At 38.9% G+C, this 72,089-nt stretch overlaps 1 pseudogene; it reads right to left on the bottom strand.

Annotated features, from left to right (window-relative positions):
• Positions 1–44,757: 44,757 nt before the first annotated feature.
• Positions 44,758–63,751, bottom strand: LOC117090233 (annotated as a pseudogene).
• Between the last annotated feature and the right edge of the window lie 8,338 nt (positions 63,752–72,089).

Below are 72,089 nucleotides of genomic sequence, written 5' to 3'. Positions count from 1 at the left end.
CACTGGGTTTATAGCTACCATCTTATTTTTCCTTTTCTATTGAGCTCTTTCATATTCCTTTTGTTGTCATTTCATGCTCTTTTTTTGCCCTCTTTCCTCTACTTTTTTTTATTATTCAATGATTTCATTCTAAAAACTTGCAAGTTTTACTTCTTTAATTCTAATAGTGGCTATCCTAGAGATTGCAATGTATGTCCTTGATTTATTACAGAATTATACAAATTATTTTTGCCACTCCTCTGATACTATTAGACCCTTAGACCTTTTAAATGATTTATCCCTCCTGATTTTGTTCTTCTTGCCACATATCTTAGTTCTACATATATTTTATACTACAAAGTACGTTATAATTACTGCCTTTTATAATCAATAGTAACTTGCAAATATCCATGTTTACCCTCACCAGTGTTTTTTATTCCTTCCTTCATTTCCATATTTTTCTGTCTGAGATTCTCTTTTCTTTCTCTCTTTCTCTCTCTCTCTCTCTCTCTTTTTTTTGAGGCAAATGTCTCACACTTTGTCACACAGGCTGGAATGGAGTGGCACAATCATAGCTCACTGCAGTCTCAACCTCCTGGGCTCAAGCAATCCTCCCACCTCAGCTTCCTGAGTAGCTGGGACTACTGGGGTGTGCTACTGTGCCCACTTTTTTTTTTTTTTTTTTTTTTAGAGACAAGGTCTTGCTTTGTTCTCTAAGCTGAGATTATTTGCCTTCTGCCTGAAGTACATCCTTTAGTTTTCCCAAAAACATCTTTATTCTACTTTCATATTTGAAGGATATGATTGCAAGATATAATTCTAGGTTGGCAATTATTTTCTTTAAGCACTTAAAGTTGATAGTATTTTCTTCTTACATCTATATGTTGATAAATCAACTGTGAATCTTATTGTTGCTTCTTTGAAGCTAATTTCTTTTTTTCTTCTGGCTGTTTTTTGATTTTTCTTTTCATCTTTGGTTTTCAACAGTTTGACTATGATGTGGTTAGCTACAGTTTTCTTTGTTTATCTTGCTCCTTGTTCTTACATCAATACATAGATAATCTTATGCATTATCTCTTTGAATATTGCTTCTCCTCTATTCTTTCTCTCCTTTTTGGAACTCCAATCATATATATGTGAAAAGTTTCATATGTATCTTGTTCTTGCCATTGTTTCCATTCTTTTTTCTCTTTGTGCTTCAGAAGTAGATGCTTTCTATTTATCTAGGTGCCAGCTCACTGATCCAGCCCATGATTCACTAATTATGCTGTGTGTCATCTGCTGTAAACTTATCCATTTGAATTCCGAATTTCAAATATTTTTTCAATGTTTAGAGTTCTAAAAATACATGTAATTTTTTCACAGTTTCCAACTTTCTAGTGAAATTCTTCTTTTTATTCATCATTTCACTATTTATTTTTCATATTAATCATAAGTATTATAAATTCTTGTTCTGGTAACTCCAATTTTTGGCCCATTTGTGGGTCAGACAGATCTGAGAAGCTTGGTTTTTTCACTCTGTCTCAGATACTTTATATTTAGTGTTGACATTCCTAGCCAGAGAAACATTTATATAAACACTCTCTATATTTAATGACTCAGTTTAAGAAAATGCTTGCAATAATTGAGTTCTCCTTGTTTCTGAACCAAGTTTTATATCAGAAGACCACATCCTCATCTTGGGGAGAAGAGCGAGAGAGTCAGTGTCTAAGCATTCCTCAGCACTACGCCTGTGCTTCAGTGTTCCAACCCCATGAAAAACCCATTTCTGTACAGCATCATATCCCATAGTTAGTCATACTTTTAGATTTTTAGGAATATTTAGTGTCATTGCTATTTAGAGATTATCTGTATCTTATATTACACATTAGATAAACATGCTCTGATAATATAAATGTTATTTGAGCTAATTAGATAAACTTTGATTTCAATAATTGTTCATCTTTAAAATTGATGTAGCTATATCTTAGGACTAAAGGATTACTTATCTTCTTTATATATAATACACGTTATATATTGTATATATTATATATAGATATATAGATATAATGATAATGTAATGTGTACAGTTGTTCACATAAATTAATTCAACTGTATTTAGCTTCCCCTGCATCCTGTCCTCTTAAGATCATTGAAGGCAGAGGCAGTTTTCTTGTATCTTGTCACTCTGCAGCACCTAACACAATACCTTTCGTAAACATAATCTGGGCTTAGCTTAGCAAGTCTGTGGATTGGATTCACTTGCAAAATCTATCTGTTGCTTTAAGAGAAGCCAATATTTAAAAGTAGACTTTTCATTAAAAGGATATTACAGATACTACTTGCTTTGTTTAATAATTAATTACCTGCTTTGGAGATGTGTTTGTATTTTTAACAAATGGAGATGTGAGTGCTTTAATTAGCTTCTATTATATATATTAGAAAACAATCTTGGAATAGTGCCACTATGTAAGTTAACTATGCTGGTTCAAAATATATTTGAGATGGAAATTTAATTAAATAATTACCAAAAATAGATATGTAAGATTGTATATGATTTCTTTAGTAGAAGATCAGGCAGCAATATTGATTTTTTCAATTAAGTACTGAATATACCCAGCTGAATTCAAACACTTACTAAATGACATTTTGCAACTTTCAAAAAGCCCTGGCATTTAGCCCCTCAGTTGATTCCCTTAATAACTCGGTAAAATAGGCAAAAAAGCAAAGAAGAAGAGGATCATGGGCAGCAAGGGATTTACCCACATTTACATTTATATTGGCAGAGTCAGTACTTGAACTGAAGTCTCCTGAGGCCTAATTTGATCCGCTATCTGTATCAACTAGAAATACCTAAAATAACTCCTATGTCTAGAAAGATAAATGTACCTGTAGAAAATACATCCCTCAAAACACACATTTAATTACAACTTCTTAAATGAGCACCCTCTTCCTTTTTCTTACAGCTCCTTATCCCTAAATTTTAAAGAATCAAAACATACATAAACATCTGCCTAGAGCAAACACAGGGAGTTTCCTCATGACTGGAAGCTCACATTAAAGCCACGCCTAAGGGAAGAAGGGAAGGCAGGGCTGATAATATTTTGTTTATTTTAGTCCTTCTGCTTAGTTTTTGTTTGCAGGCACTGGACTGAACTTAGTTTTCAGAGCCAGAAATTGTCATTGTTTGTGTATCTAAATTTGTTAATACTCTGCTTTTAGAAATTCTTATGTACAATGGATTCCAAGAGTATTTTGAGAACTTCTCAGTGGTGAAATCTAAATTGTGGTTCAGTGAAGAGCCAACAAACACAAACTGCAAAGAGCAATTGGCACAGTAAACTTTTGGAGAATATACGATTCTTTTGCTCTTCTAGCACAAAGCACGGAGTAGGGGCTTGCTTAATCAGATGAATGAATGAAAAGTGCCTTAATCCCTAGCATTGTCTCCTCAGTTCACCCAAAGATTCCCTGTGATGGCTGTGCCACCATTAGAGCAGCAGTTTATTTTCTGTGCAATTTGTAGAAGAAGAACCAGAAACCAAATTGTCACCCATGCTCCAAATTGTTATCCATGCTCCAAAGACTATCCTTGGTTTTATGCCATAGCAAATAAGGTATTGCCATTTCCAAGTAAGGCTTGCCCCATACCAGTCTGTGAACAGGAGGCATTTGCTTTTTGGTAGTAGTTGACATGCTTTGGGGAGTTTATGCTGCCTCCCCAGCTCCCATCTCAGAGAATTCCTGCTATTCACAGTCACTGCTGGAAAGGATAGGACTAAGTGGCCCTGTCCCCACCCCATGTCTGCCTTGCCCACCCCGATGAGACCAGGGGTAGACTCGTGGACCACAGCAATCAGACTCTCTCTTAGGATTCTGAGCCAAGCTACAGAAACTACAGTCAGTGATTGTGGACTGCAGCTGAGAGCTCCCATCCAGCCAGGGCTGAGGTTGGTGCCAATGCAAGCCAATGTCAAGGACAACCAAAGCTACTTAAGAGCAAGATTATAAATAAACAGATGAAGCCAAAGCCTGTGGACAAAGGAAATTAGACCAGCTTTTAAAAAGCAAAGAGTATGCAACACTCACAGGAAATTAATAATTTTATTTATTTATTTATTTTTATTTTTGAGACGGAGTCTCGCTCTGTCGCCCACGCTGGAGTGCAGTGGTGCAATCTCAGCTCACTGCAAGCTCCACACCCCTGGGTTCACATCATTCTCCTCCCTCAGCCTCCCCAGTTGCTGGGACTACAGGCGCCTGCCACCATGCCTGGCTAATTTTTTTGTATTTTTAGTAGAGACAGGGTTTCACCGTGTTAGCCAGGATGGTCTCGATCTCCTGACCTTGTGATCCACCCACCCCGGCCTCCCAAAGTGCTGGGATTACAGACGTGAGCCACCGCACCCAGCCATAATATTTTTTAAAAGCAAAGAGAGTCAAAAGAGAAAGAGTCAAAAAACAGAGAAAGAAAGAGTCAGAGACTAGAGACCAATTGACTTGAGTTTCTGACTCTCTCTTTCCCAGCTTTGGTCTCTAGGAAGTCTAGCTGGACTTTGTTTCCTGCTGGTGGATGTCTGCAAAATTGCTAGCTTAATCTTTCCAGTTAACTCCTGTTTTTAATTTGAGTTAATTTGAGTGAGATTCAATTGCCAGCAATCAGTCATCTCTGACCAATGAACTTCCCCGTCCCCTTCTCCCCTGGGAACCAGGTGCTTCAGTTTGGCCCTTCTCTCTCCCATCAAGAAAGAATGGGATCTGAAAAACTTTCACACTGTCAAATACTGAGTTTGCTGACTTTTTCAGTAACACTTTAGAAGAGCACAGCAGTGAGAAGGCCACATAAGACAGTAAGGGATAACAATTCACGATACCATTTTGGGCATCAGTCGTAATCTATTTCAGGAGGAGCACCAGAACATCTGCTATTACCTCAGTAGCAGATCACTTACTATCCTCTTTTTGAGGGCTACTTACCGTCACACATAAAGCTTTTCCTTGCTCTCACACTCCATACACCAGATGCTACATAAGTTCTTCTGTCCATTGTAAATGCCTTGAAAGCGGGGATTGTCTCCACTGTGGTATTATACTCACTGCTCTCACACTAGCAGTGACAGCATTCATTTGAATGGATACACGTTCTACATGTAATTTTAATGGATATTCCTTCTCCCTCTCTCAGAATGAATATTTTGAGAACTTGTGGGCCTAATATTCAGATAACACCTCCTCAAAAACCTTCCTTTTCCTTTTTGCCACTCCCTCTGCACTTCCATGTGTCCTTGCACTTCTGTGAGATCTCCTAAAACTGAAGAGCATGAGGAAGACAGGAAATTACTATTAGCTTTTCCTTAGTCCAGGAAAAAAAGACTTGGAGATGGCTCCGTCATATTCATAAAGTGTTGATTAAAGAAGCCAGTATCAGTAATTGAAAAGGACTTTCTAGTTTAGCCCTGCTTCCCATTCCACCTGTGCACCTCCAGCATCAGCCCACAGTTTCTCAGGCTCCAATCCATTCCATGCTAGTCATTAAGCTGACTTTCCGATGAAGACACAGACGGAAGAGAGCACATTTTCATCAATGCAGGTACAGGTGTATAAACTCAGTAGCTCCAAGTGGCTACATTGAGTAATGTTCACTTACTTGGAAAAAGGGCCATTCTCACAGATTCTATTTAAGGCCAATGAGGATAATAGAAATTCTTGAATCTAGGACTATTCATAAATACTGTTTTAGAAGAATTTATTTTGATTCAGAAAGGACCACAGTTTCTGGCAGACTGTGATTAACGTTTTATTTCCTTTTCCTATATCATTAAAGGCAAGAGTAGTATTCAGAACACTCAAAAGACATATGGAGAAAGAAAAGAAAATGATGTTTTTGACATGCTTGTATCTCTATCGTATTATGTTCTTGTCTCTTCTGGTACAATTGTAGGATTTATTTTCTAAACATTCCAATTTTATAGCATGAGTCATTGCTAATGTAGAAACCAACTGAATCATCCATCCATCCATCAATGAATATTCTTGTCTTCTTTTTTCTTATATGTGCTTATCATTATACTAAAAAAGATATTAGGAATTCTTGCATTTAAAGCACTTCTTCTCCCTTTCACTTATTTTGCTTGGTTCACAGGTAATACAGTAAAGCTATCATTAACTTTGTGTTGGTTCAGATTTCCATTCAAAATATTGAGTCAGAAACTGAAATCAAGTGTACTCTTAAGTATCTCAAATCTGATGTCTTCCATACAGGAGGTAAACTTAAAGTCTAGAAAAAGTAGTATAGAAAAGAAATATTTTCATAGTTTCTGGCCCTAAGAAAGACCGATCAGACTGGATTGTAGTAATAAGTCTATGTCTTCTCCACTTGGCTTTTAAAAGTTTACTTTAAAAGTTATTTGATTGGCCAGGCATGGTGGCTCATGCTTGTCATCTCAGTACTTTGGGAGGCCGAGGTGGGCAGATCATCTGAAGTCAGGATTTTGAGACCAGCCTGGCCAGCATGGTGAAACCCCATGTCTACTAAAAATAAAAAAAATTACCTGGGCTTGGTGGCACATGCCTTATAATCCCAGCTACTCAGGAAGTTGAGGCAGGAGAATCGCTTGAACCCGGGAGGTGGGGGTTGCAGTGAGCCAAGATCACGCCACTGCACTCTAGCCTGGGTAACAGAGTGAGATCCATCTCAAAAAAAGAAAAAAAAAAGTTATTTGATCATCTTGTTTCAAATATGAAGAATCTATTTTATTTCATTCCATCTTAAATATATCACCTAGGATACTTGGTGTTGTAATATAATTATTTGTTAGGCACATCTTTTATTATTATTATCTATACCAGATGGTTTCAAGGAGAAGACATGTTTACTTGGAACCAACCTATGGTTTGGGGTAGGGCTGGGGGGTGGGCAGGAGCACTGGCCCAGGAGTCAAGAGAACTAAATGCTAGTCACTGTGATACCACCAGTGAGTGAAGCTGTCACTTATTGGGCTTTCTTGTTCATTAGTTTCTTTTTCAGTAAAATGAGATTCCTTCAGTACCTGAAATCTCATTCTAAGACTCAATGACTGAGCCTTTTCCTATTGTTTATCTTTTGCCCCAAAACTTGTAGCACAAAGTCTCCCCAATTTTTATGTACTTAACAACCCACTGTTCAGTAACCATTCTATATTACATGCAGTTATTATCATGAGCCCCCTTTGCCATTCTGACAATGTGGAGATTATATGGGGAAAACTATAATATGGATCACATGGAAAAAACTGAATTAAAAGGAAGATTTGGTCTGGGCATGGTGGCTCACGCCTGTAATCCCAGCACTTTAGGAGGCCGAGACAGGCAGATCATTTGAGGCTGGGAGCTCGAGGCCAGCCTGATCAACATGGAGAAACCCCGTCTCTACTAAAAATACAAAATTAGCTGGGCATGGCAGTGCAGGCCTGTAATCCCAGCTACTCGGGAGGCTGAGGCAGGAGAATCATTTAGACCCAGGAGGCAGAGGTTGCAGTGAGCCGAGATGGCGCCATTGCATTCCAGCCTGGGCAACAAGAGTGAAACTCCGTCTCAAAAAAAAAAGGAAGATTTGAATTTATTATGCATTATTTCTAAGAGAGAACTCGAAAAATCATTTGTCCTAAACAATAGCTTCTATCTATTGACTCCCAAGTAGTTCCCAAGAGACTAAATTGCTCTTACCAAATTATCCTTTTAATACATCCATGTTATAGACTCATCAACTACCTGTTCATTAAAACACATGGCCTACCAAAATTATATTTTAACATCATTAGCTTTTAAATACTAGAAGTCATTTCAATGCTTAGAAAAGTCTGGTGAGCATGATTACATGTGGAAACTTTCAGATAGAATGTATCCAAAAAAGGAAGTATATTAAAAATGTAAATATATTTCAGATAGCATGTATCCAAAAATGTAGATATATTGACAGGCTTTGCCACTTTTTTGCAGCTTCACATCATGTCTTTACTTGTAATAAAAACAATAATTGCTGCAAAGATAATAAACTACATTCCCATTCTGCTATCCCTCTACCCCGAGTACTGTGTCTACAGTTTTCTCTGCAACATGGTGGCAGTCTACAAAGAGTCTTTGTGACATCAGGAGGAGAGTCTAGATTTCCTTCCAGGGCAACACATTTTGGTATTAGGTTGAACCATAAAATTGCCATTTTTGGTCAGGATGATTGACTACTGGTGGTTTCATATGGCACAAGCTAAAGAGCCTTCCTTGGGTTTGAGTTACAGTCCTGAGAGTCACTTGTGTGTCCAATGGGCCAGTCACTTAACTGCTGAGTCGTGATACGTGAAATGGTAGTAACACCTAGTGCTATAGGATTGATTATTAACTTAACATTGAGGCTTAGCAATGACATACAGGAGCACCATGCCTGGAAACAGTTATTGTTCAAGAAATAGGTAATAATACAATATAATTATCTGTATAAGTAACTCAGAAGAGTTTCCTCACTTTCCCTTTAGCCATTTTTGTGTATATGGTGAAGGTAATGGTTGCTATGGTAGAGAGAAATGGAAAATATTTGTGAAGCAAGCACAGTTTTTAAAACCCCAATAACGTTAAAGGCCTTCCACTCCTGTCTTGTATGCTCTCTTATGTCCTAGTAAGGGCACAGATAAAATTTGACACATACTCGGTAGAGTATCTAAATAGAAAATGTACTGATGCAAACCAAGAACAGAATTTAAAAAAAAAAGCACTAAGCAAACATTCTGAACTTTTGGCAGAGGAATTGGACTGTCTGAATCCCCATGACTCTTTGGAGTTATTAATAGTGACGCATTTTGCCATATTTTGAGCAGATGCATATTTATAGGTCACGCAGTATCTGTGTGGGGAGACTTTCAAGGCTTTATGGCCTTTTAAAAATGTCTTATCTTGGAAGAGAACAGGGCAAGGAGGATGCCATTTTGTCATCTGTGCAGCACCAACCACCCTGTGCTCATTAAATATTACGGGAAAGACGAGCACTGCAGCAGGGCCTGGAATGTGGCTCCCATCTGCTCTGCCAGAAGCCATGATAAAGTCACGAGTTGCACAACAGTAGTAATTCGCACCTATTTATGACCATTTTAATAGCAAAGGTCTAGATCAGAAGGCTGTGTTTACATGCCATGCAGCAGAATAGTTCATGAATCATTCCCACAGCAGCGTTTGGTCAAACCAATCAACCAAGTAATGAAAAAGGAACCAGTTGTTCTTGAGGTTGTGATTAATAGATCTCTAAATTAGCCTCTACTTTCCTCATGCTCTTCCATACCTGAGACAGAATTGACTCCTGCCCCATGCCCACAGACTCTCCTCCTCTGTCTTCCCAGCAAGCCACAGCCCTGTTACCCTTTCTCCACCCAAGCTCAAAGCCCTAAGACATCAGGTAAGTTAAAGGAGCTTTGAAAACTCCTGTAGAGCACCTGTGCACATAATTAAGGAAATATTATTTTTAGCACATGTTTATTTTCTCATTGTCATTGCTCCATTATGTGACTTCAGTTAGTGACCCCAATAGCCCCTTTGCATCCAGATCAGTAAAATCCTTTCACTTGTCTGCTTAAACTGAGTGGAGGTTTTAGTGATTATCACTTCCATGCAGCCTGAAGGTCAGACTATTTCCTTTTGTTTCACTAGACAGTTAATCCCCTCATTAAGAGTGATGGAAAATGAATAATTGAACATGCCATTTTCGCATTTCAGGTAATGAGAGGCCCTGAGATCCCAGAGGATGCCGTAAGAGGAAAAGTCAGGGGAGTGTTGAAGACTCTGCCTCCTATAAATATGTGAGTTTCTCTCCCCTGGCTTCATGGTAGAAAAGGTTTGGCAAAGGCTCTTCCTCTAAGTTGAAACAAAAGAAAGTGAAAACCTTAGTTATTGGGCTGTACTCTAACACTTAGTAGCTGTGTGACTTGGGGCAAAGCAGCTAATCTTTTGACACTAAAAGTTTTCTCAATTATATAACTGGAATGATAATGGTAAACATTATATTGAAGGCTTATGAGCTTTAAAAACATGAATGAGTGACAGTACTTACAACAGTGTCTACCAGATGGTAAGAGCTCTGTAATGTGTTAATTATATTATCATTTTCATTATCACCCAGGCAAGTCACCTGAATGCTGTAGGTATCAGGCCTCAACCAAACAACCACTTGCAGAGTGTCAAAAAGCTCCCTTTTGCCTATTAGAACAAGGATTAAGAGTAAATTATGTTGTACCCTGGAGGGAAAAAACCCAAGTAGCCATACCTTTAGGGCCTTAGGGAATTCAGCTTTCACCAAACCTCTTCTAATTACTCTGAAAAGATTTTTTGGAGGGTGGAGGTGGTAGAAGGTAGAAAGCCACAAGAGTTGGGACCCAGATGACCACACTTGGTGAGTGAAGGTGAAGCCACCCACAGCAGCCTCCACTGGTGCAATCTGAATTCCTGCCTTCAATCCCAGGCCCCACAGCCTCTGCGCCTTCCTCACGTTCTCTAACTCCCAGGAAGCCGGCTTGCCCCGGGCTTCCGCAGCCCTGTACCGCGGAGACTGAGCAGGGACCTCCTTTTGTACTCTGACTCCTCTCTCGTCTGACCATGTTTTAGGCAGACCTTATGCTCGTGCCAACTAAAAATGGACTCACCCTGCTAAGGAAATCCAAGCCCCATTGGGAAATATTGCTGAGTCTAATTTGATCATTTCTTTTGCCGCTTCAGGCTGTGGACCTTACGAAGCAGAGATAGCACCCTTCAAGATGCAGAGTTCAGGGACAGCTCCTATGCAGAGGGGAGTGGGGGTCTCCGCTGAGTTTGGAAAGATGACTAGGGTTTGATTGACAGAGTGAACGGGGGGCGGGGTGGGGGAGATATTTCAAGTAAGTGAGGAGGGTCTGGAATGTGCCTAGAACAGGGAATCTTCTGAGAGGCTGAAACAAGCTGTGTAAGGGAGTGCAGGTTGCTCAAGCTGCTCAGAGAGACACAGACCAGTGCGGAAAGAAAGGTCTGAGGGTTCGTCAAGGTATTGGACTTTATTCTGCATAAATACAGATGGTGAAGGGTGGAAGCAGTGTTTTAGAAAAGAAAAAGTGTGTAATGCTGTGCATGCAGCATTGGTAGAAATGGGCTTGATGGGAGGAAAATTACTTAGTGGACTAAGGCCTGAAGTCATGGGGACCTATGCAAAGGAAAGTAAAATGCACGAGGGTGACTATATGATTATGTGCAGAGGGGGTGGAAACTGTTGCTCAAAACTGAATCTTAAAATTTGTTTTGTCATTGCTTTACCCAAAATAGTCGATCCTAGTTGGATTTTTGTGGAGAAAATATTTTGCCCCTTTTAAAAAGATTCTAGTAAGAAGCAGCTTTAATGCTGTTTGTGGAAGGAAAAGGTTACCAGGAGAAAGAGTGAATATAGTGCATGATCAAAGGAGTGATGGAAAGTGACAGTGGCTTTCAAAAGAGTGCAGGTGAATTAACACATATTATGACAAACACAATCTTACAGCCACTTCATTTTCTTGTCAATGTTGGAAAATACTTTCTAGATATTCTAATAATGATGCTGTTAGCATTGTACAATTTTTAATTAAAAAACTTATAACACAAATAGAAAGTTAAATCCAGAGGGGAACTTCAATATCCTTTCATCATTTTACAGAGGAGTTCACAAGACCAGAGAGTAAACAGCTCACACACGGTCACCCAGCAGGTGTGTGACAGGTCCATTGCCAGAAGGTAAATGCTTTGCTCCTGGTCCAGTGCCCTTTCTGCTTGGCCACAAGAGTCCACAAAGACCATTTTGTTTATTTCTTTTTCAAAATACACAATTTTATCAAAAAAGGGCCATTTTTATAGCTGAAGTAAGACTTGGTGTTTTCCATTTTCTCTTTTTTAAAGTCAAGAGCTGTTTTCTCAGATAGATTATTCACATTTCCCTTTACTACGGTAATTTTCTTGTTTGTAGAATTAAATAATTAACCTTGAGGTAACCTTTGTGTTGAAGACACCTTAGCTTAGGGGTGCAAGTTGCTTAATGGGAAGAAAAGTGGGTGCCTAAGGGAAAGTACAGACTACTAGGCGTTCCCCGGCTCCCTCGGAACAGCCCTCTGACCTGGTGCTCAGGATAAGGTGAAGTCATGGAAGAGCATCAGCAAACGTGCCTCTCAACCTGCCTTGCCCATGATGACTGTCATCCCAGGCCCCAGAGTGGAGGCGTCGCGCCTCCTCACAGGGTCCCTGGGCGCCCATCTCCTCGGAGGGGGGCCCTCCCCACAAGGGACCCATCGGCCTCACTTCTCTGTTCTCCCTCCTCCCCACTTCTCTATCTTTTCTGTAAAATGTTTAAAAGAAAAAATAAATCTCTCCTGTTAGAGCATGTTCCTTTTCTTTTACCTCCAACCTTTTTTTTTTTTTTTTTTTATTTCTCAGTCTCTGCCTCTCATCCAAGTGAACTTGCTTTCCTCCACCTCGTGCCAACACACATTAGGGCCTTGTTTCCTCTGCTTCCGGGGCCCGCAGCCTTCCCTTTGTGGCACCTTCTCCCCAAGACCTGTTCCTTTCTGCCTCCTAGGAGCCCATTCTGGACAGGGCACGCCCCAATAATGTCAGAGGGCTCCTGCGGATGGTCCCCTACCCCCATCCCAGTTACCTGACCAGGGCTCAGGCATGGGAAGTCCTGAAGTTCTGATTTTCTTGGTTAATCTCCTTGAAGCAATTCTTCATGATACCAAGTGCCCTGATTCTTTGTTCAAAGTTAGGGGTGGGCCAGTATCAACCTTGATATTTTTCACTGTTGATTCATGTTCATGAAAGATTCTCCTAAAGTTTGATTGGTGAATGCCTGGGCCAAGCACCACAAGCCTAGGTGCTATGTGCCACATCCATATCAAGAGACTGGGAATCTTGGTGGGGTCAAAGTTTCTCCTGTATCCATGAACTATTGTATTGCCTCTCCCGGCAAGTCTATGAGAGAAGGGATAGCATAAGCTCTGCCATAGGAGGAGGAAAGCTTCTCTCTTCTTCTCCATGGGACACAGGGAGGGAACTGATAGATGGCAGCCCTAAGGGCCCAAATTTAAGAGAGTAAAGTGGGGTGAACGTGTTGAGATTGTGACCATTTTCCCAGAAGAAGCAGCGGGTATAATGCATCAAAGTTAGAGCACTAGAAGGGCCTTGGTGTGGCCCCCGACACCAACTTGGGCAGAGAGGCCAGACTCCGGCAGGTGGCAGCAGTGGCAGTGGAGGTGGCACAGGCACCAACATGCAGAAGGGGCTGGCAGTGACCCTGGCAGGGAAGGATGCAGTGGCTCAGGGATAAGAGGATGCCAGCTGGGGACTCAGACTCGGGTGCAGATGTCACTAGACCTGGGCTAGCCTCCCACCCACTAGCCAGTTCCACAAGAATCTGTTCAGATACAATGTCCCCCTAAGGAGGAAAGTGGTAGAAAAGTAAATACGACTTAATTCCCCAAACTACTCATTTACATCTGGGTAAGACTCCTAAACCAGAAAAATGAGGATTTTTATTGCTAATTACATGCTGGGTGTCCTTAGGAGAGACATTTAAACTTTCTGGACCTCAGTTTTCTCGTATATAAAATAAGGATGTAAACAATTATTATTTTGTAGGATTGTTGGAGGACAAAATGACAATATGAGCAAGTGAAATGCTATACCTAGTACTATGCCCTCAGTAAACAGTAGGCAGCAACCAAGCTGGTGGGAAGTCTGCTATCCAGGAGGGTAGGACTTGTTGACTTGCAAGATGATGAGGATTTCCAGATAGACCCGGGTGAGTAAGCATTGCTTTTTCCAGTTGGATAACCCTGAGATCTGCTGCTGGAGTGGACTCTGGATGTGAGCAGGAGGCAAAACACAGGGAAAGCAGCCTGAGTGCTGCTGAGCTTCTCAGGTGCTGATTTAGAAAATGTCCATGCTCACTACACAAGGACCTAAATATACTGGCTCAGCTATCTAAATGGCAATGACAGTTGATGACAGATGTTTCCCAACGACTTCCTCTCCCAGAATCTTTTGCACCCTACACGTTCCTGTTATTCAGATTCTTTCTGGAAGCAACACAGTTCCCAAATGTACATCAGATTGTGTTTTTCCCAACATCTTCACCAGGCTTGTGGGATCATCTTTTTACTTTTTCTTAATCTTTTTGATTAAATTGCAATTTAATTTTTATTTTTCTGACCACTAGTGAGACCTACCATCTTTTCACATATTTATTGGCCCTTTGCATTTTCTCCTAGACTTTCATTACTTGAGTTTTACAACAGAATGGTATCATCTTTAGAATCAGTCCAAGGCCAGCATTCATTACAACCACTCCTATTATTTCATTTTGTTTTCTTCTCTTCTTTAAACTTCATGCCTCTGATTAAACTGTTTAATTTTAATGGCTAGGCATGGCAGCTTACATTTGTACTCCTAGCACTTTGGGAAACTGAGGCAAGAAGATTGCTTGAGAGCAGTCTGGGCAATATAGTGAGAACCTGTCTCTACAAAAAATAATAATAATAATTTTACAAGTATATAACACTTCAGGGCACACACCGACTTTTGTTTGTCTTCCTTTGGCAGAGTCCTCACCATAGATAGAATTTTTTCATCTTTTGGATTAATCATGATTCACGTCTTGAAATGAAAACTAAAATAAATTTTCCAGTTGACCTTTAATCCCGATTTGGAATTATTCTAGGTTGAATGAAAATCACCTACTTGATAGTACTCTACTTGTGTTTTTGCACTTTCCAAAGAACAGAATTGGAGGCAGAATACTGTAGAAGAAATTTTCAAGAAGATTCAAGTACTAGATTTAGGATGTAGAAGTCCCTGCTTGCATACTGCTGCCAGTCTCCTTGCAGCTTTCAGCAAATCACTTTCCTTCCTCTCTTTGTAAATGGAGGCAGGCAGCAGGTTGAGCTATATCAGTGATTCTCAACCCTGGCTACATAGTACAAGTACTTGAAAAACTTTTTTTTTTTTTTTGTTAGTTTTGGTTGGTTTATTATTGTCTTTAAAAGTCTTCACAGGCAAAGCCATCCCTCCTTGTCTCTATCTTACACCCTGCCTGGTGGTTTTAGTTGAGGATTCTGGGAAAAAGTGACTTAGAGTGATGATGAGGAGATTTGACATTTTAGGAAGAAAATGGGAAGTTTCTGGAATTTCAGAAATTTTCAAACTCCAAAAACTGTCATGGTTGTTTCTGGCTCTTTATTTTATTCCATCTCTATAAAATTCCATATGTGGAAATAATGTGTTGCCTCATATTTATCTCTATTCAGTCATGCATTTAATACATATTCATTGAAAACTAATTATGTGCCAGACCTGTGCAAGGAGAGAAGGGAATGCAATGGAATTACCCAAAAAACTTCTTTAAAGGCTATTTAAGAAATTTTTAAAAACAACTTTTAAATAATGCATCCTAAGGTCAGTTAAATAAGAATCTTGGGAGTAGGATCTATGCATTAGCACTTTTAAAAAGTGCCTCAGGTGATTTTCATATGACACCAAGAATGGGAATCACTGAACGTGATGATCTCTGATATCCCTTGTAGTAAACACCTCTGTGATTCTAAAACATGTTGAAATTTGGGCAATATATCAAACTCTTTAGACTCTACTTCATGTTCCCACACACAGCAATGGAGTTTAGAATTGGCCTGAATGGTTGGCTTGGAAGATGTTTGTTAGTGGCCAGAATCATTCATGAATCTTCTTGCTTTTTCCTCTCCTCCTATGGTGAACATGTCTCTAAATGAAACAATATTTGCTTTTGTTGAGCTGAAAACTGGATGAACTGAGGGTGTAAAATGAATGGAAATTAATCCTATGAATCACTAACCCAGAGGACAGCCAGCAACCACTTCTTCTGTCCCCACTTTGAGGTTAAAAACAAAAATGCTGTGTTTGGAGGCCATAATGTGATACAGTTATAAGATCCACTTCAATAAATAATTTTTTACGCACTCCGTAGCTATTCGGCCAATCAATTAATTATGAATTGCCAACATATTTCACCCAGAAAGTGTTTGGTAACAGTTTGTGGTTGACAAAGACAATGTGTTCAACATAGGATCTAGCCCAAATTTACTAACAAAATATGACATTTTTACTGCAAAAGTGACTTAGGAGACATTACTGGGGAGACAAAACCCCTTAATACACAAAGATACTCCATAAAACTTTAATTGCATGGTGGAATCCATAAATGCAAGAGAAGCAACCTCATCTAGAATTTCAAGTGAGAAATGTTTTGGGAGCCATCTGTGTCCCTATTCAGAAATATAATCAATGAAAGGAGTGAGGTTCCCTGAGAAGCTGCTTTGATCATGCAAACATGAGCTTCATTTTTAGATGTAACTAGTATCTTCTTTCAGGTGGTTATTGATCAGGTTCTTCTCTGCTGAGTCAATGACAAACACACACAAAGCTTGGTCCAACGTGAAGTTTGATGTCCCAGGTCACAGTTGCAGGGAAACATGAGGTCATAGCACCAGAGGTTTGAGCTCTTCAGTTCAAAAACCATATGCAGCATGAAAGAATGCTCTGGTGTTCTTTGAAGTTTGATGTATATAACTTCAAATCTCAAAGAGAAATACATTCTCCTCCCACTGAATTCAATTGCTTTGTAAGTGGTCTGATTTCTGAAAAACTGATTTTTGGTGCAACTGAAGAGTCTATTTAACATTTGGGTTGCCTTAATAATAGAAGCCCAGGGATGCTATGACTCTCATGCTTCAAGGACCTTTGCAAAGCCACAAGGACATAAAGATCAGAACGACATCACTCTGCCCTAGATGAGCTCACTTTCTAGGGGAACCAACACCTATATTAGAGTGTTGGAAGACTGCCTTTAAATGCTTCAAAATGCATCTGCTATTATTTTATGATGGGAGAAAGATCACCATGGTTTTTACTGATCAGAAGAAATAAGTACTTACTAGATTTTTATGTCTATATTATTTATATATTTTGAAATTGTGGTAGAATACACATAACACAAAATTTACCATCTTAACCATTCTGACGTGTACAGTTAGGGGCCTTAAGTACATGCACTTTGCTGTGCCACTGTCACCACCATCCACCCTCAGGACTCTTTCCATCTTGCAAAACCTAAACTCCAAACACATTAAAAAATAACTCCCCATTCTTGGCAACCTGCCCTCAACCCCTGGCAACCACGTTTCTACTTTCTGTCTGTGAATTTGTCTCCTCTAGATACCCCTTTTAAGTGGAATCATTCTGTATTTGTTCTTTTGGTTGGCTTATTTCACTCAGCATAATGTCTTTGAGGTAAGTTTTTTTTAAAGCGCCAATAAATACTTCCAAGTGTCTCATCAGCAACCAACTGTGCTTGTTCTAGCTGAGGTGCCTCGGTTTATTTACAGATCTTATTAGAAAGTCACTTCTTCTTATGGTAAAGGGAGCCGATGTCATTTTGTACATCTTTGAAGGAATTCAGTATCATTCATGGATTATCCATTCATGGGTTCTCTGAGCGCTCAAAGGCACCCGCACTGCCCCTAATAAGCTGTTGGTGGGGGTTGTGCAGCCCCTCCACAAGACGTCCAGAGACAAGGCAGCCCACCTGACTCAGAGCTGCCAACCCCCAGCCCACACGAGCTCTGTGCTTGATTATGGGTGTGTATTACCATCTGGTATGTGGGTTTAGCAGTAAGAATGGGAGAATCAATCAGGCTTTCCATGTCATATGTTGCTATTATTTTATTTAACACTTGTTCTATGGCCAATACTGCACCAAGCACAGCATAAAACCTGGAATTACTTGATACACTCCCTCTCTATTATCCAAGGGAAACTTCTGCCAAACTTGCTTCAGGGGATTCCTCTCAGTCCACTGAAAAGTTGCTTTATTTCCTAATGCCTTCCAAATACAGAGTGTTGATTGTTTAAAGACTAAAAGCTGTGCTTTAGAATTTTAAGTAAGATCCATTTTAATAAGAGTTTCTTAGCAAATTTCTCTATACTTCATTAAGTCTCTATCCTGGAGGAAAATATATCTCTCCATATTCCATGATGTTAGTGCAGGAAATGAAGCAACCACTTCCACTCACTATTTCCCTGGCTGTTTCTATTTAACAAAACAGTGATTTTAGCTGAAGCTTTATTTGTGATTTTAATCACAATCTATATGTTGGACCTCAGTAATTAGAAATTTGAGTGTTTGTCATAAGAAGCTACTTCCAAGGTACATTACTTTACCATAATGCTTTCCAATGTTGTGGTCTCTTAAAAACTCTGTAAGGTCACATTATTTGCCAGTGTTTGTAATAGACGTGATACCTGGCTTCCTCTTACGCCCTTTGGAAGACTCTCCAATTCTTCCCTGGGCTCCAGGGAGTACTGGGATTATTCAAGTGCTTCCTCTCTTCAGCTAAGAGACTAAAGTTCCATTTTTACAGTAAAGAGCCTCAGCCTGCAGAGAGCAGTAACAGCTTCTTGGGCATGTCAGCCCTCACACATATCATCATTATGGCAGTCTCTGGTTCTAAAGGATATTATAAATGATGACACTCCTGCTTCAAATCCTATTCCCTTGTTCTATCCTCACCTCCCAAAAGGAGGAGAAAGATTGAGAGGCTTCAGACAATCAGATTTTACCAGATTTGTACTGCCTTTTAGTTTGTATCAGAAATCTGTGGGACCCGTATGCAGAGAAACATATATGTCCAAAGTGTAGCAAAAATGCAATTTTTTTTTAAAGGATGTAACTTTAAGAATTACATGGCCTGGCACAGTAGCTCATGCCTGTAATCCCAGCACTTTGGGAGGCCAAGACAGGTGGATCACCTGAGGTCAGGAGTTCGAAACCCAGCCTGGCCAACATGATGAAACCCTGTCTCTACTAAAAATACAAAAATTAGCTGGGCATGGTGGCAGGCAGAGTTTGTAGTGAGCCGAGATTGCACCCCTGCACTCCAGCCTGAGTGACAGAGCAAGATTCCATTAAAAAAAAAACACACACAAAATTTATTTAGAGGCACACAGTGGGGAAGCCCTTTGTATGTTTGCATAGTTCTTTTTTCTTGTGATTCCAGTTGGAAATCTAGGACTTAGATAATTGACTTCAGATTTACTGGGGTAGGGGAAAGGTGCAAAGCCATAACACAGGAGCACACTTGTACAGAGAGAGCAGCCGTCAGAATTCAGATTCAGCACACCTTCATGAGTATCCACTATGTGCCACTCAGTGGCTTATCTTTTACACTTTTATCTTCACACCAGACCTGTGAGTTGGATGCTAATCTCTCCCATTTGACACATGAGGAAACTGAGCCCATATAGAAAGTAAGTGATAGAGTTTAGATTCAAACTCAGGCCCTCTGCCTCAAGTCCAACTTATGACTTGAAAGCAGAAATATTTGAAGTCTGGAAAGAGGCTTTTCACTTCATTAAAATCTGGCCTGTCAAAGCTGGACATGCAGCTTTCTCCACACTCTGATCTGTCGCCTTAGCACCCTGCAGCAGAGACAGAGAACATTAACCCTGGGAACAGCCTGGTGTCTGGCTCTTAGCACATATGCACATGCCTCAATTCTAGCTCAAAATTACATTGCCCTGGTTTAGAGGTGGCTGTCTCCCCACTACTTCTGCTTCTGCTTGATCTGTAGAGCTTTCTTAAGATAAAGCAGATGTTCCTAGCCCAGAAGCCTTAAGGTTGCTGGCACCAAGCCCTCCAGCTGGAGCAGGAATGAAGGTCCCCAACACCAGAGACTGCCAACAAGGTACAGGCCTCAGAGTAAGCCTTGAAGAGTTAGCTAATGGCAGCATCTGGCTTTCCATCATGATCATCTTACTTTATGACACAGCACATTTTTAGGAAATTACACTTTCATTTTTCCTGCTGTCCGTTAAACAAGGTTTAATAACATAGTCTGGAAATAGAGGTGGGAAGTAGATTTGGGAAGTTAGAGTATATGCAAATTAAAACCATAACTTGTTTGAATTACTCCAAAGTGGGTATCTTTTACAAAAATAATAAATAACAAATATAGCAAATTATTCAGTATGGTCTGAGTAAAACAGGATAGTACCTGTTTAAGTATATAAAAAGGTATATATTAAAGCCTGGCACACAGGTTATCAGTAAATACTTATATAAATGAATAAATGTATGGTGATTTTAGGATCTTGCCAAAACCAAGAGTGACAGCCTTCTTTGAGTTAGGCCTAATTTTCAATCCTGATACTAAGGGTGGGGGAGTTATGGTGGTAAACAGTTGAAAGTGTCTGCTGCTCCTTATCCTCTGCCCAAAGGATATTAAACCACCTTTGCATGGTATCTTCACTGGGCTCTGACTTCTGATACTGTAGTTTCTTTCCTCCTTGCTCCCCTGCCCCTCCCCCAATGTCTGTGGACTATCTGGACCCTTCATTTTTTTGTCTTAAAGCTGTAGCCACACTCATGAGGTACAACCGGAAACTGCTTCAATAAAGGAAGGCAGTATGAACACTTTGATACCTCTTCCCCTCCCTCCATTCTCCTTGCCTTCCTCCCTCTTCTCCTTCCCCTCATCTTTTTCTTCTTCCCCTATTTATTCTAGAAATGTTTCAGATTAGAAAATAATTTGTTACTTTGCTGTTTTAAAAAGGTGATAAGGTAGTCTTCTTATCTTAGAGATTAAGTTCTGTGTTCACCTAATGTACAACCATTATTCTTTTTTTTTTATTATTATACTTTAAGTTCTAGGGTACATGTGCATAACGTGCAGGTTTGTTACGTATGTATACTTGTGCCATGTTGGTGTGCTGCACCCATCAACTCGTCAGCACCCATCAATTCATCATTTATATCAGGTATAACTCCCAATGCAATCCCTCCTCCCTCTCCCCTCCCCATGATAGGCCCCGATGTGTGATGTTCCCCTTCCCGAGTCCAAGTGATCTCATTGTTCAGTTCCCACCTATGAGTGAGAACATGCGGTGTTTGGTTTTCTCTTCTTGTGATAGTTTGCTAAGAATGATGGTTTCCAGCTGCATCCATGTCCCTACAAAGGACGCAAACTCATCCTTTTTGATGGCTGCATAGTATTCCATGGTGTATATGTGCCACATTTTCTTAATCCAGTCTGTCACAGATGGACATTTGGGTTGATTCCAAGTCTTTGCTATTGTGAATAGTGCCGCAATAAACATATGTGTGCATGTGTCTTTATAGCAGCATGATTTATAATCCTTTGGGTAAATACCCAGTAGTGGGATGGCTGGGTCATATGGTACATCTAGTTCTAGATCCTTGAGGAATCGCCATACTGTTTTCCATAATGGTTGAACTAGTTAACAATCCCACCAAGAGTGTAAAAGTGTTCCTATTTCTCCACATCCTCTCCAGCACCTGTTGTTTCCTGACTTTTGAATGATTGCCATTTTAACTGGTGTGATATGGTATCTCATTGTGGTTTTGATTTGCATTTCTCTGATGGCGAGTGATGATGAGCATTTTTCATGTGTCTGTTGGCTGTATGAATGTCTTCTTTTGAGAATGTCTGTTCATATCCTTTGCCCACTTTTTGATGGAGTTGTTTGTTTTTTCTTGTATATTTGTTTGAGTTCTTTGTAGATTCTGGATATTAGCCCTTTGTCAGATGAGTAGATTGCAAAAATTTTCTCCCATTCTGTAGGTTGCCTGTTCACTCTGATGGTAGTCTCTTTTGCTGTGCAGAAGCTCTTTAGTTTAATTAGATCCCATTTGTCAATTTTGGCTTTTGCTGCCGTTGCTTTTGGTGTTTGAGACATGAAGTCCTTGCCCATGCCTATGTCCTGAATGGTACTACCTAGGTTTTCTTCTAGGGTTTTTATGGTATTAGGTCTAACATTTAAGTCTCTAATCCATCTTGAATTAATTCTTTTATAAGGAATAAGGAAAAGATCCAGTTTCAGCTTTCTACTTATCCTAGCCAATTTTCCCAGCACCATTTATTAAATAGGGAATCCTTTCCCCATTTCTTGTTTCAATCAGGTTTGTCAAAGATCAGATGGCTGTAGATGTGTGGTATTATTTCTGAGGACTCTGTTCTGTTCCATTGGTCTATATGTCTGTTTTGGTACCAGTACCATGCTGTTTTGGTTACTGTAGCCTTGTAGTATAGTTTGAAGTCAGGTAGCGTGATGCCTCCAGCTTTGTTCTTATGACATAGGATTGTCTTGGCAATGCGGGGTCTTTTTTGGTTCCATATGAACTTTAAAGCCGTTTTTTCCAATTCTGTGAAGAAAGTCATTGGTAGCTTGATGGGGATGGCATTGAATCTATAAATAACCTTGGGCAGTATGGCCATTTTCACGATATTGATTCTTCCTATCCATGAGCATGGTATGTTCTTCCATTTGTTTGTGTCCTCTTTGATTTCACTGAGCAGTGGTTTGTAGTTCTCCTTGAAGAGGTCCCTGACGTCCCTTGTAAGTTGGATTCCTAGGTATTTGATTCTCTTTGAAGCAATTGTGAATGGAAGTTCATTCCTGATTTGGCTCTCTGTTTGTCTGTTACTAGTGTATAAGAATGCTTGTGATTTTTGCACATTAATTTTGTATCCTGAGACGTTGCTGAAGTTGTTTATCAGCTTAAGGAGATTTTGGGCTGAGACAATGGGGTTTTCTAAATATACAATCATGTCATGTGCAAACAGGGACAATTTGACTTCTTCTTTTCCTAACTGGATACCCTTGATTTCTTTCTCTTGCCTGATTGCCCTAGCCAGAACTTCCAACACGATGTTGAATAGGAGTGGTGAGAGAGGGCATCCCTGTCTTGTGCCAGTTTTCAAAGGGAATTTTTCCAGTTTTTGTCCATTCAGTATGATATTGGCTGTGGGTTTGTCATAAATAGCTCTTATTATTTTGAGGTACGTTCCATCAATACCGAATTTATTGAGCATTTTTAGCATGAAGGGCCGTTGAATTTTGTCAAAAGCCTTTTCTGCATCTATTGAGATAATCATGTGGTTCTTGTCTTTGGTTCTGTTTAGATGCTGGATTACGTTGATTGATTTGCGAATGTTGAACCAGCTTTGCATCCCAGGGATGAAGCCCACTTGATCATGGTGGATAAGCTTTTTGATGTACTGCTGAATCCGGTTTGCCAGTATTTTATTGAGGATTTTTGCATCAATGTCCATCAGGGGTATTGGTCTAAAATTCTCTTTTTTTGTTGTGTCTCTGCCAGGCTTTGGTATCAGGATGATGTTGGCCTCATAAAATGAGTTAAGGAGGATTCCCTCTTTTTCTATTGATTGGAATCGTTTCAGAAGGAATGGTACCAGGTCCTCCTTGTACCTCTGGTAGAATTCAGCTGTGAATCCATCTGGTCCTGGACTTTTTTTGGTTGGTAGGCTATTAATTATTGCCTCAATTTCAGAGCCTGCTATTGGTCTATTCAGGGATTCAACTTCTTCCTGGTTTAGTCTTGGAAGAGTGTAAGTGTCCAGGAAATTATCCATTTCTTCTAGATTTTCTGGTTTATTTGCGTAGAGGTGTTTATAGTATTCTCTGATGGTAGTTTGTATTTCTGTGGGGTCCGTGGTGATATCCCCTTTATCATTTTTTATTGCATCTATTTGATTCTTCTCTCTTTTCTTCTTTATTAGTCTTGCTAGCGGTCTGTCAATTTTGTTGATCTTTTCAAAAAGCCAACTCCTGGATTCATTGATTTTGTGGAGGGTTTTTTGTGTCTCTATCTCCTTCAGTTCTGCTCTGATCTTCGTTATTTCTTGCCTTCTGCTAGCTTTTGAATGTGTTTGCTCTTGCTTCTCCAGTTCTTTTAATTGTGATGGTAGAGTGTCAATTTTAGATCTTTCCTGCTTTCTCTTGTGGGCATTTAGTGCTATAAATTTCCCTCTACACACTGCTTTAAATGTGTCCCAGAGATTCTGATATGTTGTCTCTTTGTTCTCATTGGTTTCAAAGAACATCTTTATTTCTGCCTTCATTTCGTTATGTACCCAGTAGTCATTCAGGAGCAGGTTGTTCAGTTTCCATGTAGTTAAGCGATTTTGATTGAGTTTCTTAGTCCTGAGTTCTAGTTTGATTACACTGTGGTCTGAGAGACAGTTTGTTACAATTTCTGTTCTTGTACATTTGCTAAGGAGTGCTTTACTTCCAATTATGTGGTCAATTTGGGAATAAGTGTGATGTGGTGCTGAGAAGAATGTATATTCTGTTGATTTGCGGTGGAGAGTTCTATAGATGTCTATTAGGTCCACTTGGTGCAGAGATGAGTTCAATTCCTGGATCTCCTTGTTAACTTTCTGTCTCGTTGATCTGTCTAATGTTGACAGTGGAGTGTTGAAGTCTCCCATTATTATTGTATGGGAGTCTAAGTCTCTTTGTAAGTCTCTAAGGACTTGCTTTATGAATCTGGGTGCTCCTGTATTGGGTGCATATATATTTAGGATAGTTAGCTCTTCCTGTTGAATTGATCCCTTTACCATTATGTAATGGCCTTCTTTGTCTCTTTTGATCTTTGATGGTTTAAAGTCTGTTTTATCAGAGACTAGGATTGCAACCCCTGCTTTTTTTTGTTCTCCATTTGCTTGGTAGATCTTCCTCCATCCCTTTATTTTGAGCCTATGTATGTCTCTGCATGTGAGATGGGTCTCCTGAATACAGCAGACTGATGGGTCTTGACTCTTTTTTTTTTTTTTTTTTTTGAGACGGAGTCTCGCTCTGTCGCCCAGGCTGGAGTGCAGTGGCCCGATCTCAGCTCACTGCAAGCTCCGCCTCCCGGGTTCACGCCATTCTCCTGCCTCAGCCTTCCGAGTAGCTGGGACTACAGGTGCCCGCCACCTCGCCCGGCTAGGTTTTTTTTGTATTTTTTTAGTAGAGACGGGGTTTCACCATTTTGGCCAGGATGATCTCGATCTCCTGACCTCGTGATCCGCCCGTCTCGGCCTCCCAAAGTGCTGGGATTACAGGCTTGAGCCACCGCCCCCAGCCGGGTCTTGACTCTTTATCCAGTTTGTCCGTCTGTGTCTTTTCATTGGAGCATTTAGTCCATTAACATTTAAGGTTAATATTGTTATGTGTGAACTTGATCCTGCCATTATGATATTAACTGGTTATTTTGCTCATTAGTTGATGCAGTTTCTTCCTAGCCTTGATGGTCTTTACAATTTGGCATGTTTTTGCAATGGCTGGTACCAGTTGTTCCTTTCCATGTTTAGTGCTTCCTTCAGGGTGTCTTGTAAGGCAGGCCTGGTGGTGACAAAATCTCTAAGCATTTGCTTATCTGTAAAGGATTTTATTTCTCCTTCACTTATGAAACTTAGTTTGGCTGGATATGAAATTCTGGGTTGAAAATTCTTTTCTTTAAGGACGTTGAATATTGGCCCCTACTCTCTTCTGGCTTGTAGAGTTTCTGCCAAGAGGTCTGCTGTTAGTCTGATGGGCTTCCCTTTGTGGGTAACCCGACCTTTCTCTCTGTCTGCCCTTAAGATTTTTTCCTTCATTTCCACTTTGGTGAATCTGGCAATTATGTGTCTTGGAGTTGCTCTTCTCGAGGAGTATCTTTGTGGTGTTCTCTGTATTTCCTGAATTTGAATGTTGGCCTGCCCTACTAGGTTGGGGAAGTTCTCCTGGATGATATCCTCTAGAGTGTTTTCCAACTTGGTTCCATTTTCCCCCTCACTTTCAGGCACCCCAATCAGACGTAGATTTGGTCTTTTTACATAATCCCATACTTCTTGGAGGCTTTGTTCATTTCTTTTTCTTCTTTTTTCTTTTGGTTTCTCTTCTCGCTTCATTTCATTCATTTGATCCTCAATCGCTGATACTCTTTCTTCCAGTTGATCGAGTCAGTTACTGAAGCTTGTGTATTTGTCACGTATTTCTCGTGTCGTGGTTTTAATCTCTGTCATTTCATTTATGACCTTCTCTGCATTAATTATTCTAGCTATCAATTCTTCCACTCTTTTTTCAAGATTTTTAGTTTCTTTGCGCTCGGTGTGTAATTCCTCCTTTAGCTCTGAGAAGTTTGATGGACTGAAGCCTTCTTCTCTCATCTCGTCAAAGTCATTCTCTGACCAGCTTTGATCCGTTGCTGGCGATGAGCTGCGCTCCTTTGCAGGGGGAGATGTGCTCTTATTTCTTGAATTTCCAGCTTTTCTGCCCTGCTTCTTCCCCATCTTCATGGTTTTATCTGCCTCTGGTCTTTGATGATGGTGACGTACTGATGGGGTTTTGGTATAGGTGTTCTTCCTGTTTGATAGTTTTCCTTCTAATAGTCAAGACCCTCAGCTATAGGTCTGTTGGAGATTGCTTGAGGTCCACTCCAGACCTGTTTGCCTGGGTATCAGCAGCAGAGGTTGCAGAAGATAGAATATTGCTGAACAGCGAGTGTACCTGTCTGATTCTTACTTTGGAAGCTTCCTCTCAGGGGTGTACTCCACCCTGTGAGGTGTGGGGTGTCAGACTGCCCCTAGTGGGGGATGTCTCCCAGTTAGGCTACTCAGGGGTCAGGGACCCACTTGAGCAGGCAGTCTGTCCGTTCTGAGATCTCAACCTCCATGTTGGGAGATCCACTGCTCTCTTCAAAGCTGTCAGAAAGAGTCGTTCGCATCTGCACAGGCCTCTGCTGCTTTCCCTGTTGTTGTTTAGCTGTGCCCTGTCCCCAGAGGTGGAGTCCACAGAGACAGGCAGGTTTCCTTGAGCTGCTGTGACCTCCACCCAGTTCAAGTTTCCCAGCGGCTTTGTTTACCTACTTAAGCCTCAGCAATGGCAGGCACCCCTCCCCCAGCCTCGCTGCTGCCTTGCGGTTAGATCGCAGACTGCTGTCTTAGCAATGAGGGAGGCTCCGTGGCCATGGGACCCTCCCGGCCAGGTGTGGGTATAATCTCCTGGTGTGCCCGTTTGCTTAAAGCGCAGTATTGGGGTGGGAATTACCCGATTTTCCAGGTGTTGTGTGTCTCAGTTCCCCTGGCTAGGAAAAGGGATTCCCTTCCCCCTTGTGCTTCCCAGGTGAGGCAATGCCTCACCCTGCCTCAACTCTCGCTGGTCGGGCTGCAGCAGCTGACCAGCACCGATTGTCCGGCACTCCCCAGTGAGATGACCCCAGTACCTCAGTTGAAAATGCAGAAATCACCGGTCTTCTGTGTCGCTTGTGCCGGGAGTTGGAGACTGGAGCTGTTCCTATTCCCCATTTATTCTTTAAGTGAGGTGATGACATGATGATGGTCTACAGCAGATTGGAGGCACCCTGTATAATTAACATGTCTTACATCTTCCCATAATTCTTTTATGTGTAAAGCATTTAATATGTACAATGAAAAAGAATTGTATAGAACAAAGTGAACTGCTATGCTAGGCTCTGATCCAAAGAAATTGTATGGATTAGTTTTTGGCATCTAAGGGCACTTTAGCTTTTGCTTCATGTCAGTGAAATTATGTTCCTTTAAATTAGCTCACTAGAAATCTATACTAATTAGAATAATGTAAACTTGAAATAAAGTATATAGAACAAGAAAATATTCCTCATTCAATTGTTTCATAATTTCTATTAGCACATTACACTGACGTTTTATTTCAAAATATGATGGTTACTTTCTCAACATGTTTCTATTTTAAAATGACCTTTACTATTAACATATCTACATGGTGTCAAGTAACTGGAAAGCAAAAACAAAATTCATATAAATATTTGCAGAGACACCCTCAGTGTGATGAGCCTTGACTACAAAAAAGATGTTGATAAGCTCTGTCCTCACCAATAATTATTTGTTCCTTTTGTAAAGGTACATAGTCTGTCAAAGCACCTGAATTATGTCTAGTTCACCAATAAATTTAATGGAGCAAATGCTTTCTAGGTCACAGTATGGGAAAGGTGACATTGTTATTATGGAAAGAGTGAAGGTCTGTTTTTTGATCTGCTAAAAAAAAAAAATTGGCATAGAGTTGTTTTCTAGTCACAAAATTGAATATTTTGTTTTGAGATTTTAATTTTCAAAAAGCACCATCAGATAAGAAAATGAGTTTTTGTCATACACATTTTGTCCCAACTTTATAATAATTCATTACTAGTATAGCATAAGGTTTTAATAGGTAGGTAGATCATTTGAGTCAAATTATTTGCCAATCTATTAATTATTCATTTATTGAAAATGTCAAAGTTGTGAGATCCTGGATAGTGTTAATCATGAATGTTTTTAAAACCTTACTTTTACAAAACAGCAGTATTGGTACTGGCATAAGTGTAGTCATATAGATCAGTGGAATAGAGCTGAGAGTCTAGAAATAAACCCACATGTCTATAGCCAGCTGATTTTCAACAGCGTTGCAAAAATATTCAATGAGGGAAGAATAGTCTTTTTCAACAAATAGTGCTAGGACAACTGGATAACCACATGCAAAAGAATAAAGTAAATAAATATATTTACCTCACACCAAATATAAAAATTAATCCTAAATAGATCAAAGGCCTAAACTTAAGAACTAAAACTATAAAAATCCTAGAAGAAAACAGAGTCGTAAATACTTGTGACCTTAGATTTGGTAATAATTTGTTAGGTATGACAACAAGCAACAAAAGAAAAAATAGATAAATTGGACCTCATCAAAACTAAAAGCTTTTTGGCTGGGCATGGAGGCTCACACCTATAATCCCAACACTTTGGGAGGCTAAATTGAGAGGACTGCTTGAGCCCAGAAGTTCAAGACCAGCCTGGACAACATAGTGAAACCCTATCTCTTAAAAAAAAAAAAAAAGAGAAAACTTTTGTACTTCAAAAAACACTATTAGGAAAGTGAAAAGACAACCCATAAAATGGGAGACAATATTTGTAATCTGGCAAGAGACTTGTGTCCAGAATATATATGAACTTCTACAACTCAATAGTAAAAAGATAAGGCCGGGCACGGTGGCTCACACCTATAATCCCAGCACTTTGGGAGGCCGAGGCGTGTGGATCATCTGAAGTCAGGAGTTTGAGACCAGCCTGGTCAGTATGGCAAAACCCTATCTCTACTAAAAATACAAAAATTAGCCAAGCATGGTGGCAGGCGCCTGTAATCCCAGCTACTCGGGGGAGGCTGAGGCATGAGAATCACTTGAACCCAGGAGGCAGAGGTTACATGAGCCAAGATCACACCACTGCACTGGGGGACAGAGTGAGACTCTGTCTCCAAAATAATAATAATAAAATGATTAATTGCCCAATTAAAAAATAGAAAAATGATATTAATAGACATTTCTCCAAGGAAGATACACAAATGGTCAATAAGTACATGAAAAGATGCTCAACGTTATTAGTCATCAGAGAAATGCAAATCAAAGCTACAATGAGATACCACTTCACACCCACTAAGATAGCTAAAAACAAAAATTCAGATAACAAATGTTGACATGGGTGTGGAGAAATTGGAATCCTCCTATGCTGCTAGTGGAAATGTAAAATGATGCAGCCACTTTGGAAAATAGTCTGTTTTTCAAGCAGTTAAACAAAGAGTAACCATATGGCCCAGCAATTCTACTTCTAGGTATATACTCAAGAGAAGTGAAAGCATTTGCCCACACAAAATTTTGTATGCAAATGATTATAGCAGCGTTATTTATAATAAAAAAAGGTGGAAACAACTCAAATGTCCATCAACTGATGAATGGATTAAGAAACTGTGGTATATCTATATAGTGGAATATGTTATGACCATAAAAGAGAAGAAGTACAGACCAGACGCTGTGACTCATGCCTGTAATCCCAGCACTTTGGGAGGCCGAGGTGGGCGGATCACCTGGGGTCAGGAGTTCAAGACCAACTTGGCCAACATGGTGAAACCCCGTTTCTACTAAAAATACAAAAATTCACTAGGCATGGTGGCCAGTGCCTATAATTCCAGCTATTCGAAAGGCTGAGGCAGGAGAATCACTTGAACCCGGGAGGCAGAGGTTGCAGTGAGCAGAGATCATGTCACTGTACTCCAGTCTGGGTGACAGAGTGAAATTCCATCTCAAATAATAATAATAATAATGATGATAATGAAGTACAATACATGCTACAACATGGATTGAAGCTTGAAAACATTATGCTAGGTGGAAGAAGCCAGTCATGAAAGATCACACATTATATGATTCAGTTTATGTGAAATGTTCATAACGGGAAAATCTATGAAGACAGAAGGTAGATTTGTGGCTGCCTAGGGGTGGAAAAAATGGGGGTATGGAAAAGGGACATAGCTAAAGGGTATGTGGTTGCTTTCAGAGGTGATGAAAAATGTTCTAAAATTGTGGTGATGGTTCCACATATCTATGAAAATACTAAAAACCATTGAATTGTACATTTTAAATGGATAAATTGTATGTTATGTGAATTATTTCTCCATAAAGCATTAAAAATGAGTGAAAAAAATCTTACTCTTTAAACACTAGGAAAGAAACAATCCTGGTGATACATTGTCAGGGATGGTTTATAAATGAGACTTTGGCAGAACGCAAGGGCTTCTCCCTTGTTTTTGCATGGTTCCTTTTATTGCTACAAAGTTGTGAATCGTTAGTGGGTACTCATTGCCCTGAAGAAGCGAGTCTGCTCTAAAAACACTGACTCATTCAGAACCAAACCACTTCAGATCTTAAAAAAATGAAAACTAAAGTGAAGCCCAAAGCAAACTGAGTATTTTAATTAATTTAAAATGTTGGAGGCTTTTAAAGAAATCTCCTTTGCTATTTTTCTCCAATGCATAGAAATAAGAATGCATCTTTAACATGTTCTAATACATTTTTTAGTAGAACAATAATTTAATCTAATTAAATGTCCAAAGAGAATTTTCTAGATGTTGACTTAAGTTGGCTACTCTGCCTTAGGAAGTTCCTGCTGATGGGAGTAGTAGAGAAGTGATTAAGAGTACCATGGACTTAAGCTTCTTTCCTGGCTCTGTCAAAATAAGTGACAAAAGATGCTCTGAGCCAGGTGTGGTGGAGCTCACACCTGTAATCCCAGCACTTTGGGAGGCGAGGTGGGCAGATCACTTGAGGTCAGGAGTTTGAGACCAGCCTGGCCAACATGGTGAAACCCCGTCTCTACTAAAAATACAAAAATTAGCCAGGCCTGGTGGTGGGCGCCTGTAATCCCAGCTACTCGGGAGGCTGAGGTAGGACAATCGCTTAAACCCAGGGAGGTTGCAGTGAGCTGAGATCATGCCACTGCACTCCAGTCTGGGTGACAGAGCGAGACTCCATCTCAGAAAAAAAAAAAAAAAAAAAAGATGCTCTCAACTTCCCTTTCTTTTTCTCTAAAATTGGTATAATTATAGTTTGGTCCTCCATGAAGTTATAAAAAACATTATTTGAAATAATAAAATGGACACATTTAATACACAGTAATCACTCTAAATGCTTACCATTGTTATTTTAAATTAGGCATTCATCTCTTGGCCTAATTACACATTTTGTTGGAGAATGTGTATACAACCTAGTGATTCACTCTGGCTTTTTTTGTTTTGTTTTGTTTTGTTTTATTAAGCACCACAGCAGATTTACCACTGACATACAGGTTTACACCACAGAAAATTTGCTTCACTCATAATTGCAGCCAGTGTGTCTCCCTGAAGATGGGCAGAAAGCCGACTGGATCCATATACTGCCTTCATCCAGAACTTTGTATTTCACATTGTCTGGATGTGACTTACATCGTAATTGCTCAAACTGTATTTTGTTATGTGTGAAAAACAAATGTCTTCTTATGTCCTCAGTAATAGAAAATCATTAAGCATCTTGCACCTGCTTAATCTTTTACTCAAGATATTTAGTATGGAAAACTAGAGTAATGGAGGCTTTCTTCTTTCAACTCTTTACTCTTAGCCATTATCATTCTTTCCTAAAATATCAACATTTTCCAAAGGCACTGAGCATCTTTTCTGTAGGCTATAGTTGAGTCTTTCACATCTGGAAAATAAGAATTTGGAGATGGGTACAAACCTTGGCACTGATGCTAGGTGATTTACAAGTCTATCTCACTCCCATGTGCAGAGCTTGGCTATACAGTGCAAATCTTGTCAAAAATCTGTTCAACGATTAAAGATTTATTAAGCACTCTGCAATGTCCTATCTATTTTTGAGAACTCATGAAAGAATGTCACTGACCTCCTGGAGATTATAATCCTCTAAATCAAAAACAAAAACCATGAGCTCATTTTCTTTTGCTACTTTCTCATTGTAGTGGAGATATCTGAGTTTCATGGGAAGTGTACCATAGGGTAGGAAGCAGAATGCAGAAAATAAGGCTTTTAGGTTAGAATTAAGAATTATTTATCATCTGCTTAATGTAGAAATTCTACTTTCTAGCATAATCACATGGTTATGTCACAGCTGAGATTATTTGACAAAATAAAATGTTGTTAGTTACAAAACAAGGTAATTAATATCTTTGATAGCAGTTACGTTGAAGAGATCCACATTCAGTTACAACTAGTGGTCAAAAAATATTTCTTATAAATTTTGTTATGTAAAAAAGTGCTTTCACGTTACTGAACACTAAAAATTGTTCTGTAAGATATAACAGACATTACTTGAGCTCTAATTGCCCCTTCTAGCCAGTGTGTGAACGTAGTCTCATATAAATCCAACTCTACCCAAGCATAGTTGTCTTTTATCCATGCAGAGTTCAAACAAATGTGCTCAATTTTTTATGACATCAATTATCTATAGAGAATAGAGATTGCACAGACATTTCCCTTTAAAAATTTGATATATGGTTAAGACACATACACTTTCATAAAATCAACAAAACAATGTACCAAAATTCTATAGTAAGTCCACCAGTATACCAAAACAATTAAGAACAGTTTATTTTCCCTTTTCTGAATGTATTTTATATTCAAGTAAAAACTCAGTGGATATAAGAAGGCAAGAACAAAAGTTGCATATACATAATTGTTACAATGAGTGTTCTAAACACAGGTGATAGAGCCAGGGCATCACAAGCCTTAAGTAACTTTTTTCTTCTCTTTTTGTATCTATTATACTTTTATTTTACAAAATCAGTATCATGCTTATCTACAATTTTGAATTCTCTCTTTCATTCAAATTTTCATTGTAACTTGGCCCTTCTCTCATGTTATTAAGTATCCTCTGAAAAATCTTTAGTGGCTACTTGATATTTTATGAATGCATCATTGTTTACTTATCTACTCCCTATTTTTAGAAATTTTTTTGTTTCTATTTTGGGCTACTATAAAAACAGTGTAATGAACATTTTTGTACTTACATTTTTAACAACTTCACTGATGCATAATTGACATACAATCAACTGCACATAAAGTGTGTAACTTGACAAGTTTTCACACATGTGTACCGCCCACAAGGCTATCACTACAATCATGATAATGCACATATCTATCATCCCAAAAACTTATCTCATGTCCCTAACAGTCCCTCCTTGCTTTTCACCCTCATCTCCAGGAAATCATTAGCTGCTTTTTACCACTATAGATTAGTTTCAATTTTTTATAATTTTACATATTGGAATCATATAATATGTACTCTTTTGTCTATTTTTTTCACTCAACATAATTACTTTGAGATTCATGCATGTTGTTTTATGTATGAGTAGTTATTCCTTTTTATTGCTGACACTATTCCATTGCATGGACATACCAAAATGTGTTTATTCATTCACCTGTTGACAAGCATTTGTGTTCTTCTGGTTTTTTGCTGTTACAAATAAAGTTCCTACCAACATTCATACGCAAGTCTTTGTATATACATGAAGTTTTTTTGGTATACAGTTGAGTTTACACTTTGTTCTTGTATCCTGCTTTTATTTCTCTGGGGAAGATAACTAGGAGTGGAATGGCTGGGTCATGTGATAGTTGTATGACTTTTTAAGAAACAAATTAGCAGTATATGAGCGTTCCAGTTGCCCCACATGCTTACCAACACTTGTTATGATCAGTCTTTAAATGTAGGCATTCTAAACAGAGTGTGGTAATACCATATTGTGTTTTTAATTTGTATTTTACTAATGATTATAAGCAAACTTTCATATCCTTATTTGCCATCTGTATTTGTCTTTGGTGATGTGTCTGTCCAAATCTGTTTCCCTTTTTTAAAAAATTGAATTGGTTTGTATGATAGCGTTGTAGGAGTTCTTTATATATTCTCAATATGCGTTCTTAACAGGTAAGTGATGAGCAAATATTCTCTCCCAATCTGTGCTTGACTTTTCAGTCTCTTAACAGTGACTTCTAAATAGTAGATATTCTTAATTTTGGTGAAGTCCAACATACCAAGTTTTGTTGTATGGAGGGTATTTTTGATGTCAAACCTGAGAAATCTTTGCCTAACTCTAGTTCATAAAGCATTTCTCCCATGTTTTCTTTTAGAAGTTTTATAGCCCTGTGTTTTACATTTTGGTCAATGATTCGTTTTTTGTTAATTTTCTTACACTGCCCAAGGTATGAAGGTTCCCTTTTTTGTTTGTGTATTGATTGCACACTGTTCCATTACCATTTGTTGAAAAAAACTGCCCTTTCTCTGTAAATTCCCTTTGTACCCCTGCAAAAAACCAGTTGACCATATATGTGTGGAGATCTAGACTTTCTGGTCTTACTATTCTGTTCTATTGATTTATTTGTCTCTCTGATGGCAATTCCACACTATTTTGAGTACTGTTGCTTTTTAATACATCTTAATGTCAAGTAGTATTAGCCCTCCACTTTTGTTCTTTTGCTTTTCTTGACTACTTTAGGTCTTTTGAATTTTCATGTGAAGTTTATGATTAGCTTGTCGACTTTGACAAAAGGCCTGCTGGGTACATGATTGAGATTGTGTTCAGTCTATACATCAATTTGAGGATAATTGACATCTTAATAATATTGAGTCTTCTGAGCCATAAACATGGTATATCTTTATACTTATTTAGATCTTTAACTTTTCTCAGCAGTGTTTTATAGTTTTCAGTGTACAAGTCTTGAATAGTTTTTGTCAGATTCATTCCTAAGTATTTCATATTTTTGATGCTGTTATAAATGGAATTATGTTTTTATTTTAATTTCTGATTGTTCACTGCTAGTGCATAGAAACACAATTGAGTTTACATTTTGTTCTTGTATCCCACAATTTTGCTTAACTCATTTACTAGTTCAAGTCATTTTTTAAAATATATTTCAAAGGATTTTCTACTTATAAAGACATCTGCAGATAAAGACAATTTTATTTCTTCCTTTTCAATCATTTCAAAAATTTCTTTCAAAAATGACATTTTTTTTTTCTTATTGCATTGCTTGATACTCTAGTATAATGTTGAATAGAAGTGGTAAGAGTGGACTTTTCTTGCCTTGTCAATCTTACAAAGAAAACATTTAGTCTGCCTTTCATAATTAGGCATGATGGTAACTGTAAGGCTTTTCTATAAAGAAAAAAATTTTTCAGGTTGAGGACTTTTCCTTCTATTCCTAGCTTAATGTGAGTTTTTATAAGGAATGCGTGTAGGATTTTGCCAAATGCTTTCTTTGTATCTGTTGAGATGATCACATGTTTTTCATTTTAGTCTGTTAATATGAATTATATTAATGGTTTTCTAATGTTAAAACTACCTTGTTTTCCTGGGGTAAACCCACTTGTTATGAACTATTATCCTATTTACGTAATGTTACATTCAATTTGCTAAACTTTTGTTAAGCACTTCTGCATTAAGTTTCGTAAGGGATATTGGTGTGTACGTTTCTTTTCTTGCGGTGTTTTGGTATCAACATAATGCTGGCCTGCTATGAGTTGGGAAGTATTTATTCCTCTGTATTTTCCCTGAAAATTTTTCTAAAATTAGTATTATTTCTTCCTTAAATATTTGGTCAGATTTGCCGAAGAAGCCATCTGAGCCTGGAATTTTTTTTGTGGAAAGGTTTTAATTTCAAATTCAATTTATTTAATGGATATAAGATTATTTAGGTTGTTTATTTCTTCTTAAATGAGCTTTCATAGTTTGTGTCTTTCAAGGAATTCATCTATGTCATCTAAGTTGTCAAGTTTATTTGCATAAAATTCTTCATAATACTCCCTAATTATTCTTTTTACACTCTGTTGAGTCCCTAGTGCTGTTAGCTTTTCCATTCTTGATGCTGGTCACTTGTTTCTTCTCTCACTCTTCTTTTTTGTTGTTTTGGCTAGAGGTTTATTCAATTTAGTTGATTTTTCTCAAAGAACCAGTTTTTTGTTTCATTTATTTTCTCTGTTGTTTTTCAGTTTTCTGTTTCACTCATACTCACTCTGATCTTTATTATTTCATTTCTTCTGCTGATTTTGGGTTATATTTGCTCTTTATTTTCTAATACTTGAAGTGGAAGCTAAAGTCATTGACTTCAGATCCTTCTTCTTTTTGAATATAGTCATTTTAGCACTATAAACTGTCTTTTATGAACTGCATTGGCTGCATCCCATAAATTTTGATACACATTTACATTCAGATTAAAATATTTTATAATATTTTATTTACATTTACATACAAATTGAAATATTTTATAATTTCCCTTTGATTTATTCTATTACCCAGGGGATGTTTAGAAGTGTGTTATTTAGTTTCCAAATACTTGAGAACTTTCTAGCTATCATTCTGGTTTTTATTTCCTTTTTTTTTTTTTTGAGACAAAGTTTCACTCTGTAGCCCAGGCTGGAGTGCAGTGGTATAATCTCAGCTCAGTGCAACCTCTGCCTCCCGGGTTCAAGCAATTCTCCTGCCTCAGCCTCCTGAGCAGCTGGGACTACAAGCATGTGGCCCCATACCCGGCTAATTTTTTGTAGGTTTTAGTAGAGATGGTTTCACTGTGTTCGCCAGGATGGTCTCGATCTCCTGACCTTGTGATCCGCCCGCCTCGACCTCCCAAAGTGCTGAGATTACAGGCGTGAGCCACCGCACCTGGCCTCTGTTTTTCATTTCTAATTTATTTCAATTTTGGTAAAATAGTTTACTTTATAAAACTTAAATTCTTTTACATTTATTTAGATATGTTTTATGGCTTAGAATGTTGTCTATCTTGGTAAAGGTTCCATGTGTATTTGAAAGGAATGGGAATTCTGCTGCTGTTGGATGGAGTATTCTGTAAGTTCCAGTCAGGTCAAATTGACTGATAGTGTTGTTCAAGTCTTCAATATACTCACTGATTTCCTGTCTATATGTTTTGATTGTTGAGAGTGCACATTCATTTTTGCATTACGATACCATTTTATGCTTCATTAAAGTTTTGTAGGAGAACAGTGCTGTCATGTCTTCTGAAGGATCTTGGAATCATTGATGCATGGTTGCATCCTTCATTAATAAAGCAACATAAAAACAATACTTAGAAAAGTTATTCTGTAAATTTAGATCTTGAAATAAAAAAAATGGGCCGGGCGCGGTGGCTCAAGCCTGTAATCCCAGCACTTTGGGAGGCCGAGGCGGGCGGATCACAAGGTCAGGAGATCGAGACCATCCTGGCTAACACGGTGAAACCCCGTCTCTACTAAAAAATACAAAAAACTAGCCGGGCGAGGTGGCGGGCGCCTGTAGTCCCAGCTCCTCCGGAGGCTGAGGCAGGAGAATGGCGTGAACCCGGGAGGCGGAGCTTGCAGTGAGCTGAGATCCGGCCACTGGACTCCAGCCTGGGCGGAAGAGCGAGACTCCGTCTCAAAAAAAAAAAAAAAAAAAAAAAGAAATAAAAAAATGAAATTGTTGGCTGATTATGCCAACTTGAGTCAGGTCAATTTATGAAATAATATAGTGGTATGAGCACTGTGGTTCAAGGGTTGATTATAGCAATTTACTGATTTCAACTTAACTTTTTTTTTTTTTTAGTCGTAGAAATGATTCCTCAAATAAAATTTTACCAGGAACTTAAATACATACAACAGATAAAAGTGTCTTATCTATTTAAAAGTGTTTGAGGAACAAAAAATGGAGAAGGCACCTTCTTTATCTAGACTCCAATTGCTCAGCCTCACTCTGGGCTGCCTCACTCTTCTCTTAGAGGCAACCCGTGAGGTACCTCAGTTGAAACATTAAGGTGTCATGGAGAACACTGAAAACCAGAGATCTACCCAAATATTCTGCTAAGCAAGAAAAGAAAGATCCCATTCCAAATATTTACTGAAGTAGAATGGTAAACAGATTTCAACTCTTGTATCAACAATATAGATTGGCAAGCTATCCAGAGAACTGTTTGAAAAAAAAATCTGAGGTTGATTTCTGTCTCAGCAGTAAAATAAAAGAACATGTTTAATTATTGATGTCTGCCGAGAATGCAGGTGTGGTAACTGGAAGAGGAACTGTCATGCATTTGAGATTCCTAGTCTTGAGAGAGAGACAAATCTGATGTTCAAAGCTGGCTTTTCATGGTATCTTCTGAGTTGAATTATATGTTTGGAAAATTAGGCAAACCATGCAGTGGGGTTAGTGAGGCTTTTCTGCATAGAAAGCAACAGGAAATACTTAGCAAGATAGAGGTTTTTATAAGGACACTTGGGAAAGTGAGAAAGTACAGAAAGCCATCTCTGAATTTCCTTCAAATAATCTTGGGTGGTCTGGCAAAGAAACTGGGAAGTTGGCATCTGCAGCTCCTTTCTCCATCTCTGCCATCAGTAAAACTCAGCTGCTCTCTTCTTTCATTGTTCCTGCCTTAACAAACTAATTATAATTCTCTTTGCCTACCAGCCTTCTGCTCTTTGCCTTCCTTTGGTACATCTATTTCCCTGCTACATTCCTATCTGTACATCTCAAGTTAAAATTCCCTTAAGTCAGGGCACAGTGGCTCACACCTGTAATCCCAACACTTTGGGAGGCTGAGGCAGGTGGATCTCTTGAGCTCAGGAGTTTCAGACCAGCCTGGGCAACATGGTGAAACCCCATCTCTATGAAAAATACAAAAAGTAGCCAGGTGTGGTGGCTTGCGCCGGTGGTCTTAGCTATCTGTGGTTCCAGCTACTTAAGAGGCTGAGGTAGGAGGATTGCTTGAGTTCAGGAGGCAGAGGTTGCAGTGAGCCATAATCACACCACTGTACTCCAGCCTGGGTGGCAGAGCGAGACCCTGTCTCAAAATAAAATAAAATAATAACATTTTAAAAATATTCCCTGCAGAGAGTAGTAGATCAACCCTTCAGAATGGCATGCCCGTCCTATCCTAGTCCTAGCCAATTAAAAAAAAAAATTTTAAGAAAAAAAAGAATGGCATGCCCCTTGGGTGGAATTCTCATGCTAGGTTATATAAATACCACTGGGCAGTCTAAAGAGAGCTCCTGAGATCAGGTATCCGTTCCTAGTCCACTCGCCTGTGACTATAGTGGCATAATCACAAGGTAAGAAGTATGGAGATGAGACCATGTGTCTGGCAGGAACTCTGAGGGACCCCAGTGGGGAGTGGTGTGCTACCGTTACAGCCATCAACAGTGTAGTGTATACACTGATTGGACTTGCATGGCTTCAAATGGAGAAAAATTTTCTTATAATGAGCAAAAGCAGTGATTTTCAAACTGTGCTTGGCAAAAAGTCTTGAGTCCTGCCCAAAGAAGAGACTTAGTAGGTAAGACTCTGACTTCGTTGTTCCCTTTTCATCTAAAGCAGTTTCATATTATTCACTTTTATATATGGGTTTTTTAAAAATAAAATTTTACTTGAAGTTAACATTCTACTGTTCAAAAGTAGCTTGAGAGCCATTGAGCTGTAGGAACCCAAAAAACTTTTGTTTGGCTAATTTTTTTAAGTGGTAAGGCTTTATTTTCAAAGGTTAGGAGTTAATACACACAATGAAATGAAAGGTCACTTAATATATTTTACCGAATTTTTTGTTAAAAAAAAAAAAAAAAGCTTCTGGGAGGGGTAGATAGGAAAATTGAATTTGGTTATTTCACAACATCATATTCTTAACCACAATTGTTTTTGTGTCTTGGATGTTATCAATGAAAATTGTTTAATTATGATTGTCACTATATGTTTGAGGCCAAGTGTGGTGGCTCATACCTGTAATCTCACCACTTTAAGAGGCTAAGGTAAGAGGATCACTTAAGGGTAGGAGTTTTAGACCATCCTGGGCAACAGAGTGAAATCCCATCTCTACAAAAATAAAATAAAATAATTTTAAAATTAGCCAGATGTGTTGGTGCACATCTGTAGTTCCAGCTACTCAGGAGGCTAAGGCAAGAGGATTGCTTGAGCTCAGGAATTCAAGGCTGCAGTGAGCTGTGATTATGCTACCCCACTCCAACCTGGATAATAAACTGAGATCCTGCCTCTAGAAAATGAAAAAGAAAAAGTTCATGTCTATATCAGAGCAATTAACTTTAGCATTAAATTAAAAAAAAGAAAAGATGTGTGTGGTCAGTAGGATGAATATTTTTATAGCAATGATCAGATTATACATTCTTAAGGGTTAAGATACATGTTATTAGTGCTGTTATGTTTGGTTTTGTTTATATATACAGATTATTATTGTCACATCAGGGTAAAAGTCATATTAATTAGCTATTTACAATTAACTAAGATGATTGAGATGTGTCAAGCAATTACATACATTACTTAAATGTTGTCAGTGCATACTTGTATTTTAATATAATAATCACATTCAGTATGTTCAGTCATCCGCCAAAAACAGTTTTTAAAAACTGAAGATATTGTGATCATATTTATGAATTTGAGTTACTTTTATAATTGAGAAAACATATTCTTATTCTATGACTTGAAGCATTCCAATATCTATCACTTGCTTAAAAGGTGATTCATCCAATAAAAACATCAAGTCATTGTCACTTGCTAGCATAGCAAATAAAACTATCTGTAACTCCTAGGCATTCCCCTCCTTAGGCTAAAGAAAGGTACTTCATTCGCCCACTCCAATCCTTGACCTCAGAATGTCCCCAAAACGCCCTGCTTAATCAATGCTAGAACCTTTGCCTCCTCTCAGAAACTCAGTGCATTTATGGTTTAAGCAGAAAATTATTCAATTCGTTCTATTTTTGTAGAAAATTTGTTAGGGTAAATGCGTAAAAAGTTGCAGCTCCTCATCTGGCAGAGCATCCAGGTGTGTACACCATTGTCCTTCATCAGTAGTGGCTGGAATTACTCCAGAGAATTCTCACTGTTGACACCACTGAGCACAAAATGGAAAGGGAGAAAGGTTGGAGGGAGCAACACAGGTAGGAAAGGGTTTTCTCCATGGATCATTTCCAGTTTTATCCTGCATCCTGGTTGTGCTGACACTATTGTCATGTTTTACTTCTTTTTTTTTTTTTTTTTTGAGAAGGAGTCTCACTCTGCCACCAGGCTGGAGTGCAGTGGCGCGATCTCATCTCACTGCAACCTTCGACTCCCTGGTTCAAGCGATTCCCCTGCCTCAGCCTCTCGAGTAGCTGGGATGAGCCACCACATCCAACTAATTTTTGTATTTTTAGTAGAGATGGGGTTTCACCATGTTGGCCAGGGTGGTCTCAATCTCCTGACCTTGTGATCTGCCCACCTCCGCCTCCCAAAGTGCTGGGATTACAGGCATAAGCCACCGTGCCCAGCCTGTCATGTTTTATTTCTATTTAGTTATACTTACCTAAAAAATAGGGAAGTTGGAGTGAAAGGCAGATGTCCTGGCCAGTAATGAACTTTGCATGGAAAGTCATTAGCATCGAGTGGAAACATTGTGATTTTTCCAGTGCTTTTTGTTTTTTAAAGAAACACTAACTGGCTGCCAGTAGTCCTGTTAACACATAGTAAATTACCTGTCCCTTTTTGTGAACTCTCTTATTTGCATATGAGCTTCTTCTAAATAAGTCAGTTGAGATGGAGCTTTGATTTACTGAAGTGGGTTTACCTAAACATAGTTACGGGGAAAAGTAACAGCACCACAAAACCATTATATTGATTAATTTTTATTTCCATGTGTACTTAAGCTTGGCAATCTGGAACTTTGATCTAGTATATCCAAATTAAAAGTAAGGTTCTAATAGAACTTTTTCCTCTGCAACAAATACCCTTGTGTAAACGGCCCAATACTATGGAGGAATTAAACAGCTTGCACTTGGATTTATAATTCAAAGTTTGAATGCAATCTTTATATTATCAGGAAACCAAACCTTCTCACCCAGCATAGTTTATTTGAAGTCATCAAGCTAAGGAATGGGCTCCATCTGACAGTGAAGTCAGTTTAGCCATTGTACTATATGTAAGTCAATTTCTAGACAACCTAACTAAACACAACCCTACCCAACTGCCCCAGAACCTGTGTTAGAAGGAAGATTGGAGGGACACTATATATGTGACTCAGCCCAAGTGCAGCATTGGTACTGCAATAAAACCTTTCTGAGGCTGGAGAGTAATATCCCCTTAAATATCAGCATCACTATGAAAGGAGAACCAAAATCTAACTGGTACAAATATCTAGCCAATGTTTGTGGAATTTTTGAAAGTTAAAGAGCCTTTTTGTTAAAGATTATCATTCAAAATATATACATTCAAGGGGAGAGAAGGATGATATGGCGATCTCATAACGCTGATACATAGTTCAATATACTATTCTACTTTAATATGCTTAACATTTTTCATATGTAAAGCTTAAAAATACAGTATATAAGATAATTTTCCTGTTTCTTACAAAGGGGACTGTGTTTTCTTTACATGTGGTTCCATAAAATAATGCAAAGTTATTTTAAATCATGAAAACAAACATTATTTCCTATTTTCATATATTGGTAAATCTGAACAAAAAATTTTGGAATTCAACCCTTGACAAGCTAAACTAAAAGAGGCAACATGATGTCTACAAACACATTTTCCAAGTATTTCAAGGTCCATGATTTCTGTGGTAGGGATTGTACTCAGAGACTAAAGACAATTCTATCCCTAACCTAGAAGGATTTGATGTGATGGATCCTCTGATGTGGCATCCCTTGTACAGGGCCCTGAAAAAACAGAAATAAAATCTATACATGTATGGACTAAAAGTAATCATGTAATGTTCAGTTCAATAATAATGGTTTAGGTTTAATTATAGTAGTGGAGCAAGGTAGGAATGGTGGGTACATCATGCCCGTGAGACTTGAAAGAATGACTGTGTGAGATGTGGGTTGAAGCCTGATAATCTCATACTAACTGAAACCTGTTTAGAGTGTGCATTAATAAAATCCTGGTGCATATTAAATAAGCCACAGCTCAAACTGTGTTTAGTATCACAGTATGAGCAAAAATTATACTCAGATATATTACTTGTCAGGGCAAGGGAAAGAAAGGAATCCTAGTGGTGACTTTTAAGATACGATTTCCAGCAACCAAGGTCCTTGTTATGGACTGAATGTTTCTGTCCCCTAAAAAGTTTATATATTGAAATCCTAACCCCTGATATGATGATATTATGAAGTGGAACCTTTGGGAGGTGATTTAGGCTCTAGCCTCATGAATGGGATTAGTGCCCTTATAAAGGAGACTCCAGGGAGCTCTCTCCCTCTCTTTCTGCCTTGTGAGGATATGAGAAGATGGCAGGTTGCAACCCAGAAGAAAACTCTCACCAGAACCCAACAATGCTGGCACCTGATTTTGGGCTGCCGGAACTGTGATAAATGAATTTCTGTTGTTTATAAGCCACCCAGTCTATGGCACTTTGTTAAAGTGGCCCAAACGAACTAAGACAGCCCTTGACTGTATTATGATGTGAATAATCAATCCAGATGTGAGAGTATCTTCAGATTCCTGAGGATACATTCCGTGACATGATGGGCATTTTGTGCAACACTCAGAGAATGAAAAGGAGACTTGGAAAGTGCAAGGCCTTTATTAAATTAGTACAGGAGATTTCAAAATTTACTTTGTAGATGTAATTGTGTGTTTGTATTCCCTTATCAACATGAAACTTTTTCCTTTCTTCTTTTCTTCCTTTTGTCCTTCCTTCCTTTCTTCCTTCAATTATTTTTCTTCAATTCAGTGAAATGTAGAGAAGATATCCCTTGTTAATATTTAAAACAAACAAACAAACACAAAATACATGTATCTGGCTAGAAAATATTAACTTTAAACAGGGCAAAAACATACCAAACAGAAATTGAAGCTACCTCTCCCCACCTGAATGACCCCTTCCCATCTAATCTTTCACCTCAAAGAAAATTGCTATTTAACAAAGTCTTAGGCTGGGTGTCGTGGCTCATGCCTGTAATCCCAAAACTTTGGGAGGCTGAGGCAGGTGGATCATGAGGTCAGGAGATCGAGACCATCCTAGCCAACAAGGTGAAATCCCATCTCTACTAAAAATACAAAAATTAGCCGGGCGTGGTGACGTGCGCTTGTAGTACCAGCAACTCAGGAGGCTGAGGCAGGAGAATGCTTGAACCCGGGAGGCAAAGATTACAGTGAGCCGAGATTGTGCCACTGCACTCCAGCCTGGTGACAGAGCAAGACTTCATCTCAGAAAGATACATATATGCATATACATGTGTTCAGATATATTTTCAATCTATTTTTCTTCTTTGCTAATCCATAGAACAGAGCTCACACTATACACACCTCTTCACTCATTTTTTTAACTTATTACCAAATACTGAGAATCATTTCATATACGTATATTACCTTACCCTTTTTAGGGACCAGTATTTGCACCGATGGATTTAACTGTATTTTATTTCACCAATCCCTACTGATAGGAATTGGTCATTTAGTTTGTTGCCATTACAAATAATGCTTTAATTAATGAGTTTGGTGTCCATGTCCATAGATCTAGGTGAACTTCCATCACTATATTCCTATAGTAAGTTTCATACAATGGGCTTGCTCCTTCAAAGGATATATGCAATTAAGATTTTTATTCCAAAGTACCAGCTAGTATGTTAAAGAAAGTTAATTTTTTTTTTTTTTTTTTTTTTTTGCACCAGGAACACATGCACTTTATTGAATGACATTGTAGAAAATTGTGTGAGGATAAAGGGCTGATACAGGACTGGGTTCTGGGGGCAGGGCAAGGAATGGAAGGTGGAGTACATGGGAGACACGCTGTGGGCCGAGCTCCTGGCCTGGATGCTGCCTCCTGTTCTATCAATAGACTTGGAAGATCAGCACTGAGATGAGGATGAGCAGAATGGTCAGGAGGATACCCAGAGCCAGGGCTCAGACATTCAGGCATTTGGCAGTGGAGACACAGGCCTGGGCCCCAGTCAGATCGCCAACCATCTTCCTGTCCATAGACTTCCTGTCTAGACTTCATGGAGTGCTATGAAGTCCAGGCAGCAGGAGCTCATGAAGAAGTGTTGAATAGGGACCAGATGACATGGTCAGGCACGGAGGTCTCACTGCAGATGTGGATCATGGTGAACGTCGAAGGAACAGGGTTGTGGGACGCCCCCAGCACAGCCACCTCATGCTTCTCCTTGAGCATCTCATAGTTGGTGGGGCGGCCAGTGTTGGTGGAAGTGAAGAGGGTTTGGACAGTGTGGTTCATGGTATCCAGGGAAAACTAGCTGTGTTTGGGTTGCTGGGATGGTTCTCCAAAAAAAAAAAAAAAAGATTTTTATAGATAAGAACAAATTACTCTCCAGGAGAGCGTTCAAAGTTACACTTCCACCAAACGAGTATAAGAGCCTTTTTTCCTCCATACTTTTGCCAGTACTCACCATTCAATTTCTTTCTTTCTTCTTCTTTTTTTTACCAATTTGATAGATATATTATGTTTTGGTATTCATTTCCTTTATTATAATCATCTTTCACATATTTCTTCCCCATTTGTACTTTTGCTCTGTAAGATGGATGATCTTATCTTTTGCCAATTTTTCTATTGATTTGCTCACCTTTCAGTTCATTTGAATGAGCTCTTTGTAAATCAAGAAAATTAACCTGTCCATCTGTCAAAAGTTTCTAATGATTGAAATAAATTATTTTCTTCCCTTTATCTTAACAGATAGACTCCTTAAGCCCTCTTATACAAAGAATTTCAGTCTGATTTCACTTTAAAATGAGATATAGGCAATAACAAAAGCCAAATTGTCACCTACTTTAAAGGATAAGTGAATAATAAGAAGGCAGCATGATGTACCCAAGGGAAATTTGAGTGATCCTAGCTGGGAAAGAAACCAAATATTCATGCCTTTATACTCTGCACAAAACTTGCACACCAGACCTTTAAAAGATGACTCTTTGAAAGTAGTTCTTCAGTGTCTTTCATACTCCTTAATCTTCCAAATTTTAAGTGATGCTGTTGACAAACTTTAATTTTCATTTTAATCATCTTAACCTCATTATGAAATAGTATTATGCAAATATTTAAGTATAAATGATATCTACATATACTAGAAGACAAGTCATAGTTCAGCAAGAGAAGCACGATATAAAAAGGCCATTATGATGAGAGTCACTGGACTTGGATTCCAGATGTGCCACCATCACTCCTTTGCCATGTAACCTTGGGTAACCCCTCAAGTTTCTGTGGTTCTGTTTTCTCCCTCTCTCTCTCTTTTTTTTTTGAAACGGAGTCTCGCTGTGTCGCCCAGGCTGGAGTGCAGTGGCGCGATCTCGGCTCACTGCAAGCTCCACCTCCCGGGTTCACGCCATTCTCCCGTCTCAGCCTCCGAGTAGCTGGGTCTACAGGCGCCCACCACCACGCCCGGCTAGTTTTTTGTATTTTTAGTAGAGATGGGGGTTTCACCATGTTAGCCAGGATGGTCTCGATCTCCTGACCTCGTGATCCACCCGCCTCGGCCTCCCAAAGTGCTGGGATTACAGGCTTGAGCCACCGCGCCCGGCCTATTTTCTCATCTATAAATTGTAAATAATAATAACTTGTATTCCTAGCCAATACCTTGTTTTGCTAATTAAAAGAACTCATGAATTATTTTGCAAACTATGCAACACTCTCAATTACTGTAATCATTGGGAAGTAACATATCTGTAAATTACTTTCAGCAATGTCTTATTGCCATTCTCCAAGTTGTAAAAGGTTCTGGTACTGATTACAAAATCTATTTTGAAAATTTCCCATGATGAATATAAACAAAGTCTTAATTTCATTTTTTATTTCCTTCACATTTAAATAATTAATGGCATATTTTGATTAAACATGTTAGCTTCTTATTTCATCATGTCCAATATATGTCTTCAAATATAGACGTGATTAGAGTTGGAATCATCAACAAATCTAAGGCAATCCTTTGCAAAAATAATTTATCTGTTATGGAAGACAAAATATTTAAGCTATATAACATAAGACCTAAAAGAATGCTATTAAATTATTGTATAAGTGTTTCTAAGATGTTTCTATCCTAATTTCTAAACATTTAGGGAAAGCTATTCTGTCTTTCAAAAAAGGAATCATTTCAGCCTGGGCAGCATGGCAAAATCCCATCTCTACGACAAACACAAAAATTAGCTGGGCACAGTGGTGCACTCCTGTAGTCCTAGTTACTTGGGAAGCTGAGATGGGAGGATCACTTGAGCCTGGAGGTTGAGGCTGCATTGAGCTGAGATCACGCCACTGCACTCCAGCCTGGGTGACAGGGTGAGTGAGGCCCTGTCAGAAAAAAACAAAAAAACAAAACAAAACAAAACAAAGATATAATTTAAATACTTAAAGTTTACAAGGCTTAGGTAGTCCCAAAATATACATCGCTTCCAGAGATGTTTACATTGAAGCTAAGAGATGTGAGCCATTTTAGTGATTTAAAACTTTTTTTTTTTTTTTTTTTTGAGGCGGAGTCTCTCTCTGTTGCCCGGACTGGAGTGCAGTGGCCGGATCTCAGCTCACTGCAAGCTCCGCCTCCCGGGTTTACGCCATTCTCCTGCCTCAGCCTCCGAGTAGCTGGGACCACAGGCGCCTGCCATCTCGCCCGGCTAGTTTTTGTATTTTTTTTAGTAGAGACGGGGTTTCACCGTGTTAGCCAGGATGGTCTCGATCTCCTGACCTCGTGATCCGCCCGTCTCGGCCTCCCAAAGTGCTGGGATTACAGGCTTGAGCCACCGCGCCCGGCCGTGATTTAAAACTTTATTCAGAATAACTTCTTGTCATTGAAAAGGACATTATTAGTTAAGTGCAAATGGTCAACATTTTTGAAATTGCATATGAACAGTTCAAATAATCTGAGAAGCAGCCCTCATTCTGGAGTTTCACATAGCATACAAACTCAGGTTACTATTTCTTAAAAAATTTTCCTTAAAAAGATGATGAGTTGTACCAGACATGGTAAACAGGACATACTGTTCAATAGGTAGCAATGCCTCCAAAACATGTCTGTTCTTTCCTCTTTTACACACACATGCATACAAACACACATACACATACTCAGATATTTCCATTTGATGCCTGCTTCCTGAATAGAACTTCAAACATGAGAAGACAAAGGGAGTTTCTGAGACGCTGGTAGGTTATTTTCTTAGGAGCCATTGCTTCTTGGTCTCTTTTTTTCCCAGATCAGATCTGCCCTTCTTAGCCTTTGTTTTGCTTGGCCTCTTCTCATGATGGCAGTAGTAGACTTCGATCTTTCCAGAATAAGTATAGAACTGGACATTATTAGGCAAGTAATCTGATTTTGGTCTTGCCTTATGCATGACCGCTTTTGACTTCCTAAGTTTCAGTAGCCTGGCTCATGTTTTTAGACTATTAATTATTTTCTTAGAAGATTCTATATGTTTCTGGCTTTCAGATTAGCTTTATCCACTATCAGTACCTGACATTAACAGGGGTATCTAAACTCTATGATGCCTCACTGTGTACAATGCTTTGTATGGATCCAGTGTGTATTTCACCATTATCTTAACTGCAGTTATTGTCACTGTGAATGTCATTATAACGTATAAAGGTCTACACCATCCTTGCCTTGAGCCAAGACTCAGAAACCATGCCTCCTTTTCAAGTCCAAATGACCCCCTAGCTAAGCCTTTTGCATTTGCAAACCAGGATGCCACTTGTTTACCATCTTGAATAAACAGATGCTTTAACATCTGAAGAATTTCCAATAGACTGTATGTCCTTGTGCCTTTTGGACAATGTTTTTCAACTATTCTTGGATCTTTCTTACTTCTACCTCCTTTTCCCTCCTTGTTTTTTTTCTTTAAGCATTAATCACTACCTGACATTATTTTATATATTTGTTTGTTTATTATCTGTCTCCCTGAATAGACTGTAAGTTTCATGAGTTCAAAGTCCTTGCCCTTTTTGTACCCCTCTGATACCTAGTACCAAGAATAGTGACATAATAGATGTTTACTCAATATTTGCTGAATGGATGAATGAATGATTTTTGTAACCTTGGACAAATTACTTCTCTTTCTGAAGCTTCCCTCTTGTTTGCGAAATAAGGACGTTAGACTAAATTAGATGATTTCTAAGAACCGCTTACATTTTATGGTTGGAATTCAGAATACAGGTAGCTAAGGCCAGTCAGGACAGTAATGCAGAGCAGCAGACAGTTGCAGAGAACAAGTGATCTGGGTGCTATCCTGCACTGGGGGAGGGTCAGGGAAAGGCTCTCTAAGGAAAAGGGAATATACCATGTGCACATTCAGGAAAAGAGAAGTTCAGGCAGAGGGAACAGCAAATGCCAATGGGCTAAGACAGAAGTGTGTTTGGTGTGCTCAAGACAAGGCAAAGAGGAAGGTGTAGCTCAAGTACAGTGAAAAGGGGAGAGTTGGAAATAAGGTCAGGAAGGCAGCCAATGGCCAGATTATGTGGGATGTATGTGTATGTGTGCTGGGTATGAAAGGGAATGTAGGTGTGATGTGGTATGGGTAGCGCATGTGTGGCAAAGTCTTGTGTTTGTGTGGTGTATGTGCACATAGTATGTATATGTGTGTGGTATGGTATGTGTGTACATGGGTTTGATGTGAGAGGTATGTGTGTATATGCTATTGTGTGTGTGATATGCTGTGGCATGTGTATAGCGTATTTTTCTGTGCTTGATGGAGAGGAGAGTATACATATGCAGCACGGTATTTATGTATGTATCTGTATGGTGTGGCATGTATATGGTATATAGTGTGTGCATGTGTGTTTGGTGTGGATAGGGAATAAAATATTAGATGATGTGCGTGTGTGGTATATATTGAAGTTACTACTCGTGTTACAACAAAAGCTGATTAAAACTCATCCTGCCAGGGTAATTGAAAAACCCAGCTTGAAAATAAAATAAACATTCCATTTTTTGGTGCTTCCTTCTGAACAAGCTTCCAGGATTAAAAGGCTACCTTGCATATGAGGTATTAATGAGGAATTTTGCTTATCAGATAGTCTAGATTTTTAATAATGGATTGATGCTTTCTGAAAAAGAACATTGTTTTGCTTTTGCTACATCATCCGGATCATTGAAATCTAATCTTTTTCAACATTGTAAATATATAATGCAGCAAAGCACAGATTCTAAAATAAATCCATAATTTAAATAAGTACAGAGTTTTAAGATTCATTTGGTTATAGTTTTGATGTAAAATGTGGGTTTGAAAACCCAGGGATTCTTGACCTATATTATCTAGACTTTTATGCCCCTGGCATCTTGAACTGCCAAGAAATATATATATCAAAGTGTCAGGGACAGCAAAATATGTTGTCACTTTCAACTCTCTTTTTTGCATTAATATTTGTAACTAAAATCTCTCTTCTCATTCGATCAATGGAATGAGATGATATACTGTCTCCATTATGACCCACATAGAAAACACAACCAAGATTGAAATACTAATGATTTGCTTCACTACTGAGATTTCAGTTATCTCAGACGACAGTGAAAATGCCTCATGTCTTGACAAAAGATAGGACAGAATTTTCCTCTAATCATAATTGTAGTGGTTGCATGCAAAAAAAGAAAATATATCCAAAATAAAATGAATAAACAGGGAAAGAGTGCAAAGGAAGTGAATCTCCCTTCTCTAATACAGTTGACTAGTTTGTCCCTATGTGTACCAAAATATGTTTACCTGCTGAATATCCTGAGCAAAACAAAACAAAACCTTCTTAGGTAACATGAGTGTATTCACTGAAGTGGCCTTCAACTAGGGATCATTTCTAAAACATTCTACGTGCCTTTAAGCTGTTTCATACTTAAGAAACTGAATTCACTGGAGGTACTTAAAAGGATGAGGCTGTATAATGGTTGTTCATTTCAGCTGGACAAGCAGAAGATCATGATTTGAGTCCTGGCTTTGCTCTTTACTAGTTATAGAGCCTTGAGAAGGCTGCTTAATTTCCTTCTCACTTAAGTGTCTGTTTAAGATATAACAGGGAGGAAAAAATGATGGAATAGGAGGTCCCTTGATCATATTTCCCCAGAGCAACAAGAATTTGGTAGCCATCCATGGACAAAAGTGCCTTTGTGGGAGCTGTGGATCCCAGTTTGCAAAACCCAAGCACAGCCTAAGACCAAAGATGGCTCCTTTGAAAGGGCAGACTCACATCTAGGTGGTACGCTCACCAACTGTGATCCTGTGACAGAATCAGAAACATTCTGTTCCTCTGTGGACTCAGCTACAGCCCCGTTTGGCTTTGGTCCTGACACCAGAGCCATCTACCAGGGAATCTGGAAGGACTCACACCCACCTGTGCTTCAGGTGACAGGCCTGCTGACCACAGTCCTGGCTGTGGATCCTGAAGCAGCTTGGGACCCAGCTCCAAGCTCTCTTGGCCGTGGTCTGAGAGCAGTCCTGCCCACACAGGAACCTGCTGGGAAACATGCCCATCCATGCCTTGAGAGGCCCACCTGTTTGCCTGCATTCCACAGCAGACCTTCAAAGAGCCCTAAAACTTGCTTCCAGGCCCTTTAAGCTGCAATCTGACTGCAGTCCTCCCATCCCAGGGATGTGCCAGAAGACATTTATGTCACTAGAGGCAGACTCACTGACCTAAGTAAATCTTAGGCCAGATCTTGAAGCAGCCCTGTGACCCAGCTTCAGCACCACTCAGCTGCAGTCCCAGGGCAGTCCTTCCCAACAAAGGACCCAGGAGGAGGCACCTTCATCCATGACCCAGGAGGCAGGCCTTGAGCTTGTGTGTGGACCCTGAAGCAGTCCTGTGACTCGGTTTTAGTCCCTCTCTTCTGCCCAGTGAACCAGTGGGAACCCTCCCTGAGACCCTGGGGGAACTATACCCATCCATGCATCTGGCAACAGGCCTGCCAGCTGTAGACCAAACTTTGAACCCTGAAGTGGACCCTTATCCCAGAACCAGACCTACTGACCAAAGACTTAGAGACAGTTGATTTCACTCAAGGACCAGAGAGGATCCATGCTCACTTGAGCCTCTGGTAACAGGCCCACCAACTTCAGACCCCACACTGGACCCAGCAGCAGTCACATTGCCCAACTCCAACCCCATTCAACTGCAATCCTGGTGGCAATTCCATCAGCCCATGGACCTAACAAGAGGTCTTTACCTGCTGAAATCAATCTATAAAGACTGGAAAAGGTGTTTGCTCCTTCAAATGCACAGACACCAATGCAAAGCTACACAGATCAAGAAGAATCAGGCAAACATGACACCAAAAGAAACTAATAAAGCTCCAGTAACCAACCCCCAAGAAATGGATATGAATGAATTGCCTGACAAATGATTCCAAATACTTCCTGACTGTATCTTAAAAAAACTCAATGAGATGCAAGAGAACACAAACAGATGCAATCATGTAGACAATCCATAAACAAAATGAGAAGGTTAATAAAGAAATAAAAACCATAGAAAAGAACCAAACAAAAATCTTAGAGCTGAGGAATATAATGACAGAAATGAAAAAAAAAATTCAATAGAGATCTTCGACAACAGGGTTGATCCTGCAGAAGAAAAAACTCAGCAAATCAAAAATAGATTCTTGGAAATTAGCCAATTAGAGGAACAAAAACAAAAGAAGAAATTAAAAGAATTAAGAAAGCATAAAGAAGCCATGAGACACTATCAAGCAAATGAATTTACAAATTGTGGGAACAGAAGCAAAAGAAAGAGGCAAAAAACTAATTTTAAGAAATTCGTACACAAATCAATACATATGATACACTATATTAACAAAAATAAAAATAAAAACTGTATGATCATTTTGATAGAAGCAGAAATGCATTGACAAAATTCAACATCCTTTTATGATGAAAACTCTCCACTTATTAGGTATAGAAACAATTTACTTCACTATAATAGAGGTCATATATAGTAAGCCCACAGCTAACATCATACCCAACTGTAAAACACTGAAAGCAGCCGGGCGCGGTGGCTCAAGCCTGTAATCCCAGCACTTTGGGAGGCCAAGATGGGCGGATCACGAGCTCAGGAGATCGAGACCATCCTGGCTAACACGGTGAAACCCTGTCTCTACTAAAAATACAAAAAACTAGCCGGGCGAGGTGGCGGGCGCCTGTAGTCCCAGCTACTCTGGAGGCTGAGGCAGGAGAATGGCGTGAACCCAGGAGGCGGAGCTTGCAGTGAGCTGAGATCTGGCCACTGCACTCCAGCCCAGGCGACAGAGCAAGACTCCGTCTCAAAAAAAAATAAAAATAAAAAATAAAAAAAAAACACTGAAAGCTTTACCTCTAAGATCAGGAACAAGGCAAGGATGGATACCCATTCTTGCTGATTCTATTCAGTATAGCATTGGAAGTCCTAGCCAGAGCAGTTAGGCAAGAAAAAGAAATAAAATGCATCTAAATTGGAAAAGTAAAAGGTAAATTGATCTTGTACATAGCCAGTCCTAAATATTTGACCAACAAACTATTACAGCTAATAAATGAATTTAGTAAAGTTACAAGACACAAAATTAACATACAAAACTCAGCTTTGTTACATACATGAATGACAAGCTTACATGAATAAAAAACTATTCATAAAAGAAACTTAGAAAACAATTCTATTTATAATAGCATCAAAAAATAAAATATTTAGAAATAAATTTAACCAAGGAGGTGAAAGATCTGTACACAGAAAACTATAAGACATTGATGAAAGAAATAAAGAAGACACAAACAAATGGAAAGATATCCCATGGTCACGGAATCAGAAAAATCATATTGCCAAAATTTCCATTTTATTTGAAGCAAGCTATAAGTTCAGTGTAATCCCTATCAAAATTCCCATGGCATTTTTCACTGAAAAAGAAAAAAATCCTAAAATTTACTTGTAAACACAAAAGACCCTGAATAGTTACAACAATCTTGAACAGGAAGAACAAAGCTAGGGTATCATACTTCCTGACTTCAAGTTATGTTACAAAGCTGTAGTAATCGAAAGAGTATGGTACTGGTGTAAAAATAGGCACATAGATAAACAGAACAGAATAGAGAGCCCAGAAATAAACTTTACTAGTCATTGCCCTAGTGGAAACTCTCTATGGCAGCTCTGACCCTACATTTCCACTTAGCATTGCCCTAGTTGGGGCTCTCTGTAGTTACTCCACCCCTGCAAAAAATTTTTATCAGGGACCCCAGGCTGTTTATGACATCCTTTGAAATCTAGGTAAAAGAAACCGTGCCCCCACAGTTCTTGCTGTGGGGCACTAAAAAACTAGCACCACATGAATGCCACCAAGATTTGTGGCTTATACCTTGTAGAGTGGTGGGTCCCACTTGAGCCACAGCTAAGGCAGCTGAGGAGCACTGCACTGAAATGTGGGAAGGAGACACCTAAGAGGCTCTGGGTAGAGAGCCCACAGAGGGTTCTCAGGATCATCCTTTGAAACTATTCTGCCCTCCTAGAGCTCTGGTCCTGTAACAGGAGACACTGCCTCAAGGATCTCTACATGACTTTGAGGTAATCCTCCTATTGTCTTGATGATCCTTTCTGTTCATACTAATCTCCTTAACAGTCTCTTGGTCACACACTTGGTTTGCTCTCCTGAATAGGCTTTTTTATTCTTCACATGGCCATGTTGAAAATTTTCAAAATTTTTCCGTTCTGCTTCTCCTTTATAGTCATACATTGCATTTCTAAAAAGGGCATTGTCAGGCAATTTTGTCATCATCTGAACATCACAGAGTGTACTTACACAAACCTATGTGATATAGCCTACTACAAAACTAGGCTATATGATGGACCCAAGGGAACACAATGTTAACTATTTGTGTATCTAAACATATCTAAATATAAAAGAAGTAAGGTGAAAATATGGTATTATCATCTTACAGGACCACCAACAGCAAACTTAATCAGCAAACGTTGTGTGTGTACTGTCTGCTCCACCAAGTGGCCATTCCCCTGTCTCAAAATCCCTTGGGCCTTCCTATTCCCTGAGACACAACAATATTGAAATTAGGTCAATTAATAATTCTACAATGGCCTCTAACTGAAAGAAAAAGTCACAAGTCTCTTACTTTAAACCAAAAGCTAGGAATGATTAAGCTTACTGAGGAACCCATGTCAAAAGCTGAGATAGGCTGAAAGTTAGGCCTCTTGTGCCAAATAGTTAACCAAGTTGTAAATGCGAAAGAAAAGTTCTTGAAGCAAATTAAAAGTGCTACTTCAGTGAACATACAAATGATAAGAAAGCAAAACAGCCTTATTTCTGATACGGAAACTATTTTAGAGGTCTGGATAGATGATCAAACCAACCACAGCATTCCCTCAAGCCAAAGCCTAATCCAGAGCAAGACCCTAAATTTCTTCAATTCTATGAAGACTGAAAAAAGGTGAGGAAGCTGCAGAAGAAAAGGTTGAAGCCAGCTGAGACTGGTTCATGAGGTTTAAGGAAAGAAGCCATTTCCAGTACATAAAAGTGCAAGGTAGAGCAACAACACTTTTGTAGAAGCCGCAGAATGTTATTTAGAAGATCTTGCTAAGATAATGGATGAAGGCAGCTACACTAAACAAGATTTTCAATGTAGATAAAACAGCCTTCAATTGGAAGAAAATCCCGCCTAGGACTTGCATAGCTAGAGAGAAGTCAGTGTCTAACTTCAAAGCTTCAAAGGACAGGCTGACTGTCTTGTTAGGTACCGATGCAACTGGTGACTTTAAGTTGAAGCTAATGCTCATTTATCATTCTGAAAATCCTAGGGCTCTTAGGAATAATGCTAAATCAACTCTGCCTGTGCTATAGAAAAGGAACAAACCCTGGATAACAACACATCTATTTACAGCAAGGTTTACTGAATATTTTCAAGTCCACTATTGAGATCTATTACTCAGAAAGATAAGTTCCTTTTACAACATTACTGCTTATTGACAACTCACCTATTCACTCAAGAGCTCTTTTGAAGATGTACAAGGAGATAAATGTTTTTGTGCCTGCTAATACAACGTTCATTCTGCAGCCCATGGATCAAGGAGTAATTTCAACTTTCAAGTCTTGTCATTTAAGAAATACATTTCGGCCGGGCGCGGTGGCTCAAGCCTGTAATCCCAGCACTTTGGGAGGCCGAGACGGGCGGATCACGAGGTCAGAAGATCGAGACCATCCTGGCTAACATGGTGAAACCCCGTCTCTACTAAAAATACAAAAAAACTAGCCGGGCGACGTGGCGGGCGCCTGTAGTCCCAGCTACTCGGGAGGCTGAGGCAGGAGAATGGCGTGAACCCGGGAGGCGGAGCTTGCAGTGAGCTGAGATCCGGCCACTGCACTCCAGCCTGGCGGCAGAGCGAGACTCCGTCTCAAAAAAAAAAAAAAAAGAAATACATTTCATAAGGCTACAGCTGCTATAGACAGTGATTCCTCTAATTGATCTGGACAAAGAAAACTGAAAACTTTCTGGAAAAAAATTTACCATTCTAGATGCCAGTGAGAACATTCATGATTCATAGGAGGAAGTCAAAATATCAATATTAACAGAGTTTGGAAGGAGTTGATTCCAGTTCTCATGGGTGACTTTAAGGATTCAAGACTTCAGTGGAGGAAGTAACTGCAGATGTGGCACAAACAGCAATAGAACTAGAAATAGAAGCGGAGACTGAAGAGGTGATTGAATTACTGCAACATCATGATAAAACTTGAACAAATAAGGAGTTGCTTCTTATGGATAACCAAAGAAAGTGGTTTCTTGAGATGGAATCTACTCCTGGTGAAGATGCTGTGAATGTTGTTGAAATGACAACAAAGGATTTAGAATATGTAATAAACTTAGCTGATAAAGCAGTGGCAGGTTTTGAGAGGATTGACTCCAGTTTTGAAAGAAGTCCTACTGTGGGTAAAATGCTATCAAACAGCATCTCATGCTACAGAAAAAAAATCTTTCATGAAAGGAAGAGTTAATTGATGAGGCAAACTTCATTGTTGTCTTATTTTAAGAAATTGCCACAGCCACCCCAATCTTCAACAACTACCACCCTGATCAGATTAAGGCAAGACCCTATACCAGCAAAAAGATTACAGCTTGCCGATGGCTCAGATCATTATTAGCATTTTTAGCAATAAAGTCTTTTTAATTAAGATATGTACTTTTTTTGGATACAATGGTATTGCACACTTAATAGACTAAAGTATAGTGTAAACATAACTTTTATATGTGCTGGCAAACCCAAAAATTCATATGATTTACTTTATTGTGATACTTGTTTTATTGCAGTGGTCAGAAACCAAAGCCACAGTACTTCTCAGATATACCTGTATGTGATTGGTTGTTGACTAAAACATGACTGTAATTATAAATTCCATCTCTGAGTCATTTCTTTCCTCTTGCATCTTACTGTATGCAGTTTAAAGTAGCCTAATAGCTTCTACAATGTTTTGTTTAGAAATTTATTTAGATATCCTAGTTCATTGCTCTTTTTTTTTTTTTTTTTTTTTTTTGAAATGGAGTCTTGCTCTGGTGCCCAGGCAGGAGTGCAGTGGTGCAATCTCAGCTCACTGCAATTTCCACCTCCTGGGCTCAAGCAATTCTCCTTTCTCAGCCTCCTAAGTAGCTGGGACTATAGGCATGTGTCACCATGCCCTGCTTATTTTTGTTTTTTGTTTTTTAGTAGAGACAGGGTTTCACCATATTGGCCAGGCTGGTCTCAAACTTCTGACCTCAAGTGATCTGCTCGCCTCGGCCTCCCAAAGTACTGGGATTACAGGTGTGAGCCACTGTGCCTGGCCTCATTGCTCTTAAATGTCACCTTCCATAAAGCCCTCAGCCATAAACACAATTCAGTCATATTCTTTGCGGTTATATAACAAGCATGGGCTTTACTTCAGTTTCTAATTCGTTGTTCCTCAATTCCATCTGAGATTTCCTCAGAATGGCCTTTACCATCCGTATTTCCATTGATAGCTGTTTACCATCCATATTCTATTTCTATTGATATCTATTTACTATCCATATTTCTGTCGATATCTATTTACCATCCATGTTCTATTTCTATTTGTCTATCCATTTTCTATTTGTCTATCCATATTCTATTTACCATCCATATTCTATTTCTCTGTCTACCATCCATATCCTATTTCTATTGATATCTATTTACTATTTACTATCAGTATTCTATTGATATGTATTTACCCATACATATTCTATTGATATATTGTATTCTATTGATATTCTATCACTTAAGTAATCCCTAAAAAGACTTAGGCTCTCCCTAGTTCTGGAGTCTTCTAAGCCCTCACCAGAATTGCCTTTACTGCTTTATTCATGCCAAACTAGGCTTTTTCTGGCCTGCCCTTCCAAATTCTTACAACCTTTACTCATTATCCAGTTCCAAAACCACATCCATGTTACCCATTATTTGTTATAACAGCCCCACTTCTGGATACCAATTTTCTTCATTCCTTTTGTGCTGCTATAACAGAATACCACAGGCCCAGTAATTTATAAATAAAGGAAATTTATTTCTCATAGTTCTGGAGGCTGGAAAGTTTGTTGCTAAGTTGCTGGCATGTTGTGAGGGTCTTCATGCTATGCCATCACATGGTGGAAGACAGAAGCGCAAATGAGGACAAGAGCAACAAACAGACGGCACCAAACTCACTTTTATAACAACCCATTTTCACAATAATGAACCCACTTCCACAATAATGACATTAACCTATTCATGAGGGAGCCTTCATGGCCTAATAACTTTTTAATGGTCCCATTTCTTAATACCATCCCATTGATAATTAAATTTTATCATGATTTTAGAGGAGACATTAAATCCACAGCAGTTAGTATAATCAAATTATGACACTTGGAAATGAGAATGGGACCAGCTATTCCTAATGCCCATGGTTTCTTGAAAAAGTGTGGATACTAGAAAAAATTTAGAGTTCTGTTAGAAGAGAGTGAGTAGGGACTAGCTATAGGGCAGGCAACCAAAGGTATCTGCTATAGCAAATTTACAGGCAGAGTAGCACAACATAAGAAGTAATTCACCACAGCCCCTGGAACTCCCAGTCTTAATCCAGGGTTTATTTGTGTCGCCTCAGTTTTCTAGAGTTAAAAGACTCCTAAGAGAAAAAAACAAAGGCCCAAAGAGTCAAGTTTGATGTTCATACAGGCTTTATTTTTCAATACTTTGTCCAGTTGTTCACCACAAAGGAAAGCCTTCTCTACTCTAGGAAGGAAATGCACCCTTAGTTTTACAAATTTATTCATCATTATTTCAGATGTGCCTACTCCATCCTCCAGATTTTGGTGCTGCTGACTAGAGTTTCTTAAATTGAGTATCTCTGTTACCAGAGGGATCACAGCTGTTTTCAACGTTTGTCACCCTTAAGAATCTTTTCTCGGCCGGGCGCGGTGGCTCAAGCCTGTAATCCCAGCGCTTTGGAAGGCCGAGACGGGCGGATCACGAGGTCAGGAGATCAAGACCATCCTGGCTAACACGGTGAAACCCCGTCTCTACTAAAAATACAAAAACTAGCCTGGCGAGGTGGCAGGCGCCTGTAGTCCCAGCTACTCCAGAGGCTGAGGCAGGAGAATGGCGAAAACCCGGGAGGCGGAGCTTGCAGTGAGCTGAGATCTGGCCACTGCACTCCAGTCCGGGCGACAGAGCGAGACTCCACCTCAAAAAAAAAAAAAAGAATCTTTTCTCTATTTCATAGGATTTTACAAAATTAGCACCTTTTGTCCCCTTTTTTTCTCCTTCCCCATCCCCATTTCATTTTCCACTGTCCTCACTCCTTTAGGCTTGGTAACATTCTAAGGGAAATGGCACTGCTGAGAATCTTCCCCAGGAAGCTCAGTGGAGGATACCATTAGTCTAACAATCCTTTTGGCTATTTCCAGTCTTTTCAATTTACAGAAATAAATCTGTGCTCTCAGCAAATGGAAACGATTTTCTAGCTATTATTTCTCAGTTTAGACATCACTCAATTACTTTCATAATTTGGTATTTTGTATCTAGCTTCCAAATACTCTAACCCAGAGCTGACAATACACTTCACTCACCTTAAGTGCTTTCCCTCCAGAGTTATCCCCACTTCATTGTGTGTAAACTACAGGAAGAAACATTGACATCCTCACCCCAATTATGGCTCCATTCTCTCTCCCTTTGTCTAATTCCCTGAGAAGCAGCACAATAGTTGCCTCACACTTTCTGCTACCTGTTATTAGTTCCTTATTCTGCCTGTCCCTGTTAAGTGATTTGAGATAACTGTCTTTTTCAGGCTGGCTTACACATTAGTAAATGGCCTACCTACAGGTGCACTTATGTTTCAGGGTAATTTTTTCAGACAGGTCTTTAAAAGTGGACTCTGAAGCCTGTCAACTTGAAGGGTGAAGAGTTAGGAGTATCACAATCATTTTATGGCAAAGATTTATGCTTTAACATGTGAGCTTTCTGTTTTAGTAGCTTTTTCTTTTTCTCTGATTACAAAAATAATACTTATTCATTGTGGAGAATTTGGGAGAAAACATGTTTCATTTATATAAGGACAGGCAGCTGTTAGAAGAGATGCGGAGGAGTATATTGAAGGCAAACATTCTAATGAATAGACTAAATCACATGCTGTACTCACACAGTTACTGTAATATGGATTCAAGGCAGAAATACAGATTGTCAGTCCTTATGCTGGCAGTTTATCAGTTGACACTTATTATTAACAGCTAAAACATCTTAAGATATTTCTTTTCTTAACCCATCCCCTCAAGCATTTATAAGATATTTCTTAATGAAATATGAATTTGGTTAATTCAGCAAATGTTCAGTATTAATTAGCTTGATTGTAATAATAATTTCACAATATATCTATATATCAAATCATCATATCGTACATCTTAAATGTGTACTATTTTCATTTGTCAATCATATTTTAACAAAGTTGGAGGGAGAAAATGTTCAATAACAAATATATACATATGTATTTAGTTTCTGCTACTAGAACAGTTCCAGGTACTGTTCTAGATCAGGGAGTATGACGGTAAATAAAACAAAGCCCTCATGGAGCTCATATTCAAGTAACTAAGGCAGCCAAAGAAATAGGTCCAGCACAGTGGCTCAGGCCTGTAATCCCAGCACTTTGGAAGGTCGAGGCAGGAGGATCATGAGGTCAGGAGTTCAAGACTAGCCTGGCCAACATGATGAAATCCCGTCTCTACTAAAAAAAAAAAAAATACAAAAATTAGCTGGGCACAATGGTGGGTGCCTGTAGTCCCAGCTACTAGGGAGGCTGAGGCAGGAGAACTGCTTGAACCCGGGAAGCAGAGGTTGCAGTGAGCCGAGATTGTGCCACTGCACTCCAGTCTGGGCAACAGAGTGAGACTCTGTCTCAAAAAAAAGAAAAAGAGAAATAACTCTATAAGATGAATCTTGAACAGAAGCCTGAAGGAAGTGAGGGACTCACCCATGTTGATACATGGGGGAGAGCATTTCAAGCAGAGAGAAGAGCAAGTAGAAAAGCACTGAGGTAGGAGCTCGTGGGGTGTGTTGAGCAGCGAGGAGCTCATGAAGCAGCATGGAGGCCAGTGTGACCTGACTGGGGTTAGGAAGAGTCTGGTAAGGAGATGGGGTTAGAGAGGCATAAGAGGGTCAGATCATGTAGCCTTAGGCCATGTGGAAAGGACTTCTAATTGACTTTGAGTGAGGTAGAAAGTCCTGGAGAATTTTGTGCAGATAGGATACAACTTAATTTTAAAAATTAATATAAATGGTAATAAGCAAACAATTACAAATGAACAACATGACATAAAGGGAACACAGAGGAAAAGAACTAACATAAGTAACTTTGGAAGATAGTATTTTGACTGTATACTGTGTTTTATTCTGAGTTCTCCAGAAAAGCAAAACCAATAGGATATTATTATTATACATATATACTCTCTCTATATATATATGTAATATATACACACATACATATGCATATATTTATAAATATACAGTCATAGGCTGCATAACAACATTTTAGTCAATGATGGACTGCATATGTAACAGTGATCCCATAAGATTAAATTGTATTTTTACTGTACCTTTTCTACATTTAAATATATTTAGATACACAAGTACTTACCATTGTATTACAATTGCCTACAGTATTCAGAACAGTCACATGCTGTACAGGTTTGTAGCCTAGGAGCAAAAGGCTGTACCATATAGCCTAGGTGTGTAGTAGACTATACCGTCTAGATTGTGTATGTGCAGTCTATGATGTTCACACTAAGACAAAATCACCTAATGACACATTTCTCAAAGCTTATCCTGTCATCAAGCAATGTGTGACTGTATATATAAAGAGATGTATTATAAGGAGTTAGCTCATGTGGTTATGGAGGCCAGGAAGTTACAAGATTTACCATTGACAAGCTGGACTCTCAGGAGAGCCAATGGTATAATTCCAGTCTGAGTTTGAAGGCCTGAGAAGCAGGAAAGCTGATCGTATAAATTCCAGTCTAAATTCAAGTCTGAAGGCCAGAGAGGACCAAGGTCCCAGCTAGAGGACCATCACATAGAAAGAAAGAATTCTTTCTTACTTAGTCTTTTATTCTATTCAGGCCTTCACCCAAATGAGATGAGACCCACCCACACTGAAGAGGGTTATCTGCTTCACTCAGTCTGTCCACTCAAATGTTAATCCCATCCAGAAACACTCTTACGGACACACCGGAAGTAAGGCTTAATTGAATATCTGGGCACCCTGTGGCCCAGTCAAGTTGACAAGTAAAATCAACATCATATACTGTAAAACAAAGACAACTGATATACATAGATAACTGAATAAGTTATTCATTCAAGTCTTCTTTACATTAGAATTCCAATTTATAAATGCAGACAGATGGTAGAAATAGAAAATCATTCTTTGGTAAACACTATAGTAATAACTGTTACAGGCTAGTAATGTTCATGGATGTTTACAATTAGTAAACAAAAATGTGATGAGAAATAGGATATTTGCAGAGTCTCAGATTATCTCCCCACAAGATACTTTTTAGTTACAACAGGGAAAAAATCATAAATTCCAGGTGGAGAAACCTGGTCAAGACCACATAATCAAAGTCAATATTGCTATTTGTAATATGAGGTTTATTGAAATCATGCACCTCCTGAGATGTACACTGAGAAGGGCACAATATTTCTTCTGGAGTCTTCTTGCCAAAAATTGATAACCTCTGTTGAATCATGAGAAAACATCAAACAAACCCAAATCGAAAGACTCTTCAAAATATTAAGGTCATAGAGAGTAAAGATAAAGGAATTGATCCAGATGGAGGAGAATAAGGAGACAGGAAAATTACACACAATGTGGGATCCTGAATTAAATTTTAGAGCAGAAAAAGGATAATTGGAGAAATTTGATTAAGTTCTACAGATTAGGTAATAGTATTGTATCAATGTTATCTTATAAAATAACATAAGGCTGGGCACTGTGGCTCAGGCCTGTAATCCCAGCACTTTGGGAGGCCGAGGCAGTTGGATCACCTGAGGTCAGGAGTTCGAGACCAGCCTGGCCAACATGGCAAAACCCCGTCTCTACTAAAAATACACAAAAAATTAGCCAGGCATGGTGGCACACACCTGTAGTCCCAGCTACTCGGAAGGCTGAGGCAGAAGAATTGCTTAAACCTGGGAGGCAGAGGTTGCAGTAAGCCAAGGTCATGCCACTCCACTGCAGCCTGGGCAATAGAGTGAGACTCTGTATCAAAAAAATAAAATAAAATAACATTAGGCTGCCAGTTAGTAAAAGTTATTTAGAAAATGATTATTACGTAGAAGACTATAATGAAATGTAATGATTCTAGGAAAAGGAGAACATGCTTAGAATATAAAAATTTAGAAATTCAAGTTGTAATGAATTACACAGTTTAAAATCATACAAAATATTCCAATTGGTTTGATATACATATTTAAAATAATTCAAGTTCCATGCATCTTAAATCTGGCAACTTTATCTCCCAATTCATGTCCTTTAAATATAAGGACAAAGAACTGTGAACTGTTAGTTATCATCAAAGGAAAGGAAAAGTCATCTATACAGAAAGAGGAAAAAATTAGCTCTCCATAACTAAACTTTGAACCCATTAGCTCTCCATAACTAAACTTTGAACCTTTGCATTGCCTTTAGGGAAAGATTTTTCCAATTACTACACTTTTAAATAATCAGTTTTATTCTTTCTTCTGAATTATGAAATACATAATATGTACGTCTCTGAACAAAGAATAAAAGAACAATTCTGTTTCCTTTGTCCTATTTCCTTCTCCATGAATTGACCTTTTCATTCACATTCATTTCCATGAGAAGACTAAACCTGCTGTGCTCCAGGCTAGAGCTGGATGGACCATGTGGACTTTCTAGATAGTCTACAGTCTGTGCCCCTTTATACCAATATTCTTTCTCTATGTGTTTCAATATGTGTTTGTTTAGTGAAGTGGGACCTACTATGCTATATTCCACTATGTCACATGCATTTAACATATTACATCATTGATGGGAGACAGTTCTCCAGGGTCTCTACACATCTTGCAAGCAAGGCTCTGACTGCCCTTTGTTCCAAACCATTTGACCCAGGAGACTCGTATCTTCTACCAGCCTCCATGAAACAGTAGCAGGCTAATTTGTTAGCTTGCAAGGACAGTGACATGGTAGGTCCTTGGCAGTTTCTGGTAGTCCTTTTAACTTACTACAAGTATTCATTTCAGGCACAGAATTTCAGGATTGGTGGCTCATCCCATAAGTGTACCATATGACTTCCTTATGATCACTATGAAAACATTCATTTGAATCATGCTTAGCACCTGAGGGAGCTGGGGTTTTGTTTTGTTTTGTTTTGTTTTGTTTTGTTTGTTTTGTTTTTAACCATTTCTCCTAGAGGTCAGTGTCTCCTTTCCAGGTAAAGGACCAACTTTATGTTTCAGCCACCATGTACAGTCACTTTCAAAAACCTCACCGGTTTTTGCTTTTAAAAATCTTAGTTGGTATCATAGTCCTAATTTACGCCAATGATATTTTAACACTTCCATAGATGTATTCCCCAGTCAAGTGCCTCCTAACCTACTTCTAATCTGGTTCTGCTACCTAAAAGAGTAAATGTATGTGTGTGGACCTCCTGTTTCCAAGCAGGTGACAACAGCAACTCTGGGGTCCCAACTACTCATATTCCCTTAGAGCCCTAGTTCTGAGGATTGTCACATGAAGTCTCAAGGCAGAAATATGTAGTGTAGGACAGAGGAGTGTGTGCGTGTGTGTGTGCATCTTCCTACTGCCTCCCCCAACAATAACACTGTGATTAGCCTGTTTCTGTATTTATTATTAAATACATTAAAAAAAAACAAGCCTGTAAAATTATATTCATTACATTCTTGCCTGGTTCCATTTTAGAAACAACTTTGAAAATCTCAAACTAAGTATTTTTTGTTTTGTTTTGTTTTAGCAGGAATCCATGGGGTGGGGAGAAGAAGGGTGAGGAGATGCAGAAAGAGGGCACCAGATGGTATGGATCACATAGGAGACTGGATGGATGATTCTGACATGTCTTCTCTTAGGAACAGATGTGTTGCCAGGTTGCAGTAGTTCAGAAAGATGAGATGAGTACTTGCCATGAATCCTATCTTTTCTGTCAGGGATTTATTGCATAGAAATTGGATTTGGCTCCTTCTTTTATTTGTTGGCTTATAACCAAAGTAAAATGCTCCATATGCTGAAAGGAGCTACCCTATTTCATCTAATCTAAGATTTCCTCCATTGTAAGACACTCTATTATTTTATGATCAACTCAGAAAGAAAAGTCACTGCCAATTAACTATGACACATCCTATGTTGTGAGAGACATCCCAGTTTTAGAGATGCGAAAACATGAAGTACCTTGTGTTGTAGAATTGATGAAATATGATATGTAAATCAAGGGTTCCAAACTTTTTGCCAAAGCCATTTCATGGTGTTTTATGATCTGAATTATCGTGAGTCTGTGATCCTGAATAAATAACAATAGCTATGACAAATTATTGAACAAATAATGTGTTGCTTGTAACATTTACATTCATTATTTCCAGTCCTTTCAACTACATTGCAAGGAAGAAAGTATAAATTCCATTTTACAAGGCAGGAAGTTGAGCTCCTAGAGGTTAGATAAAGTATGAAGGTGAAGGTGCCAGGAGTGAGGAGCTGAGATTGGAACCCAGCTAGGTCTCCCTTCAAAGCTGAGATGCCTTCAGTTACTCTAGGGAATTGCTCTTTTTGACGAAGCTGCCTGATTTGGGAATGCCTTTGAGAATGGTAGTGTTATCTAAATATTTGTGGATTGTTTTAGAAACATGTTCCCACCTATCACACAGTTGTCACCCAGCAATAATAGTGAGACTGGCTCCTCTGTTTCAGCTAGAGTTAAAAGTGAAAGGAGGGGAGAAGGGGTAGCTATTCACCCCCAAAGAAATCATGACAGACATAATGGGCCTAATGTTTTGTGAAACTGCAAAGTGCTGCATCATTGTTTACCTTCTGCCAAGTCCTTATTCATAGCAGGGAGAAAGCCCCTTCAGAACTCAAGTTCTTAAATGTTAGGGCTTCAAGTTCTTAAAGCACATGCATAAAGTATTTCTAGTACATTATTCAAAATATACTTTTTCTTTTTGTTTTTTTCTGTAATTTGAAAAAGTCTTCACCGTAGCCAAGAGCAAAATTTTAACTGATGGCAAAAGTATAAAGCCTTGAGGTAATGTTTAATCGCTATTTATTATTGTATCCAAAGAAGAGGCCTTGACAATATTGGCTGCTACTGAGTTGCCATGGCAGTAATCAGTCAAACAGGAACGGGATTTTGCAGCCTATTTAACCCTTTTTCTTACCCAGCAGTGCAAAGCTGATAGAAATAATTTCATTTTGCACGATACAAATTGTGCAAATCGGATGAGGCAAATATGTCCTTTTCTAACAAGGTTCCAGTCTTGCTCCCTGCTTCCCAAGCCATCACATTCCCTTGCACCCTTGCTCCATCCACACTGAACCACTTGCATTCTTGAGTGTGCCACAGTCTATGCCTTTGGGCTCAGGGCACACAGGGCTGCTTCTGCTTGGAACACCCTTTAGAACCTATTCTAGCCCCAACTCCTACTCCTATTCTGTTCTGTGACCATACCACCTCCTCCAGGAAGCCTTAAGCATCCTTTCCTCCATTCAGTATGAGTTAGACACACATTCTGAGTGCTCTGATAACACTCTATCTTAGCACATGTCACCTTGACCATAGTTGCCTATGGCAATCTTGGTAAAGAACATCTGGAGCTGGTCTGCCTGAGCCTGAAGCTCTCCTTCGTTACTTACCAGCTGTGATCTTGGCCAAGTCATTTGACCACTCTAAGTCTCAACTTCCCCTAATGTAAAAGGACAAGAATAATATCTACTTCACAGAATTACCGTGAAGATTAAGTGAGATGATCTAAGTAAAATGCTTAATGTTAATGAGTTCTCAATAAACATTATAGTAAAACTTGTCTCCTTCTAGAGTCTAAGCTCCATGAGGACAGAGACCATGTCTTTTATTTTTGAGTATTCAGGACCTCACAAACATCAGGCACACGGAGAGCATTTCCTCATTGTCTAACACAATATGGTTAGACTGTATTAGGAATGGGTTTCTCTATATAATTTTTCCTGTAGGTGGAGCTTACCCCTGAACACACAAAAAATACCATCTTGTTAATTATATTAATTACAAAATTAATTCATTGGTGAAAATTTGGAATATATAGAATTATAAAGACAAAAAACATCTGTGGTTGGGTGGGATGGCTACACCTGTGATCTCAGTACTTTGGGAGACCAAGGCAGGAAGATGGCTTGAGGCTAAGAGGTCAAGACTAGTTTGGTCAACATAATGAGACCCTGTCTCTATGAGAAATTTTAAAAATTGGCCAGGCATGGGGTGTGCCTGCAATCCTACCTACTGGGGAGGCTAAGGCAGGAAGATCACATGAGCCCAAGAATTCAAGGCTACAGTGAGCCATGATAATGCCACTGCACTTCAGCCTAGGTGACAGAGCAAGCCCCCGTCTCTTAAAAATATTATATTGAAATATTCCAATTTAAATTTTTTTCTAATGTTTTTCATTGTGGAAGTATATATAACATAAAATTTATCATCTTAACCATTTTTTAATGTATAGATCAGTGTAAAGGAGTGTTAAACACACCCATAATGTGCTACTATCACCAGGATCCAGCTCTATAACTATTTTAATCTTGTAAAACTGAAACTCTGTACCTGTTACAGAATAGCTCTCCATTCCCCGCTTCTTCTAGTCCCTGGTAACCACCATACCACTTTCTGTCTCTATGATTTTTGACTTAGAAGTACCTCAAATAAATGGAATCATATGGTATTTGTCTTTTGGTAACTGGCTTGTTTTACTTAACACAGTGTCCTCAAAGTTCATCCATGTTGTAGCATGTGTCAGGATTTCCTTCCTTTAAAGGTTGAATAATCTTCAATCATATATACGTACCACATTTCACTTATCTATTCATTTGTTGATGAATATATTTGTTGATGAATAATAGGGTTACTTCCACGTTTTACCTGTTATGAATAATGCTGCTATGAATGTGGCTATACAAACATTTATTTGAATCCCTGCTTTCAATTCTTTTGTCTGTGTTCCCAGAAGTGGAATTTCTAGATCATGGTAATTCTGTCTTCAGTTTGTGACTGTTTTCCACAGCAACCATATCATTTTACATTTCCACCAACAATGCACAAGGGTTCCAATTTCTCCATATCATTGCTTAACATTTGTTATTTTCTGGAATTTTTTGTTTTGTTTTTTACAGTAGCCATCCTAATGGGTGCGAGGTAGTCTCCCTTTGTGGTTTTTGATTTGCATCTCCCTGATGATTAGTGAGGTTGAGCATCTTTTTATGTCCTTACTGACCATTTGCATATTTTTGAAGAAATACCTATAAAGTCTTCTGCCCATTTTTGAATTGGGTTGTTTGCTATTTTGTTGTTCAGTTTTATGAGTTCCATTTATATTTTGGATATCAATCCCTTATCAGATATATCATTTGCAAATATTTTCTTCCATTCTGTGGGTTGCATTTTACTCTATTGATACTGTCTTTTGATGCACAAATTTTATTAATACACAATATTGGTACATATTTATGAGGTACAGGTGATATTTTGTTACACACATAGACTGTAGTAATCAAGTCAGGGTATTGGGGTGTCCATCACCTCAAGTATTTATCACTTCTATGTGTTGGGAACATTTCAAGTCTTCTAGCTATTTTGAAATATGCAATACACTGTTATTAACTATAGTAACCCTACTCTGCTATTGAACATTAAAACTTATTCCTTCTGACTGTGTTTGTACCCATTAGCCAACCTCTTTATCTCCTGCCCCCGCCCACACATAGCCTCTGTTACCTTTCTACTGTCTACCTCCATGAAATCAACTTTTTTAGCTCCCATGTATGAGTAAGAGCATGCAATATTTGTCTTTCTGAACTTAACATCATGTCCCATTCCATTCATGTTGCTGCAAATGACATGATTTTATTATTATTTTTTTTTTTTTTAAGACAGAATCTCACTCAGTCACCCAGGCTAGAGTGCAGTGGTGCAATCTCGGCTCACTGCAAGCTCCACCTCCCGGATTCACACCATTCTCCTGCCTCAGCCTCCTGAGTATCTGGGACTACAGGTGCCCACCACTACACCCTGCTAATTTTTTGTATTTTTAGTAGAGACAGGGTTTCACCGTGTTAGCCAGGATGGTCTCGATCTCCTGACCTCGTGGTCCACCTGCCTCGGCCTCCCAAAGTGCTGGGATTATAGGCGTGAGCCACCACACCCGGCCCCGATTTTATTATTTTTTACAGCTGAATAGTATTCCATTATGTATATATATATACCACACTTTCTTTATCCATTTATCCATTGATGGACACTTAGGTTGATTCCACATCCTTGCTGTTGTGAATACTGCAATAAACATGGGAGTGCAGATATCCCTTTAATATACTGATTTATTTTCCTCTGGATAAATACCAAGTAGTGGGATTGCTGGATTGTATGGTAGTTTTTTTGAGAAATCTCCCTACTGTTTTCCACAATGGCTGTACTAATTGATATTCCCACCTACAGTGTATGAGTTCCCTTTTTTCTTCATCCTTGCCAGCATTAGTTATTTTTTTGTCTTTTGATAATAGCTATTCTAATTGGGGTGAGATGATATCTCATTGTGGTTTTTATTTGCATTTCTCTGATGATTAGTGATGTAGAGCATTTTGTTGGCCATTTGTATTCTTCTTTCGATAAATGTCTATTCATGGTTTTTGCCCACTTTTTAATGATAATTTTTTTTGTTTGTTTTTATTTTTGTTTTTACTGTTGAGCTCTTGGATTTCCTTGTATATTCTGGATATTAGTCCTTTGTTGAATGAATATTTTGTAAATATTTTCTCCCATTCTGTGGATTGTCTCTTCACTCTGTAGATTGTTTCCTTTGCTGTACAGAAGCTATTTAGTTTAGTAGAGTTACATTTGTCTACTTTTGGTTTCATTGCCTATGCTTTTGAGGTCTTCATCATAAAATATTTGTCAGAACCAAAGTCCTAAAATATTTCTCTTATATTTTCTTCTAGTAGTTTTATAGTTTCGGATCTTATGTTTAAGTCTACAATCCATCTTGAGTTGATTTTTGTATGTGGTGACAGATAGGGGTCTAGTTTCATTCTTCTGCATAGAGATATCAAATTTTACTAGCACCATTCATTGAAGACAGTGTCCTTTCCTCAGTGTATGTTTTTGGCACCTTTGTCAAAAATCAGTTGGCTGTAAATACGTGGATTTATTTCTGGGTTCTCTATTCTGTTCCATTGGCCTATGTGCCTGTTTGTATACCAGTATCATGATATTTTGGTTACTATAGCCTTGCAATATATTTTGAAGTCAGGTAGTGTGATGCCTCTAGCATTGTTCTTTTTGCTTCCAAATTTTTAAATGTTCATGAAGTCCAATTTTTTTTATTTTGTTGTTGTTGTTGGCTATGTTTTCCTTTACTTTTCTTTTCTTTTTTTTTTTTTTAATTTTGAGATAGGATCACTCACTGTCACCCAGGTTGGAGTGCAGTGGTGCAATCACAGCTCACTGAAGCCTCAAACACTTGACCTCAAGAGCAATTGTCTTGTCTCAGCCTCCTTGAGTAGCTAGGATTATAGGAATGCACCACCATGTCCAGCTAATTTTTTAAATAAATATTTTTGTGGAGACTGAGTCTTACTCATTGCCCAGGCTGGTTTGAACTCCTGGGCTCAAGTAATCTTCAATGTTTCAGCCTCCCAAAGTGCTGAGATTATATGTGTGAGCCACACTACCCAGCCAGCATCTTTCATGTCTTATCCAAGAAATCAGTGACAAATCCAAAGTTTTGATGCTATTTTCATGTTTTCTTCTAAGATTTTTACAGTTTTAGATTTTATATTTAGTTATTTGCTATGTTTGAATATGGTTTTTCCCCGCTAAAACTCATATTGAAACCTTGATTCCCTGTGTGGCAATGTTGGCAAGTGAAACCTCTAAGAGGTGGAGCCTGATGGGAGGTATTTGGGTCATGAGGACTCTGCCCTTCTGTGTGGTTCGGTGCTGTTCTTGCAGTAGTGAGTGCACTCTCATTCTGACAAAACTGAATTGCTTATAGCAGGAATGGATTAGTTCCTTCAGGAGTGAGTTGTTATAAAGCCAGAATGCCCCTCAGGTTTTGCCTCTTGACATCTTTTCACTTCCCCTTTGACCTTCCACCATGTGGCGTTGCAACACAAAAGCCTTCACCAGAAGCCAAATGAATGCTGGCGCTATCTTTCTCGAAGTTACCAGCTTGCAGAACCATGAGCTAAGTAAACTTTTCTTTATAAATCACTCAGTCTCAGTTATTCTGTTATAGCAACACAAAGAAGTCAAAGACAA

This window comes from Trachypithecus francoisi, unplaced genomic scaffold (assembly GCF_009764315.1).
Source record: "Trachypithecus francoisi isolate TF-2019V2 unplaced genomic scaffold, Tfra_2.0 Lachesis_group11, whole genome shotgun sequence".
In the NCBI taxonomy this organism is placed as follows: Eukaryota; Metazoa; Chordata; class Mammalia; order Primates; family Cercopithecidae; genus Trachypithecus; species Trachypithecus francoisi.
The sequence above is the reverse complement of the archived record's forward strand: the minus strand, read 5'-3'. Positions and strand labels throughout refer to the sequence as shown.